At 42.2% G+C, this 69,012-nt stretch overlaps 2 protein-coding genes across 2 annotated transcripts; both read left to right on the plus strand.

Annotated features, from left to right (window-relative positions):
- Positions 1-5,842: 5,842 nt before the first annotated feature.
- Positions 5,843-32,522, plus strand: senp6a (SUMO specific peptidase 6a). The gene is given in 23 exon segments (XM_034134804.1): positions 5,843-5,964; positions 6,953-6,970; positions 12,856-12,926; positions 13,397-13,494; positions 13,821-14,129; positions 14,131-14,167; positions 15,341-15,579; positions 17,676-17,816; positions 19,621-19,654; positions 20,217-20,405; positions 21,591-21,784; positions 22,133-22,305; positions 25,141-25,257; positions 26,873-26,995; positions 27,454-27,546; positions 27,637-27,881; positions 28,852-28,940; positions 29,152-29,231; positions 29,404-29,472; positions 30,039-30,189; positions 31,912-31,941; positions 31,943-31,957; positions 31,959-32,522. Coding segments are annotated over 23 exon segments (2,709 nt in total). The 5' UTR covers positions 5,843-5,932; the 3' UTR covers positions 32,121-32,522.
- Positions 32,523-35,530: 3,008 nt separating this feature from the next.
- LOC117486379 (unconventional myosin-VI-like) lies at positions 35,531-67,191 on the plus strand (the record flags this gene model as incomplete). The annotated part of the gene is given in 9 exon segments (XM_034134798.1): positions 35,531-35,695; positions 54,859-54,981; positions 60,571-60,640; positions 60,980-61,053; positions 62,153-62,282; positions 63,205-63,310; positions 65,289-65,344; positions 65,837-65,934; positions 67,049-67,191. Coding segments are annotated over 8 exon segments (791 nt in total), but the record flags the coding sequence as incomplete, so codon positions are not given.
- Positions 67,192-69,012: the final 1,821 nt, after the last annotated feature.

A 69,012-nucleotide genomic window follows, 5' to 3' on the forward strand; every position in this document is an offset into this window, starting at 1 on the left:
AAATATCTTCTGACTCCAAGATATTAATAAAAAAGGCCTCTTTTTTCAAATGACACAACATTTTGAAATATTTGTAACGAGATAATGAATGATTGTGTTGCTTGACAATTAGCACAAATATGAATTGCTCTATTGTAAATAACTTATCGAATATTAATGCTGTTTAAATTACCTTTATTCATCATGAAGTCATTTTAAAAGTTATTTTACGACCTTTTTTTAAATTTTATTTCCACTCAAAACTGAGGCAGCGAAAAACAACCTCTTTGTAATAAGTGTTTTTTTCATGAATGCCTAGTTAACCCTGAAACTAACTTATAGAGATGCTGATAGCAGTGAAAGAACCACATGCACACGGTCCTGATAACATACTCTTATAACTCTGAGAAGTATTTAAGTATTATTAAAAACACACGTCTGACATAAATAAATATCTGTTTCCTGTCAGTTCGGGCGCGGTGAGCATCGAGGAGATGAACCGACAGCAGCCCGAGGAGACCAAGGTACACTCCTGTTGTTGTTGTTGTTGTTCTCCTCTTCATTTAGGTACATTTATTTTCCACAAGTAAGCACTTTATTCGAGGTATTTGCAAATATGTAAATAGGGTTTTTGAAAGTAGTAAAAAAAAGTGTCTTCATCCTTTTTATTCTTCTACTTGTTGTTGTTGTTGTTGTTGTTGTTGTTGTTGTTGTTATTGTTCTTCTTCCTCTTCATTTAAGTAAAAATAATTTTCCACGAGTAAGCACTTTATTTTAAATGTTTGTAAATAGGGTTTTTGAAAAAGTAAAAAAAAGTGTCTTCGTCCTTTTTATTCTTCTACTTGTTGTTGTTCTTCTTCTTCGATTACTTCTTATTCTTCCTCCTCCTCCTCCTCCTCCTCCGTTTGCTTCCCTTTAATAATGTTGACTCAAAGAACTAGTTTTTAATTTGCGTAGAGAAAACACAGATTAAAATCCAGCATAGTGTTTAAATAATTAGTGTCTTTAAGTGTCTAAATAATAATATGTTGTTGTTGTTGTTGTTGTGACAATAGAGACCTTTTTGGGCTCTATCAATATGCCCAATGTGATTCCTCTTTGAAGGTGGCTGAAGGAGTTTCTCTGCTCAGATGTAATGATGTCTCTGCTCAACACCTCCTCTCTCTGTCCCTGCTCCCCCTCAGGCTCCGTCCCTGAGGCGCGTCCCGGCTCCAGACCCTCTGAGGACCTATGAGAACCGGACCAATAGCCTCATGGGGCCTCTCAGCAGACTGCCTCCCAAGAGACTCAGGTACAGAACATAGACCCCAGGTTCCGTGTCACCGGAGAGCAGGAGCTCTGCTGTCCAATTGGTCGAGCCATTATTAGGTGCGTTCACACCGGAGTACTTTGGTGTACTTTTCCCACAATAGTTCATCAGAACTACGATATATTTGCGTTCACACCAAAAAGCCCCAGGAACTAAAGTAGTTCAAATGAGTTCTTCAGACCGGCTTTTCAGTCCCTGCTAGAGAGCAGGGTCTGTCGTGGGAGAAAGTAGTTCGTACGTCTGATTGGCTGTGCGGAATGCAAACCACGCCCGTTTGACTCTGAATTTTTTTTTGGAAGCGGCCATTGTATTTGCTCGTTTACCCGAAGAGATTACTTTTGTGAAAGCAGTTATTATAGCAACACTAAATAAATCATCGGAGCGGTGGAATTGATGAGGATGTCTCGGCGCTTCTGGCGATTTACTCGGAGGACGCGAAGTGCGGCATTCAGAAGCTTCTACTGCATGCAGTTTCAGTGGATCAGCAAAGTTAGCAGACCTGGCAAAGTCATGTCGTGACGACTACGAAGGTAAAATAAAATACATGCACTGCACTGTTTTAATCTGCACAATACTGGTCTTAGATGTACTTTTATTTGCTCAGTAGATCGAGCTAGCCATGCTAGAACTTGCTAACGTTAGGTCCAAGCTGGCTAACAACATCTAGCTAGCTAGCTATTCTCAGCCGTGCCCGCTATGAACACGTTTTGACTTGTGAATAAGTGTGCAATGTTCTGTAATTTGCTTCACTAACTCATGGCACTAATCGTGTGTTTCAGGCGAGGTGTTTCTCTCAGGATTAGAAACTAGTTTTCCCCTCCGGGATAAAACGATAATATAACGTTAGCAATTAGCATGCTAGCTGGACCTCTGTGGCTACACTGAATGCATAGAGGTAAACAATAGATTGTAGTTGCTATAATTTCAAGTAATTTGCAACATTCATTCTACATGTTAATGGTAAAAGCTTAAACAGTTGATTACCTGCATGCCACAAAGACTGATGTTCTAATATTTTTGCACATTTAAGTAGAAATGTAATTGAAATTCTATTTACTGCCTAAACATTGTTCCTTGTATTATCCTAAATAGTTTGACCTTGTTTCCTCAGAAGGCTTCTCAGACTACATGGAGGATCCCTCAGAGAAACACAGTTTCCACGTTCAGTTCCCCCCCGCTGAGAGTAGGCAGCTCCACACCCTGCGCCCGGTCAGCGGACACCATCAGGACTACCATCCTGACCGCTGCTGCCATACTGCAGCAAACAGGAGGGAACGGAGGTGAAAACACACTTTATACATTTAGATATGTGGAGCACAAAGAAAAGCATTGCTAAAAAACATTTAGCAGCTAAACTGTGGATAACAAGTAAACCACATTGGTTTGTTATTCAATATTCAAAAGCTTTTTGAATCATTACATGTCACTTGTTAGACGCTTTTATCCAAAGCTTACATACTCAATACTGTGGGCAATCCCCACAGGAGCACTTTGGGGTGAAGTGTCTCAGGGACACAACGACATGCTGACTGCAGTGGGGTTTGAACCTGTGCTCCCCTGATCCGAACACCAATGCACTTATCCACTGCGCCACACGCCTCCCTATCATGTCCTGAGAGCCCTCCATCCCCCAATTGCTAGTGCCTTCACCATTTAAAATGTTAATAGTCAAATCAAAGGTGTTCCCCGTGTTCCTCCTGTTGTGTGCCTGCAGACACAGATTTGGACAATGTTGTCTCGTTGTTGCGATTAAACTGATCTTGTATCTTACATATTTCACCTTAGGAAAGTGGGCACGCGATGACAGCTTCCTTGACACCATCATGGCGATGGACCGCCGTGCCATGGTCAGCAAGGAGAATGAGGACCTGCGTGCCAAGGAGATGCACGACGAACGGCTGCTGCATTCACACAAGGCCCAGGAATCGAGGTGGAGCAACAAAATACCTTTCAGGCTGGGCTTCTGGCAGTGCTAAGAGAGCTGATTAAATCCAACAGGCCTTCAATACAAAAATTAAGAAAAACTTGTCGTTGATAAACTGTACAATGACTTGTTGGGAGGCGTGTGGTGCAGTGGTATGGTGCGTTGGTGTTCGGATCAGGGGAGCACAGGTTCAAACCCCACTGCAGTCAGGATGTCGTTGTGTCCCTGGGCAAGACACTTCACCCCAAATTGCCTACACAGTTCATTTTGTATTATTGTGATTATATATATATATATGCCACTGTTATTAATACTGACACCTAACTTTGCACTAAGGTGTGTCTGCTGCTGAGCCTACCTATTGTTATTATATATATATATATATATTTATATATATAATGCCACTGTTATTATATTGTTTTGATACTACTGACACTTATTGATCTGCTGCTGATAAATAAAAGAGAACCTACATGCACAGCACTAGCATCATGACTGTCTTTGTTTAAACCAGCAGCAGTGCAGCGGTACACAGACTAACCTGTGTGTGTGTAACGTAGTTCTTCAGGTGTGCATGCTTAACATGTATGTTAACATGTATGTATACAAAAGTTTTTAAAGAGCTTTCAACCTCATCCCATTGTCTTTAACACACATTTAACATAATATACTCATTAATATACAAATATACAGTATGAGTACTGTTTTGATACTGACATTTAATCTTTGCACTAAGGTGTGTCTGCACTATTGTAATTGTGTCTGTTGACTGGTAAATAAAAGAGAGAACCAAATGCACTGTACAAAATATCAGCTTTATTGTCAATTTACAATTTCCATGCTGTTCAGATGCCTCTCCACAACGTTGCTTCCAGGCGAATACAGAGGAGTTGAAAAGAGCCCTTGGACATTCGGTCTTTGATCCACTGCACACGTTGGCACCACCTCCCACCAGGCCGACGTTCTATTGTTCACCCAGAGTTCCGTAGTATTCACATATCTGGAACACATACAAAGACACAAATTAGCCCTACATAACTCCATAAATCCTACATTAGATAGTATTAATGTGATTTAATGAACGTACCATTGCTGTTCTTTGGGCGTGATAACGGCCATCATCCTCGGCTGTCCTACGGCGAAACATGTCCATCGCGTGTGATTTTCGTCGTCCAATCCTTTTGTTAAGGCTTCTTAACCGCCTTCGCCTCCGACTCAGCATTTCTATTGCATTTGAATGGTCGATCTGTATTTGTATTTGTGGCTGAGTTATTGGCTTAAATAACTCCGTTACGAAGCTGTATAACACGAGCACCAAAACGTCAACTCCATACCGTGCCTGAGGTCGGAAGGTAAACAGAAGCATACAGCGGAAGCGGAAGTTTTTTTTCTTCTTCTCTCGGTTTTTTGGCGAATTGCAACTTTAAGGTGCATACCGCCACCTACTGTACTCGCCGTGAAGTTGTTTGCAGCCTGCCAGGAAAACCAAAGAAGAAGAAGAAGTGACGTCAGCGGCTCATTTGCCTAATCCACCCCCAGGAACTCATTTTGGTGTGAACGCGCCTATTGTCTGCGTGGGCTATAATGCTAACAATATATATAAGATAATTAATGCTATTTAAAGCAACTTGTGCACATTTTCCTCACCATGGCAGGTTCTCTATGTTCTCTATGTTCTCCTCTCTTCATGTTCTCCTCTATGTTCTCCTCTATGTTCTCCTCTCCATGTTCTCCTCTATGTTCTCCTCTCTTCATGTTCTCCTCTCTTCATGTTCTCCTCTCTTCATGTTCTCCTATGTTCTCCTCTATGTTCTCCTCTATGTTCCCTCTATGTTCTCCTCTCTTCATGTTCTCCTCTATGTTCTCCTCTCTCATGTTCTCCTCTATGTTTCTCCTCTATGTTCTCCTCTATGTTCTCCTCTCTTCATGTCTCCTCTTTCCCTCTAGTTCTCCTCCCGTTCTCCCTCTTCATGTTCTCTCTATGTTTCGCCTCTCTTCTGTCTCCTCATGTTCTCCTCTATGTCTTCTCCTCTGTATGTTCCTCCTCTCTTCAGTTCTCCTCTTATGTTCCCTCTTCTCCTCTCTTATGTTCTACTCCTTCATTTCTCCCTATGTTTCCCTCTATGTCTCTCTCTTCATGTTCTCCTCTATGTTCCCCTACTATGTTCTCCTCTCTTCAGGTTTCTCCTCTATGTTCTCCTCTCTTCATGTTCTCCTCTATGTTCTCCTCTATGTTCTCCTCTATGTTCTCCTCTCTTCATGTTCTCCTCTATGTTCCCCTCTATGTTCTCCTCTCTTCATGTTCCCCTCTATGTTCTCCTCTCTTCATGTTCTCCTCTATGTTCTCCTCTCTTCATGTTCTCCTCTATGTTCTCCTCTATGTTCTCCTCTATGTTCTCCTCTCTTCATGTTCTCCTCTATGTTCCCCTCTATGTTCTCCTCTCTTCATGTTCTCCTCTATGTTCTCCTCTCTTCATGTTCTCCTCTATGTTCCTCTCTTCATGTTCTCCTCTATGTTCTCCTCTATGTTCCCCTCTATGTTCTCCTCTCTTCATGTTCTCCTCTATGTTCCCCTCTATGTTCTCCTCTCTTCATGTTCTCCTCTATGTTCTCCTCTCCTTCAGCGATGTCCCTGAAGAGACGTCCTCTTCGACCCCAACAGAACAAACTTCTGCCTGCAGGGCATCGTTCTGCAGGGGAGACACTTCCAGCACGCCCAGATGCCCTCTGGGGGACGGAGACCAGGCCAGAGGTGAGTCCTCTCATACGTCCTCATGTCTCTCTCATCACACAGTATGTCCTCATGTCTCTCTCATCACACAGTGTGTCCTTCTGTCTCTCTCATCACACAGTATGTCCTCATGTCTCTCTCATCACACAGTGTGTCCTTCTGTCTCTCTCATCACACAGTATGTCCTTTCTGTCTCTCTCATCACAGCAGGTATTGTCCTTCTGTCTCTCTCATCACACAGTATGTCCTTCTGTCCTCTCATTCATACACAAGTATGTCCTTCTGTCTCTCTCATCACACAGTATGTCCTTCTGTCTCTCTCATCAACACTAGCTTATGTCTCTCTCACACACAGTAGTCCTTCATGTCTCTCTCATCACACAGTATGTCCTTATGTCTCTCTCATCACACAGTATGTCCTTCTGTCTCTCTCATCACACAGTATGTCCTTCTGTCTCTCTCATCACACAGTATGTCCTTCTGTCTCTCTCATCACACAGTATGTCCTTCTGTCTCTCTCATCACACAGTATGTCCTTATGTCTCTCTCATCACACAGTATGTCCTCATGTCTCTCTCATCACACAGTATGTCCTTCTGTCTCTCTCATCACACAGTACGTCCTTCTGTCTCTCTCATCACACAGTACGTCCTTCTGTCTCTCTCATCACACAGTATGTCCTTCTGTCCTCTCTCACACAGTATGTCCTTATGTCTCTCTCATCACACAGTACGTCCTTCTGTCTCTCTCATCACACAGTACGTCCTTCTGTCTCTCTCACACACAGTATATATGTCCTTCTGTCTCTCTCATCACAGTATACGTCCTTCTGTCTCTCTCATCACACAGTATATACGTCCTTATGTCTCTCTCATCACACAGTACGTCCTTCTGTCTCTCTCATCACACAGTATATATGTCCTTCTGTCTCTCTCATCTTTAAGTGAATGGTAGACTTTAATAAAATGAATTATTGAGACATCTCTATTCTTGATTTATTTTCACGCAGCCTTGATTTAAAGGAAAGGTAAGACTCTCGTACTCAGAGTATATCTTTAGACTCATTTCACGCCCTTTGTCCTCTAAATATCATATATTTCCTGATCTGTTTGTCCCTGCAGACACACTGTAAGACTTTCTGTTAACGTGTGGTTTCCTTTCACGATAAGTGCTTTCTGCTGCTATAGCAGAGAGTACGTAGAGCCAGGTGCTTCCTCCTCTACTGCTGCTATAGCAGAGTGTACGTAGAGCCAGGTGCTTCCTCTACTGCTGCTGCTATAGCAGAGTGTACGTAGAGCCAGGTGCTTCCTCCTCTGCTCCTATAGCAGAGTGTACGTAGAGCCAGGTGCTTCCTCCTCTGCTGCTGCTATAGCAGAGTGTACGTAGAGCCAGGTGCTTCCTCCTCTACTGCTCCTATAGCAGAGAGTACGTAGAGCCAGGTGCTTCCTCCTCTACTGCTGCTATAGCAGAGTGTACGTAGAGCCAGGTGCTTCCTCTACTGCTGCTATAGCAGAGAGTACGTAGAGCCAGGTGCTTCCTCTACTGCTGCTATAGCAGAGAGTACGTAGAGCCAGGTGCTTCCTCCTCTGCTGCTGCTATAGCAGAGAGTACGTAGAGCCAGGTGCTTCCTCTGCTGCTGCTATAGCAGAGAGTACGTAGAGCCAGGTGCTTCCTCTACTGCTGCTATAGCAGAGAGTACGTAGAGCCAGGTGCTTCCTCCTCTACTGCTGCTATAGCAGAGAGTACGTAGAGCCAGGTGCTTCATGCCTTCACCTACCTCCTACTCTACTGCTCCTATAGCAGAGAGTACGTAGAGCCAGGTGCTTCCTCCTCTACTGTTGCTATAGCAGAGAGTACGTAGAGCCAGGTGCTTCCTCCTCTACTGCTGCTATAGCAGAGAGTACGTAGAGCCAGGTGCTTCCTCCTCTACTGCTGCTATAGCAGAGTGTACGTAGAGCCAGGTGCTTCCCCTCTGCTCCTATAGCAGAGAGTACGTAGAGCCAGGTGCTTCCTCCTCTACTGCTGTCTATAGCAGAGTGTACGTAGAGCCAGGTGCTTCTCCTCTACTGCTGCTATAGAGAGTGTACGTAAGAGCCCAGGTGCTTCCTCCTCTACTGCGGCTATAGCATAGAGTACGTAGAGCCAGGTGCTCCGCCTCCTCTACTGCTGCTATAGCAGAGAGTAATGTAGAGCCAGGTGCTTCCTCCTCTACTGCTGCTATAGCAGAGTGTACGTAGAGCCAGGTGCTTCCTCCTCTGCTCCTATAGCAGAGAGTACGTAGAGCCAGGTGCTTCCTCCTCTGCTGCTATAGCAGAGAGTACGTAGAGCCAGGTGCTTCCTCTACTGCTGCTATAGCAGAGTGTACGTAGAGCCAGGTGCTTCCTCTCCTCTACTTGCTGCTATAGCAGAGAGTATGTAGAGCCAGGTGCTTCCTCCTCTACTGCTGCTATAGCAGAGTGTACGTAGAGCCAGGTGCTTCCTCCTCTGCTCCTATAGCAGAGAGTACGTAGAGCTAGGTGCTTCCTCCTCTACTGCTGCTATAGCAGAGAGTACGTAGAGCCAGGTGCTTCCTCTACTGCTCCTATAGCAGAGAGTACGTAGAGCCAGGTGCTTCCTCTACTGCTGCTATAGCAGAGAGTACGTAGAGCCAGGTGCTTCCTCTACTGCTGCTATAGCAGAGTGTACGTAGAGCCAGGTGCTTCCTCCTCTACTGCTGCTATAGCAGAGAGTATGTAGAGCCAGGTGCTTCCTCCTCTACTGCTGCTATAGCAGAGTGTACGTAGAGCCAGGTGCTTCCTCCTCTGCTGCTATAGCAGAGTGTACGTAGAGCCAGGTGCTTCCTCCTCTACTGCTGCTATAGCAGAGTGTACGTAGAGCCAGGTGCTTCCTCGCTCTACTGCTGCTATAGCAGAGAGTATGCTAGAGCCAGGTGCTTCTCCTCTGCTGCTGCTATAGCAGAGAGTACGTAGAGCCAGGTGCTGTTCCTCTCCTCTGCTGCTGCTATAGCAGAGTGTACGTAGAGCCAGGTGCTTCCTCCTCTGCTGCTGCTATAGCAGAGAGTATGTAGAAGCCAGGTGCTTCCTCCTCTACTGCTGCTATAGCAGAGTGTACGTAGAGCCATGGTGCTTCCTCCGCTGCTCTATAGCAGAGAGTACGTAGAGCCAGGTGCTTCCTCCTCTGCTGCTATAGCAGAGAGTATGTAGAGCCAGGTGCTTCCTCCTCTACTTGCTGCTATAGCAGAGTGTACGTAGAGCCAGGTTGCTTCCTCCTCTGGCTCCTATCGCAGAGAGTACGTAGAGCCAGGTGCTTCCTCCTCTGCTGCTATAGCAGAGAGTACGTAGAGCCAGGTGCTTCCTCTACTGCTGCTATAGCAGAGTGTACGTAGAGCCAGGTGCTTCCTCCTCTACTGCTGCTATAGCAGAGAGTATGTAGAGCCAGGTGCTTCCTCCTCTACTGCTGCTATAGCAGAGTGTACGTAGAGCCAGGTGCTTCCTCCTCTGCTCCTATAGCAGAGAGTACGTAGAGCTAGGTGCTTCCTCCTCTACTGCTGCTATAGCAGAGAGTACGTAGAGCCAGGTGCTTCCTCTACTGCTCCTATAGCAGAAGAGTACGTAGAGCCAGGTGCTTCCTCTACTGCTGCTATAGCAGAGAGTACGTAGAGCCAGGTGCTTCCTCTACTGCTGCTATAGCAGAGTGTACGTAGAGCCAGGGGCTTCCTCCTCTACTGCTGCTATAGCAGAGAGTATGTAGAGCCAGGTGCTTCCTCCTCTACTGCTGCTATAGCAGAGTGTACGTAGAGCCAGGTGCTTCCTCCTCTGCTGCTATAGCAGAGTGTACGTAGAGCCAGGTGCTTCCTCCTCTACTGCTGCTATAGCAGAGTGTACGTAGAGCCAGGTGCTTCCTCCTCTACTGCTGCTATAGCAGAGTGTACGTAGAGCCAGGTGCTTCCTCCTCTGCTGCTGCTATAGCAGAGAGTACGTAGAGCCAGGTGCTTCCTCCTCTGCTGCTGCTATAGCAGAGTGTACGTAGAGCCAGGTGCTTCCTCCTCTGCTGCTGCTATAGCAGAGAGTACGCAGAGCCAGGTGCTTCCTCCTCTGCTGCTGCTATAGCAGAGTGTACGTAGAGCCAGGTGCTTCCTCCTCTGCTGCTGCTATAGCAGAGTGTACGTAGAGCCAGGTGCTTCCTCCTCTGCTGCTGCTATAGCAGAGTGTACGTAGAGCCAGGTGCTTCCTCCTCTGCTGCTCCTATAGCAGAGTGTACGTAGAGCCAGGTGCTTCCTCCTCTGCTGCTGCTATAGCAGAGTGTACGTAGAGCCAGGTGCTTCCTCTACTGCTGCTGCTATAGCAGAGTGTACGTAGAGCCAGGTGCTTCCTCTACTGCTGCTGCTATAGCAGAGTGTACGTAGAGCCAGGTGCTTCCTCCTCTGCTGCTCCTATAGCAGAGAGTACGCAGAGCCAGGTGCTTCCTCCTCTGCTGCTGCTATAGCAGAGAGTACGCAGAGCCAGGTGCTTCCTCCTCTACTGCTGCTATAGCAGAGAGTACGCAGAGCCAGGTGCTTCCTCCTCTGCTGCTGCTATAGCAGAGTGTACGTAGAGCCAGGTGCTTCCTCCTCTGCTGCTATAGCAGAGTGTACGTAGAGCCAGGTGCTTCCTCCTCTGCTGCTATAGCAGAGTGTACGTAGAGCCAGGTGCTTCCTCCTCTGCTGCTGCTATAGCAGAGTGTACGTAGAGCCAGGTGCTTCCTCTACTGCTGCTGCTATAGCAGAGAGTACGTAGAGCCAGGTGCTTCCTCCTCTGCTGCTGCTATATGCTATAGCAGAGAGTACGTAGAGCCAGGTGCTTCCTCTGCTGCTGCTATAGCAGAGAGTACGTAGAGCCAGGTGCTTCCTCTACTGCTGCTATAGCAGAGAGTACGTAGAGCCAGGTGCTTCCTCCTCTACTGCTGCTATAGCAGAGAGTACGTAGAGCCAGGTGCTTCCTCCTCTGCTGCTATAGCAGAGTGTACGTAGAGCCAGGTGCTTCCTCCTCTGCTGCTATAGCAGAGTGTACGTAGAGCCAGGTGCTTCCTCCTCTGCTGCTATAGCAGAGTGTACGTAGAGCCAGGTGCTTTCCTCCTCTACTGCTGCTATAGCAGAGTGTACGTAGAGCCAGGTGCTTCCTCCTCTCTGCTGCTATAGCAGAGTGTACGTAGAGCCAGGTGCTTTCCTCCTCTGTCTGCTGCTATAGCAGAGTAGGTAGAGCCGGTGCTTCCTCCTCTATGCTGCTATAGCAGAGTGTACGTATAGCAGGTGCTTCCTCCTCTACTGCTGCTATCAGAGGTACGTAGAAGCCGGTGCTTCCTCCTCTACTGCTGCTATAGCAGAGTACTAGAGCCATGCTTCTCCTCTACTGCTGCTATAGCAGAGTGTACTAGAGCCAGGTGCTTCCTCCTCTACTGCTGCTATAGCAGAGTGTACTAGACCAGGTGCTTCCTCCTCTACTGCTGCTATAGCAGAGTGTACGTAGAGCCAGGTGCTTCCTCCTCTACTCTGCTGCTATACAGAGTGTCGAGCCAGGTGCTTCCTCCTCTCTACTGCTGCTATAGCAGAGAGTACGTAGAGCCAGGTGCTTCTCCTCCTCTGCTGCTGCTATGCAGAGAGTACGTAGATCCAGTGCTTCCTCCTCTGCTGCTGCTATAGCAGAGTGTACGTAGAGCCAGGTTGCTTCCTCCTCTGCTGCTGCTATAGCAGAGAGTACGTAGAGCCAGGTGCTTTCCTCCTCTTACTGCGCTGCTATAGCAGAGAGTACGTAGAGCCAGGTGCTTCCTCCTCTGCTGCTGCTATAGCAGAGTGGTACTAGAGCCATGTGCTTCCTCCTCTGCTGCTCTGCTATAGCAGGTGTACGTAGAGCCAGGTGCTTCCCTCCTCTGCTTCGCTGCTATCGCAGAGTGTACGTAGAGCCAGGTGCTTCCTCCTCTGTGCTGCTGCTATAGCAGAGAGTAAGCAGAGCCAGGTGCTTCCTCCTCTGCTGCTGCTATCAGAGTGATTGTAGACGCCAGGTGCTTCCTCCTCTGCTGCTGCTATAGCAGAGTGTACGTAGAGCCAGGTGCTTCCTCCTCTGCTGCTGCTATAGCAGAGAGTACTTAGAGCCAGGTGCTTCCTCCTCTGCTGCTGCTATAGCAGAGTGTACGTAGAGCCGTGCTTGTCCTCCTCTGCTGCTCTATAGCAGAGAGTACGTAGAGCCAGGTGCTTCCTCCTCTGTCTGCTATAGCAGAGTGTACAGTGCCAGGTGCTTCCTCCTCTGCTGCTGCTATAGCAGAGAGTACGTAGAGCCAGGTGCTTCCTCCTCTACTGCTGCTATAGCAGAGTACGTAGAGCCAGGTGCTTCCTCCTCTACTGCTGCTATAGCAGAGTGTACGTAGAGCCAGGTGCTTCCTCCTCTACTGCTGCTATAGCAGAGAGTACGTAGAGCCAGGTGCTTCCTCCTCTACTGCTGCTATAGCAGAGAGTATGTAGAGCCAGGTGCTTCCTCCTCTACTGCTGCTATAGCAGAGAGTACGTAGAGCCAGGTGCTTCTTTCATCTCCATGTTTTCTGCCCACATTTCTTAGTTTCTTTTGAGAGATGTCAAGTCTTACGCCATTTAATTCCACGAAGCCTTGTGCATATTTTTCCTATTTATTCAAATGTCTAATTTGAGTATAAACCCCTGGAGATGCAGCATGTCTCCTTCAAGGCATGCACAATAATCAAAGAAATTAACAGACATTTAAAGGATATCAATAAACAATATATTTAACAATTCAAACATCTTGAAAGCTCCTGGAAGTTACACTTTTCCCCATCACCTTGCATCGAGCCAACGTCCTGGTTTTAATTCTGATTACCTGTTTACACGGCGGTTTCTCTGACCATATCGTCTTTTTTCTCCTGCAGAAACGACTTCTCCACCACACCGCAGGGGGTCGAAGTGGACAGCATCGTGCTCACCTGTCCAGAGATCTCAGGTACAATCATTTCAACTATTCTCAAGCATTTATCTTATTTAACTAGCTTTATTTACCAGCTCGGAGATAAGCAGATTTTAGTCAAGTTTGTCTCAAAATCTCTCAATCTTTATTTGTTTATGTAACACATTTAAAACTACCTCAGTTGACCAAAGTGCTGAACAGGAAACAAATACAATATTAAAAATAACACTATGGGAGTAAAATAACATTACAATAGGTGTGTGTGTGTGTGTGTGTGTGTGTGTGTGTGTGTGTGTGTGTGTGTGTGTGTGTGTGTGTTGTGTGTGTGTGTGTGTGTGTGTGTGTGTGTGTGTGTGTGTGTGTGTGTGTGTGTGTGTGTGTGTGTGTGTGTGTGTGTGTGTGTGTGTGTGTGTGTGTGTGGTGTGTGTTGTGTGTGTGTGTGTGTGTGTGTTGTGTGTGTGTGTGTGTGTGTGTGTGTGTGTGTGTGTGTGTGTGTGTCCTTTCAGACGAGGATCAGCTGAATGTGAAGCGACGTGTTCAGCAGCAGAAGAGGAAACCGCTGGAGGATTTCTGCTCCTTCCCCTCGCAGGTCAAAGCAGCAGAGGTAAGGACTACATTACCCAGAAACCCCTCTGCTGAACACCTATAGATGAGAGCAACGCTACGGCACTTTGTGGCAAAATTAAGCCCACTTTCCGGTGAAAACAAAGCGTTAGCGTCAAGCGGAAAAATGCTGATTTTCCCGTAACATTTTAAAGTGATGCAAGAAAACAATATTTATGTTCGTTCTCTTCTATCTATCCATCTATCTATCTACCATAACATATCTATCTACCTACCATAATATATCTACCTATCTATAAACATATACCTATCTAAACATCTACCTACCATAATATATCTATCTAATGTGTTTGAATCCCCCTCTAGTCCAAGCCCCCCCTGCAGCCTCTTTGCCCCACGGTGTACCACACGGTGTGCATGAAGTGTAAAAAGCCCAGTGAGGACGTCAGCATGTGTGTGACCTGTGGCAATGGAGCGGCGCTGCTTTCCTCCGTAACCCCGCGACCCCCCCTCAGGTCCTCCTCTGGACAAATCAGCTTGCAGCAGAGCTTCTACAGACCCGCCTCCACCCTGAGGAGCTCCAGAGGATCGCTGCTGCCTCTGAGCAACAGTAACGGTCTCTCAGCGGGGGGCTCGGGGTACCAAGGAGCCAGAAACCCTCCCAAAGGGAAAGAGGGCGGCAGCGGCACATCGGCACGAACTCAACGACCCCAGTGAGTACTTTAGAGAAGTGGTAGCTAACCTTTTTATGAGCCACGGTACATTTTTTTAATTTAAAGAGTCCTCTCCTGCTGATGTTCAGGTGTATATCAGTATGTAGTGTCTCTACTTTAAAGAGTCCTCTCCTGCTGATGTTCAGGTGTATATCGGTATGTAGTGTCTCTACTTTAAAGAGTCCTCTCCTGCTGATGTTCAGGTGTATATCAGTATGTAGTGTCTCTACTTTAAAGAGTCCTCTCCTGCTGATGTTCAGGTGTATATCAGTATGTAGTGTCTCTACTTTAAAGAGTCCTCTCCTGCTGATGTTCAGGTGTATATCAGTATGTAGTGTCTCTACTTTAAAGAGTCCTCTCCTGCTGATGTTCAGGTGTATATCAGTATGTAGTGTCTCTACTTTAAAGAGTCCTCTCCTGCTGATGTTCAGGTGTATATCAGTATGTAGTGTCCTCTACTTTAAAGAGTCCTCTCCTGCTGATGTTCAGGTGTATATCAGTATGTAGTGTCTCTACTTTAAAGAGTCCTCTCCTGCTGATGTTCAGGTGTATATCAGTATGTAGTGTCTCTACTTTAAAGAGTCCTCTCCTGCTGATGTTCTGGTGTATATCAGTATGTAGTGGTTTCTACTTTAAAGAGTCCCTCTCCTGCTGATGTTCAGGTGTATATCAGTATGTAGTGTCTCTACTTTAAAGAGTCCTCTCCTGCTGATGTTCTGGTGTATATCAGTATGTAGTGTCTCTACTTTAAAGAGTCCCTCTCCTGCTGATGTTCAGGTGTATATCAGTATGTAGTGTCTCTACTTTAAAGAGTCCTCTCCTGCTGATGTTCAGGTGTATATCAGTATGTAGTGTCTCTACTTTAAAGAGTCCTCTCCTGCTGATGTTCAGGTGTATATCAGTATGTAGTGTCTCTACTTTAAAGAGTCCTCTCCTGCTGATGTTCAGGTGTATATCAGTATGTAGTGTCTCTACTTTAAAGAGTCCTCTCCTGCTGATGTTCAGGTGTATATCAGTATGTAGTGTCTCTACTTTAAAGAGTCCCTCTCCTGCTGATGTTCAGGTGTATATCAGTATGTAGTGTCTCTACTTTAAAGAGTCCTCTCCTGCTGATGTTCAGGTGTATATCAGTATGTAGTGTCTCTACTTTAAAGAGTCCTCTCTCCTCCCCAGTTGTTCTGTCCAGTGATGAAGAGGAGGAGGCTGATAATGCCAGTACAGGAAGTGTGAGCCGATTGGACAGCGTTTCTCCTCGCCCCGCTGACTCCGCCCACTCCTCTCCGGCGCCCTCTGGTGGTCGAGTGGAGGCGGCGGTGAAAAGTGCCGGAGAGGAGGAGGAAATTAACGCCGACTTTTTTGAAGACGTCAACATGAAGGTCACGATACCGAGAAGATCCCGGATGAAAGACCAGGTGAGGAGCGGAGACGTTAGGAAGTTAGGGAATTAAATATATTTTTTCTAATTTAAATATAAGAAATGTAAGTGTTCTTATAATCTTCCTTAAAGTCATTTATTTTTATGAATTTATTTATTACTTAAATGATTGTTATATATACATGTATATAAAATAATAATTAGAAACAAGGTATCTATTTAATTTATTTCTACACATTAATTCATGAATAACGTAAATAATAATTATGTTTATGAAATAATTATAATACATTTATTTTCATTTATTGCTTAAGTAATATATTTAATATTTTAATACATATAATAAATACAAAAACATAGTCAAAATGTATAATAATTATTACATTAACAACAAGAATGTTGAAATTCGTAAAGCAACAATTCACTTTCTAACACTTTACTTGTGTAATATCTAGGGATGGGTATCGTTAAGGTTTTTATCGGTACTACTACTCTTAAAAATGTGTGTGCGCGCCGCTGCAGCGTGTCTGTTAGGCTCCGCCCCCCGCACACAGAGAGAGAGTGAGGCCCCGCCCCCGCACACAGAGAGAGAGTGAGGCCCCGCCCCCGCACACAGAGAGAGAGTGAGGCCCCGCCCCCCGCACACAGAGAGAGTGAGGCCCCGCCCCCGCACACAGAGAGAGAGTGAGGCCCCGCCCCCCGCACACAGAGAGAGAGTGAGGCCCCGCCCCCCGCACACACGGAGAGAGTGAGGCCCCGCCCCCCGCACACACAGAGAGAGTGAGGCCCCGCCCCCCGCACACAGAGAGAGAGTGAGGCCCCGCCCCCCGCACACACGGAGAGTGAGGCCCCGCCCCCCGCAGACAGAGAGAGAGTGAGGCCCCGCCCCCCGCAGACAGAGAGAGAGTGAGGCCCCGCCCCCCACACACACAGAGAGAGTGAGGCCCCGCCCCCCCGCACACAGAGAGAGAGTGAGGCCCCGCCCCCCCGCACACAGAGAGAGAGTGAGGCCCCGCCCCCCGCACACACGGAGAGAGTGAGGCCCCGCCCCCCCGCAGACAGAGAGAGAGTGAGGCCCCGCCCCCCGCACACAGAGAGAGAGTGAGGCCCCGCCCCCCGCACACAGGGAGAGAGTGAGGCCCCGCCCCCCGCACACAGGGGGAGAGAGTGAGGCCCCCCCCCCCCCCACACTCAGGGAGAGAGTGAGGCCCCGCCCCCCGCACACAGAGAGAGAGTGAGGCCCCGCCCCCCGCACACAGGGAGAGAGTGAGGCCCCGCCCCCCCGCACACAGGGAGAGAGTGAGGCCCCGCCCCCCCACACTCAGGGAGAGAGTGAGGCCCCGCCCCCCGCACACAGAGAGAGAGTGAGGCCCCGCCCCCCCGCACACAGAGAGAGAGTGAGGCCCCGCCCCCCCGCACACAGAGAGAGAGTGAGGCCCCGCCCCCCCACACTCAGGGAGAGAGAGGCCCCGCCCCCCGCACACAGAGAGAGAGAGAGGCCCCGCCCCCCCGCACACAGAGAGAGAGAGGCCCCGCCCCCCGCACACAGAGAGAGAGAGGCCCCGCCCCCCCCACACTCAGGGAGAGAGAGGCCCCGCCCCCGCACACAGAGAGAGAGAGAGGCCCCGCCCCCCCGCACACAGAGAGAGTGAGGCCCCGCCCCCCGCACACAGAGAGAGAGTGAGGCCCCGCCCCCCCGCACACAGAGAGAGAGTGAGGCCCCGCCCCCTGCACACAGAGAGAGAGTGAGGCCCCCGCCCCCCCCGCACACAGAGAGAGAGAGGCCCCGCCCCCGCACACAGAGAGAGAGAGAGGCCCCCGCCCCCCCACACTCAGGGAGATCGCTCTTCTGGAGTGAAGAGAGTGGAAATAATGATATTGCAAGTTAGAACCGTAAGATGCATTTTGACGGACGAGACGGACCCTGCATTTTGAATGTCCGATACTCCACCATTAACACCTTAGTCTCGTCTCGTCAACGAAAACTAAATATACATTTCGTCATAGTTTTTATTATCAAGAATCTATTTTTAGCTCGTCATCGTCTCGTCTTAGTCGTGCAAAAAAGGTCGTTGACGAACATTTCTCGTCACAGTTCTCTAATGTTTACATATTCATTATTTTATTTTGCAGTTTGGGAACCAACCCCCCGAGCAGTTTTCCCCGAGGACGAAGAAACCCAAACTCTCTCCTGATACATGTGACAGCATCATCCTGGAGTGTCGCAGCGTGCGGATAGGAACTCTGCGCCGCATGGTGACCAAGCCCGTCGTCGTGAGTAATCCCATTACTTTTTTAATATTTCCTCCAGACTCTGCTCAGCCTAATCTGGGCCAGGGGTGCCTCATACAGAAAAACATACGAAGGGCTGGGCCGCTCACTGGAGGTATATCGCCTCATAGGTTCAGTTATAAGTTGGAAAAGTCAATCCAATGTAGGGAAATGACTTCATCACAGCTCTCCAGAGGGTTTACTTTCTTCTGTTGGCAGCTCATTCCTTAAAACAGAAACTTCAGCCTGATTATAATAAGAGGAAATAGAGCGGTGCAGGGATGACGTATTCACCCTGAAGGAAGCTGCTGGTTCCCTCGACTAAAAGCAACAGGGTTTCTCCAGAGGATTTAGGAAAAGAGCTGGAAATAAGATCTGTGGAAAACGAACCTGTTTGATAAATGCACGTTTTGTTCAGTCTGATAATCTCCACATGTCCCTACTTTTATAATGTTCGAATCATAAATCTAATGTCCAGAAGCAAAATGCTAACGTGATGCTATAAAGGAACTACAGGCGAGTCCAGCAGCACGACTTCAACGTCACGCCAACTTCAGATCCATATCCAAACACACAGATTCTAAATGGTACGAGTTGAAGCGTTTGTTTGAACAGTTTGCAGGAGGCAGGTACTTGCTTTCAAGCAGAACAGGGCTAACTAACTTAGAGGAGTGTTTACGTGTTCGGCGTAATGACGTACAACGGCCTCCACGACTTCTGTAGTCCTATTCAGCCACTTGGTAACAACCATCGTTTTTCAGACACGTCAACTCTTCAGAAATCACCAGTGGGGTCACTGCTGATGGATTTAATGTCCTAGAACAAAACGTGATCCGTCTCTTCAAAGTGTCTCAACCACAGACCTTATTTCAGATATTTTCCAAAATCCTATGGAGAGATCCCATTGGCTCTGAGACGAGGGAACAGGAAGTGGTGAAATGCTGACTCACTTCCGTGTTTTAGGACTCATTCCTGCACCACTCTATATGAAGGGTTTATTTCAAGGTTGTTATGGAAATAAGTTATTGGGCTTTTTTCTTATCAACTTAGATTTGTTAGAAAATGTTTTCAACTTTAATTGAATGAATTTATTTTAAAAGTAGGCTTATGAATACTACTCTGTAATATATTTTTACATATATATTTAAGAAGTACAATATAAGACAAGCTCAAGTTTCATCTGTGGGCCGTATTCCATTATACTTATTTTAATTTGCTGAGCGCCGATTGAATGGTCCGCGGGCCGTAGTTTGGACACCCCTGATCTAGGCACCTTGAGGCCCAAATCGATTACATTTTTTGATTTGATTTATTTCGAACGTGTAAAACAATAATACAAAAAAATAATAATGAAATGAAACATGAGAATTATGATACTATACAAACTCAAGCAGTGTTAAAATGCATATACAAAAATATGACAGATTCTAAATTATATATAAACAAATTATCTAATTACACATCGGAAAAGGGGTGAGAAGAAGTTTACACTTATTTAATCCCACCCAAAAACTAAATTATTAATATATATATATTTTTATATATATTTTTTTTTTCTATTTTTTCGTCCGCCACATTAAGGGCTGTTCTAATCCATCGAAGTCGCTGCAGGTCGTTACACAAAGCCCTAATGATGGTTTAAGCAGCACTTAATGGTTTATTTCTGCTACCCTATGAACCTTGTCTTGGCCCGCACGGTTTTACGTCCTCAGAGTTAAACCTGGAGAAGCAGCGTTCTGTGTTTTGAGTCCAAGTTAACGTTTTATTAGTGGAATGAAAAATGACTTTTTTCTTTTTGTCTTTTCAGTTTTCCATCGACCAGATCCAGCTGGAGACTGAAGGTAGGAGAGAAGCAGCTTTTACTTTTCAGCTTAAATCACAGTTTTTTTTACTCTTCTCTTAAGTATACACACAAACATTCACACAGAAATACAAATTAAACAATGTTATTAAATGTTATTTTGTGCGTGTGTGTGTCTGTTCGTGTGTGTGTGTGCGCGTTCGTGTGTGATCGTGTGCGTGTGTTCCTGTGTGTGTGTGTGTGTTCGTGTGCGTGTGTGTGTGTGTGTCTGTTCTTGTGTGTGTTCCTGTGTGTGTGTTCGTGTGCGTGTGTTCTTGTGTGTCTGTGTGTGTGTGTTCCTGTGTGTGTTCCCCTGTGTGTGTGTGTGTGTGTGTGTTCCTCTGTGTGTGTGTGTGTGTGTGTGTTCCTCTGTATGTCTGTGTGATCGTGTTTGTGTGTTCCTGTGTCTTCATGTGTGTGTGTGTTCCTGTGTCTTCATGTGTGTGTGTGTTCCTGTGTCTTCATGTGTGTGTGTGTGTGTGTGTGTGTGTGTGATCCTGTGTCTTCATGTGTGTGTGTGTTCCTGTGTCTTCATGTGTGTGTTCCTGTGTGTGTGTGTTCAGGTCCGGAGTGTAACGGGGTGGAGAACGTGTATTTCCGAGCGTCGGAGCTCATCAGCTGTGAGTGGTGCAAAATCCGGAAACTCCCTGTCCTTTTCTTCCAGACGACGGCAGACGAGTGTTTTCGACTTCGATCACAACTCAACATGAACGAGGAAAAGACGGGAGAATGGTACGACTGTACCGGAGACCGTGAGTACACAAATACTGTTCAAATAATATACACCTGTACACCTGTATGTAGAGTGTTACCTCTGGATTAATGATAGAGACAGATAAATGTATCTATCTATCATTAATCCAGAGATCGTGTGTGTGTGTGTGTGTGTGTGTGTGTGTGTGTGTGTGTGTGTGTGTGTGTGTGTGTGTGTGTGTGTGTGTGTGTGTGTGTGGTGTGTGTGTGTGTGTGTGTGTGGTGTGTGTGTGTGTGTGTGTGTGGTGTGTGTGTGTGTGTGTGTGTGTGTGTGTGGTGTGTGTGTGTGGTGTGTGTGTGTGTGTGTGTGTGTGATCGTGTGTGTATGAGCGAGGAGAAGGGGGGAAATGGTAAGAAGAAGAAGAACCTTTATTCATCTCCCCTCACACTATATTTCTCTAGAAAACCCCCAGATTTTAGTAGAATGTGTTCCAGTGACCTATTTATAATTAAAAGACACTTATGATACATTTCAACCTCACTTTAAGGTTAATTAGTGTCCCTAAAGGCCCAGACACACCGAGCCGATTTTCGGCGTCGATAGATGTCGGGCCGTCGATGAGCGTCCTGTCGCCCTACTCAGATTGGTGTGTCCCGCACCGTCGTGTCTTTTCGGCCGTGCCGACACCTTCCTCCGCCAATTCGACATGTTGAATCGGGAGGCTGTCGGCCTAAGGCTGTCGGCAAAATAAATCACTCTGATTGGCTGTTCAGCTAGCGAATCAGTGCATGAGAAGCGAAACGGAAGTGAGGGACCCAAACAAACGATTAAGAAGGCAAATCTGAGATTTCCTTTAACTCCAGCTCTCGACACAGGTTGGGGAAAGCCCCGTGAGCTTCTCGCTGCAGAGTGAACATGGAACGCACGCTATTTGTTGTTTGTTTATATCACGCAGTCTGTTCTTCTTCTCTCGGTTATCACGCAGTCTGTCTTCCGGTTGTTGCCTCTTTTGAATGACGAATACACACTATCGCCGCCTGCTGGTAAGGAGAGTTATTGCCACTCACGCATGCGCAGTTCGTACGTGCTTCTTGGCCGTCGGCTGAAGTCTTTGCGGTGTGTTCCAGTGCGACACATGGCCAAGACGCAGAGACGTGAGGCGACACAACAGTCGGGTCGGGACGTGTTCTTTGGTGTCAGTTTGGTGTGTCTGGGCCTTAAAATGTTCCCTGGTTTCCTTCAGAGTCGGACGAGAAGTTCATCGTCCTGATCTTCGAGAACGGCCTGGTGTCGAAGGAGCAGAACTTCCTGGACGAGATCCTGCGAGAGATCGGGAGGAAAAACAATCTCAGCGACTTCCCGTCAGATCTGCCCTTCGAGGAGGCCAACATCCGGCTGGTGAACTACAACAAGGCGTCCAAACAGAAGGAGGACAAGGTGCGTTCAGGGACACGTCACACGGGAAATAACAAAGATTTACAGTTTAAAATTACGATAGATAATGAATCATTTTATTTAAACAATAAACAGCTATATTTTTAATTACTAAATAACAAAAACCCTTATACAGTTCCAACAAAGATAAAACACAGCAAAGAATATATATATATTTTATTTTTCTTTGTGTAATATTTGGTTTTTTATTAAAGAGCAGATATAATAAAACAGTGGTTCAAATGAAGCACTGTTTTTTCTTCCATTTTTTAAATATATATATATCTTTTTTTTAAGTGAAATTAGTAATTAATGTTTAAAAGTGTTATTTTAATTTCCCCCTCTCTGCAGGAGAAGCCGTTGCAAACCTCGCAGGGATCCCCTGTAACCAATGTAACGCCGCTGAGCCCGGTCGCCATGGCAACACGCACACGCATGTCTACCCGGCAACACAGCAGCTACTTCGAGGACGAAGAGGAGGAAATGACCGACCTCCAGCACACCTTCTCCGGACCAATCATCAAGTGAGGGTTCATACTCTGCTGGAGTTTTATAAACTAATATAGAACTGTTTATACGGGAAATGTAACACTTTCTTTTGTGCTTGAGGTTAAAGTTAGTGGTCCAAAAGGAATCAAAATAGTAGTTTTGTAGTCAAGACCACCTTCACCGAGACCAAGTAATGACCAAGACTTTAGGGGGCGAGACCAAGACTTTAAGGGGTCGAGACCAAGACTTTAAGAGGTCGAGACCAAGACTTTAAGAGGTCGAGACCAAGACTTTAAGGGGTCGAGACCAAGACTTTAAGGGGTCGAGACCAAGACTTTAAGGGGTCGAGACCAAGACTTTAAGGGGTCAAGACTTTAAGGGGTCAAGACCAAGACTTTAAGGGGTCAAGACCAAGACTTTAAGGGGTCGAGACTTTAAGGGGTCGAGACCAAGACTTTAAGAGGTCGAGACCAAGACTTTAAGAGGTCGAGACCGAAACTTTAAGGGGTCGAGACCGAGACTTTAAGAGGTCGAGACCGAGACTTTAAGGGGTCGAGACCGAGACTTTAAGGGACCGAGACTTTAAGAGTTCGAAACCGAGACTTTAAGAGGTCGAGACCAAGACTTTAAGGGGTCGAGATCAAGACTTTAAGGGGTCAAGACCAAGACTTTAAGGGGTCAACACTAAGACTTTAAGAGTTCGAAACTGAGACTTTAAGGGGTCGAGACCTTAAGGGGTCGAGACCAAGACTTTAAGGGGTCGAGACCAAGACTTTAAGGGGTCGAGACCAAGACTTAAAGAGGTCGAGACCAAGACTTTAAGGGGTCGAGACCAAGACTTTAAGAGGTCGAGACCAAGACTTTAAGAGGTCGAGACCAAGACTTTAAGAGGTCGAGACCAAGACTTTAAGAGGTCGAGACCAAGACTTTAAGAGGTCGAGACCAAGAGTTTAAGGGGTCGAGACCAAGACTTTAAGGGGTCGAGAACAAGACTTTAAGGGGTCGAAACCGAGACTTTAAGGGGTCGAAACCGAGACTTTAAGGGACCGAGACTTTAAGGGGTCGAGACCAAGACTTTAAGGGGTCGAGACCAAGACTTTAAGAGGTCGAGACCAAGACTTTAAGAGGTCGAGACCAAGACTTTAAGGGGTCGAGACCAAGACTTTAAGGGGTCGAGACTTTAAGGGGTCGAGACCAAGACTTTAAGAGGTCGAGACCAAGGCTTTAAGAGGTCGAAACCAAGACTTTAAGGTGTCGAGATCAAGACTTTAAGGGGTCGAGACCAAGACTTTAAGGGGTCGAGACCAAGACTTTAAGGGGTCGAGACCAAGACTTTAAGGGGTCAACACTAAGACTTTAAGAGTTCGAAACCGAGACTTTAAGGGGTCGAGACCAAGACTTTAAGGGGTCGAGACTTTAAGGGGTCGAGACTTTAAGGGGTCGAGACCAAGACTTTAAGGGGTCGAGACCAAGACTTTAAGGGGTCAACACTAAGACTTTAAGAGTTCGAAACCGAGACTTTAAGGGGTCGAGACCAAGACTTTAAGAGGTCGAGACCAAGACTTTAAGGGGTCGAGACCAAGACTTTAAGGGGTCGAGACCAAGACTTTAAGGGGTCGAGACCAAGACTTTAAGAGGTCGAGACCAAGACTTTAAGAGGTCGAGACCAAGACTTTAAGGGGTCGAGACCAAGACTTTAAGAGGTCGAGACCAAGACTTTAAGGGGTCGAGACCAAGACTTTAAGGGGTCGAGACCAAGACTTTAAGAGGTCGAGACCAAGACTTAAGGGGTCAACACTAAGACTTTAAGAGTTCGAAACCGAGACTTTAAGGGGTCGAGACCAAGACTTTAAGGGGTCAAGACTTTAAGGGGTCGAGACCAAGACTTTAAGGGGTCGAGACCAAGACTTTAAGGGGTCAACACTAAGACTTTAAGAGTTCGAAACCGAGACTTTAAGGGGTCGAGACCAAGACTTTAAGGGGTCAAGACTTTAAGGGGTCGAGACCAAGACTTTAAGGGGTCGAGACCAAGACTTTAAGAGTTCGAAACCGAAACTTTAAGGGGTCGAGACCAAGACTTTAAGAGGTCGAGACCAAGACTTTAAGAGGTCGAGACCAAGACTTTAAGGGGTCGAGACCATGACTTTAAGAGGTCAAAACCCCTTAAATCATAAAAAAACTAGTTTTTAATGATTTAACTGCACATTTTTATGTCTTGGTCTTGACTTGTTCTCCACCTCTTAAAGTCTTGGTCTTGTCTTAAGATAAAGTTTATCTTATCTTATCTTATCTTAAGACAAGACCTTAAGAGGTGGAGGAGTCCATTTCTGATATTTTCAGGATCAAATATGGCAGCTTTAACCAGAAAATGCCAATATTCTTCTCTCTTTGTGTTAGACTTTGAAACATTTTGGGTCAATTTTGAAGATGAATGGACTCTGGATCATTTGCATTGGACAGATTGCTTATTTATTTGAAAAACATTGTCCACAGTTGAGGTAATAATGTTCATCTTGTGCTCTCTATGTCCAATGGTTGAAACTCTACTCATGGCAATCAGTTTGTGGTCAAATGTAAGGATTTTGTTGTTTGACGATCCCATGAACTTACAATCAAATGACAGCCATGATGTTACCTTACTGTATAATCAGTAATAATAATAAATGGTATTTCTAAAGCACCTTTCAAAGCTAAAAGCAATCCCAACGTGCTACAGTAGGGCATACAAGACATGTATTCAAACACAGTCATTTTCTTTTTAATAAAAGGTTATTAGGCCCTTCTTAAAAGAGTCAGTGGCCTGTGGGCTCTTTATACACCAATATAAAACCATATCAAGGCATGTCATTAACGTTGTGTTTGTGTTCCAGATTAATGGTGTACCCCCCTCCTCCAGCAAAAGGAGGGATTTCCGTCACTAACGAAGACCTGCACTGCCTTAATGAGGGAGAATTCCTCAACGACGTTATCTTAGACTTTTATTTAAAGTGAGTAATAAATATATCATCTAGGTACATCAATTAACTACATAACAGTTGACAAAACCGAAATGAAATGATAGTTATAATAGTAATAATACAAAAATAAAAGAATAGATTATATAGAGTATTATAATACTCAGGTATACATTAATTGTCAATTCTTACATCTTATGTTCCTGATAAATCTTCATTATATTGTTCTATACTTTACCCATTTCTCCACCTTTCCACAAAGAGATGCATTTGGTTTCTAATTCTCATAGTTTCTCCATTACATAGATTTCGTTGGTTATTCCATTGTGAGTTATTATCCTTTAGCCAATTCCTTATAATTTGTTTAATGATCGCTATTCTTATCACCAGAAATAGGTAGGAATCTTTTTATTTTATTTCTCAAAGTCAAAAATTCTGATATATTTAAGAAAAAAGTAAATTCTTGGAAAAAGTCAAAAATCTGAGAAAAAAGTAAATTCTAAGGAAAATGTCAATTTTTTAAAGAAATTCAAAATTCTGAAAAAAAGTCAATATTTAATGCTGCGTTCACACCGGACGCGATGCGATGTTTGGGGGCGGCGCGATTACATGTAAAGTCAATGCAGAGACGCGGACAGACGCGAATTCGCTCCGACGGCGCGCATGAAGCGGTGGACGCGGCGCGAATCACGCGTTTGAGGCGATTGAACGGTGCCGCGTTAAACGCGAGAGTTCAATTTGTTCAACTCGAGCGTCAAATTCACGCCGTCACTGACGTTCAACCTCACAACATCAGCCGTTAGCTGTTAGCAGTTAGCACTCAGAGCTCACAGCTCCTCATATCTGTTCAGAAACTGGACAAAAGTTAAACCAGTACAAACCACAGACTGCCTGTGTCATGGAGAATACAGTCGCTGGTTTATTTATGTCTGTAGGCCGTTGTTGTGAGTGTGGACGGTCGGAGCATATACTGCGTTAGCTTAGCCTGGTCGACCCGATCTCCATTCAGAAAACAAGCATTTTAAAAGGTGTTTCGCCTGCCGTCTGTCTGCAGACTTGTCAAAGCATTAATTCATGGTTGTTACTAACCGGTATCAGTATGTTGTTACTTCATCATTTAGAAACGTGTATAACAATTTAATCACGGTCAAATATGTTCATTTGTTGTAGTTGTAGCCCCCGAGCCAGCGCGTCTTGTTTGAATGATGCGAGTAAACACAGCTGGCAGCCGCGGTGAAACTCGAGCGTTTAGAGCGATGCGATAGGAGCGAAGCGAATATTCGCATCGCGTCCGGTGTGAACGCAGCATAAGAAAAAAAGTCAATATTTAAGAAAAAAGTAAATTCTTGGAAAAATTCTGAAGATTCTGAGAAAAAAGTAAATTCTAAGGAAAATGTCAATTTTTTAAAGAAATCTGTTCCTGCCAATTCCTTGTAATTTGTTTAATGGTCGCTATTCTTATCACCAGAAATAGGTAGGAATCTTTTTTTTGAATTTCCCCAGTAATAAAGTGAATGGGTTCTTGTTGAGAGAAAGGCCAAAGATATCGGACATTTCTCTTAAAACTGTTTCCACAAAGTCTCCCAAAACTGAATGGTATGAAACGTTGAGTGATCTAATTCATCCTTCCTTTGTGTGTCTGCGTCAGATATTTAGTTTTGGAGAGATTAAAAAAAGAGGACGCTCAAAGGATCCACATCTTCAGCTCCTTCTTTTACAAAAGACTGAACCAGAGGGAGAGGAGGAACGCTCCGGAAACCAGCAACCTGCCGTGAGTGAGCACGGGAAATATATAATGGGTTTTTGCTGTAATTTATTTATCATTTATTATAATTATTATCATTTATTTTTTAAAGTTATTTTTAGACATAATGCAAAAGACATGAGGATATGCTTACAAAATGTTACTGTTTCAATAATAATTTTCTCTCCTGAACGTTATTATATTTATTACATAAACACTTAAAAATCAATTATGCCTATACAGTAATTGTCATTTTCGCAAAACAATAACCAGTGTAAAATAAAATGATGTTGATAATAATAGTAATAATAAGTATAATAATAATTTAAAAAAAGTATAGAAACACAGTGAAATAAATCTAATTAAATGGTAATAAAGTACACTTAAAAAAAATGTCTCCATTGTATGATTGGGGCTTTTACTGGGAAACGTTTTTTTACTATTAAAAGCCGAAGACTTCACACTAAAAACTCTTTATTTTCCAGAATCCACAAGAGGAAGCACAACAGGGTGAAGACGTGGACTCGGCACGTTGATCTCTTCCAGAAGGATTTTATCTTCGTTCCCATCAACGAGTCGTGAGTCTTCAGTTTCACAAAACCACAGGATTATTGAAGTACCTCTCCTACTTATCTGAAGAACTGTAACGATGTTCTTGTTCTCTCCAGAGCTCACTGGTACCTGGCGGTGATTTGCTTCCCGGGTTTGAACAGTCCTCTATTCGATCAGAACCCTCAGAACCCTCAGAGCCCCGCCTCCTCCAGCGCCCTCCAATCAGAGGAGAGCGTCCCGGACTCTGTGTCTCCTGATAGGCCGGACCCCCCCTCAGAACCCCTGTCTGTCCCCCAGGCCTCCAGAGAGGGAGCGACTGAAGGAGACCCTGCACCCCCCCCCACAGAACCACAATACACAAGTGAGTCGCGTCTGAACTGAGGACTTTTAAAGAGGCCCTCATTTTATAGTATTTTGAGTCTTTACACAGAATATACATTTTTTCCCTCAGAATTAAAAATGTTTTCAGAATTTTTACTTGACTTTCTCAGAAGAAAAATTCAGAGAAAAAAGTATAAAATTCTGAAGAAAAACAATTGAGAAAAAAGTCAGTAATAAGAGAAAAGTAAATTCTGTGAAAAGCTCAATTTTGAAAATTCTGATTGAAAAAAGTTAAAATTCCGGAAGAAAAAAAAAATCCATATTTAAAGGTGGGGTAGGTAAGTTTGAGAAACCGGCTCGAGGTCGCTAGAATTTGAAAATACACAACCGGAGAAAATCTGCCACTTCCTTATAAGTTTGTGCCCCGATGGAAGGCTGACAGGCAGGTAGGTAGTACTGTAAAAAGCACGACCAATCATTTTAGCCGGCCCGGCAAAAATGATTGGTCGTACTTTTTACAGTACTACTGCTTCCACAGATGATATTTATTTAATGGATTTGTTGTCAAAGCACTTCAGATATTCATTGCTATCGGGATGTTAAGAGCATTCCATGGAATATAACAAAAAGTGTATCTCGAGCCGGTTTCTCAAACTTACCTACCCTATCTAAAAAATATTTTGAAAAATGTTAATTCTGTGAAAAAAGTCAGAATTCTTTGAAAAAAGTCAATTGTGAGGAAAAAAGTCAAAATTGACAGAAAAATGAAAATTGCGGAAAAATTGTGAGAAAAAAAATCCAGAAGTCAACATTTTGAGAAAAATCAAAAAATGTTGAGAAACTCAAGATTTAAAAAAGTAAAGTAAATTCTGTGGAAGAAAAAAAAAGATTCTCAGAAAAAAATTCTATTGTGTGAAAAAAGTCAAGATTCTGAGGAAAAAAATATCAATAGTGGCCTGAGCTTTTTATTGGATATATAACATTTTAACACGTTGATGTTTTGTTTTCAGGTGAGTTGCACAGAATCAGCGTCAGCTACGCTTCAGCTAAAGAAGACAGCGACCCCTTCAGCTTCTCTGACGACCAAAGCTCCTGTCAGGTACTTCACTCCTTATACTCTCTCCTTCTCTCCTTCACTCCTTATACTCTCTCCTTCTCTCCTTAACTCCTTATACTCTCATGTCATCTCCTTCACCTGAGCAGTCATACCTGCTAGTTTCATATTGTTGTAAAAAAGTCAAAATTCTGAGAAAAAAGTCAAATTCTGAGAAAAAAGTCGTGTGTGTGTGTGTGTGTGTGTGTGTGTGTAGGATGAGTGCAGTGAGGATGGAACTCTCCCTGAAGACCCTCTCAGTTCTGAATCTGCCTCCAAACTGAACGTCTGCAGACAGTGAGTACATGTCATAACATCTGTGCTCCTGCAGGGGGCGCCAGAGTGTTGACAATAAATCTGTTTTATACACCCTTCATTTTTGTGCCTCACTAGAGTGTCTTTTTGAGTTCAGATTGTTCTATCTATCTATCTATCACGTTTTTAAAGGTTGTAATGTGTTCCCCTGCAGACCTTGTATTCTCATCATGGATTCGCTGCGAGGACCGGCCCGCTCCACCGTGGTGAAAACCCTCAGAGAGTGAGTGAAAAAGAGACAATTTGAGAGATTTCTTTCTATGGTTTTTCTACCATCTTCCACTTGATTCAACTTGCATACTCCAATAATAATAATAATAATAAACTTTATTTATATAGCACTTTTCATGCTTGACGCAGCCCAAAGTGCTTTTACAGAGTATGACAATAACACGTAAGGAACATCATTAAAATAGGGTATAAACAAACAGAAAGAGTTCTATCACTGAACCATAAAACCCAAAAAGACTGCCTTACAAATGTAAACAGTCAGAGAAAAGCTTTCCAAGGTCCGCAAAGGGGCAGCGAAAAAAAAAAGGTATTTCTCAAAAAATGAGTCTTGAAAAAGAAGAGTCGTCTTATATTCGGGTCGATATGGTACAACATGTCTAATATGTAATCTAAAGTACTTTAAACATTTGGAAAAGCGCTAGTTACTAACTCCCTGACTCGGACAGTGTGTCTTTATGGGAAATGTAGTTCTTCCTCTGAGCGTGATTTCCCCTCCCTTGTGTGGTTTGTATTGTTGTTGTTGTTTAGTTTCAGGTATTTATTGTTGTTGTGTCTCAGGTACCTGGAGGTGGAGTGGGAGGTGCGTCAGGGCTCCACTCGGTGTTTTGGGAAAGAAGTGATGAAGGGCTCGAGCCCTCGAGTGCCTCAACAGGACAACTTCAGCGACTGTGGGGTCTACGTCCTGCAGTACGTGGAGAGCTTCTTCGAGGTGAACGCACTCTCATTAAACACCTTTTCTCAATCTTAGAAATAATTATTCGAAAAAAGTCCAAATAAAGAGGAAAAAATTCAATTCAGAGAAAAAACCTTTATTTATTCTGAGAAAAAAGTAAATATTCTGTGGAAAGATTATTTGAAAAAGAGTCAAAATTGTGGGGAAAAAAAGTCAATTATTAGAAAAAATACTATTCAGAGGTAAAAGTAAAAAATCTGAGAAAAAACGATTTGGAGAAAAAAGTCAAAATTGTGAGAAAAAGTCAATTCTGAAGAAAAAATCTGTTCTAAAAAAACAAGATTTCAGAGAAAATAATCTGAAAGAAAGTCAAAACTCTGAGTAGAAATGAGTGTAAATCGAAAGATTTTCCGAACACAATATTGTAAACACGCCTATAAAATAATAAACATTGTATTTTACATCTCTCCCCAAACAGAATCCCACCTGCCCGTGAACGTCCGACTGGTTTATTTGACATTTGACTTTAACTTATGTTTAAATAAATACATTTTATTTAATATATTATCTTTTTGTTGCACATTATTTATTTTTATTTTTTCAATTATTTTTTTATTTTATTTAACTTTTTTATATACATTTCTTACATTTTTTTAAAGCATTTTGACTTCAACTTTTCATGTTTATATGAATATATTATTTAATTGTTAAACGGAGCACAAACCCAATTTCCTCCAGTATAAATAAAGTCTTCTGAAATCTCCTTTTTTAAAAGGGTTTTTGAGTTTAAACGACTCACAACTACTACTACTGTACTACTACAATTACTGTACTACTACTACAATTACTGTACTACTACAATTACTGTACTACTACTACAATTACTGTACTACTACAATTACTGTACTACTACTACAATTACTGTACTACTACTACAATTACTGTACTACTGTACTACTACTACTACAATTACTGTACTACTACTACAATTACTGTACTACTGTACTACAACTACAACTACTACAATTACTGTACTACTACTACAATTACTGTACTACTACTACAATTACTGTACTACTACTACTACTACAATTACTGTACTACTACTACAATTACTGTACTACTACTACTACTACAATTACTGTACTACTACTACTATTAATGTACTACTACTACAAATACTGTACTACTACTACTACAATTACTGTACTACTACTACAATTACTGTACTACTACTACAATTACTGTACTACTACTACAATTACTGTACTACTACAATTACTGTACTACTACTACAATTACTGTACTACTACAATTACTGTACTACTACTACAATTACTGTACTACTACTACAATTACTGTACTACTGTACTACTACTACTACAATTACTGTACTACTACTACAATTACTGTACTAACTGTACTACAACTACAACCTACTACAATTAACTGTACTACTACTACAATTACTGTACTACTACTACAATTACTGTAACTACTACTACAATTACTGTACTACTATACTCTTACCTACAATTACTGTACTAACTACTCACTATTAATGTACTACTACTACAAATAACTGTACTACTACTACTACAATTACTGTACTCTACTACTACTACTACAATTTACTGTAACTACTACTACAATTACTGTAGCTACTACCTACTACTATTATTATGACTTCTACAACTTATCACAGCAATAAACCAACGTGCTATAAACTAATGAATGTTTCTTCTCTCTCCCAAACAGAGCCCCATCCCCAGCTTCCACCTGCCCGTGAAACCTCTCCGACTGGTTATCCTCAGCAGCGAATGAAGACGAAGCGCGAGGAGATCAGACAGCTGATCCTGAAGATCAAAGAGCGACAGGAAGTGGACAGGAAGGAGGTTTCAGCTTCCCCTCGTTGTCCTGAAGTCCCCGAAACCCCACAGACTCCAAATGTACCCATCAGCCCCTAAAACACCCCCCTCTCCTGACCTCCCCCCCCCCCAATTGTACGCTGCTAGTTTCCCCTCCTCCTCCTCCCCGTAGCTCCCGTTTCCCACAGACATTAAACACACCTTTAACTTTGTACTGATTAAAAGATGACGTGTAAATACGCCGGAGTTTCTCCCGCTGCCTTTGTAATTCATGAAGTGGCCCGTTAACTTATGTTTTCATAGATCGCCTCGTTATTTTGTATTGCTTTCTAGCCGCGTAGAGGACGATGAAGAAGAGGAAGAAGAGGAAATAAAAGTAGATTTGTTTGTGAGTTTGGAAACTGTTCTCAGAGCCATCTGCGTTTTCAGTGCTTGTTGTGGTCTCTTTCGATGTGGACTGGAAACGTGTTCAGCATTAAAAGCAACTCCAGATGCAAAGAGCTCTGCCGTTAGCTCTACTTGTGTGTGGTGTGTGTGTGTGTGTGTGTGTGTGTGTGTGTGTGTGTGTGGGTCATGTGTGTGTGTGTGTGTGTGTGTGTGTGTGTGTGTGTGTGTGTGTGTGTGTGTGTGTGTGTGTGTGGTGTGGTTGTGTGTGTGTGTGTGTGTGTGTGGTGTTGGGTGTGTGTGCTATCATTGCATAAGTGTATTCTTTTCTCCTGGGTTTGAAAATGCTTGGCATTTCAGTAAACAGATGGCTATTTTCTATTAAAAAAGTCATTAAAAAATTCCATATTTCAGATTAATGATTTTGTGTGAGATGTCACTTACATAAATATTTTCAGAAAGCTCAAAAAGTTATCCCTAAAAATATTGATATTGTAATATTTATTTCACATTACTATATGAAAAAGAAAAAAAAGGAGGGCCTCTTATAGATCTTAACAGAAGACAGTTTCCCTCTTCAGCCACTAGATGTCAGCGTGCACTCAGGAATAACATGTCACATAATCAAGATCATAAGTGTGTGTGTGTGTGTGTGTGTGTGTGTGTGTGTGTGTGTGTGTGAGACACAGGAACCAATGGTTTCGAGTTATTCAGAGACTCAAAAAAAGGTTAAATGTAAAAACAATAAGGACGTTGTAAATGATAATATACATATATATAACAGAGATTGCGTGTAAACTATTTATATATAACTAAATAAATAAAGTAATGAAACCCTTTAAGTCCTGAACCCGGAGACTCAACGTCTTCTTTCCAGAAAGCTTTGATTTCAATCTTAACTTGATCTCAAAAGGATTTACATTTAAATCGCTCTCGGGTGTTTTTATGAAACGCTCAGTGGCGTTTTTCTATGTACAAAAGTGGTGGGGCACAAAAAACGTAGATGTCTATATATAAGCTTCTGCAGTGACGTGCAGTGAGGTTCATGGCTGCTGAGGCACTGGCTCTGACTCTTCAGGTTTACACATTTATATTTTGACCTAAACCAAAATATAATATTATTTTCAAAAGCTTTTTTTGTCTGATGCTTCGATTAATTTTAAACAGACAGTTCAACAAAAGGATACCCAAAAAATGTAATTTTATCATTTAAATATTGAATTGTTCTCTCTTAGTAAGATCCCATTTTCAATAAAATGGCGGTCTTACCTTGACTTGAAGATGAAGTCCATTTGCCTATCCTTCTGGACAAACATTTCTATTACTTTTTTGTAAAAGTCCTCCTTATGTTCTTGTAGTTTCAAAAATCTATCATAAATCTAATCGATAGATTTATGATTCAAAAATTATAAAAGTAGGGTAGACATGTGGATGTTATCCGGCTGAACAAAACGTGCATTTATCTAACAGGTACGTTTCCCACAGATCTTATTTCGAGCTATTTTCTAAAATCCTCTGGAGAAATCTCATTGCTTTTTTGTCGAGGGAAACCATGCGCAGCTTACTTCCTGGTTTTAGGACGCGCCCCTGCAGCTCTCTAGTCTCCTCTTCAAGCACCACACTTTTCGCGGCACACGTACTTACAGCCAATCAGCTCTGAATGATGTGAGATGACGTATGGTGGGGATGGCAGCTCAGTGCCCCTATGGTCATTATTTTTTTGCCACACACATTAAATAGGAAAATACTCTGAGCATGCGCAGTGTAGTTTTTACAGTCACCGTTCACTTAGACAGTGAGAGGGAGGGGCATGATCAGGTTTTGTCCCACATGGCTCTAAACGGCTCAATAGGCACACACTGTAGACACTAATTAGAAGAACACAGACTAAAACATAAATGTACAGACGAATCAGATGATTAAACATGATCTTAAAATATATTTTATATATTTTTTTATTTATTTATTGCATTTTTTGTAATCATTATTTGTAATACTTTCTGCTGACACTAGGTGGGGCTGTGCCCCTAATGACCAGTCGCCACCGGAAACGCTCTCGGGTGTTTTGTTCCCGGACTCAAAATATTCACGAGTCTTGAATCGTGTTTTTGAAAGAATCCTTTCAAAACTTTAATATTAATTAACATTTTTAATTAAGTCAATTATCCTTTTGGCAACAGTGATTCACTTACGTGGCAATTATCTCATTTTAAAATCCTCTTAGTGGCTTTTCTAAGGGTTTTTAACCACATCTCATGGTCTTCCTCGGTGGGAGGAGTAGACATTAAATAGGTTTAGTGTTCCTGATAGAGGATAAACCCAATACATCTAATTCATGTGAGATATTTTGGACAATTAGGGAATCCCCATCTGTTGAAGATCAAAAAGGGGAGATTTCTTTCGTCAATCAAGAGCTTTTTATGAATATGTTTTAAGCCCCTATGATCGACAGAGATCAGCACCATTGTTGTCTTTGACATTATCCCCGTTAATCCCTGACCTCCCCGAAGGTTTTACTGCTCAAAGTCACACATGGTAACAATGAGAAGCTGTGGAGGAAATGCAACACAGAAGACTTGAAGACTTGAAGGGCCAAAAAGTTAATTTACATAAAAAAATATGAAGACAAAATCATGTTAAATCAGGACTTAAAAGAAAATGTCAGCAAAAATTAAATAAAAATTATAAATAAAAATGAAATACTAAAAAGTTAATAATATTTAAAAAGGGAATAAATAACAATAATATAAAAAAGTTAAATAAATAATAATATAAAAAAGTTAAATAAATAATATTATTAAAAAATTGAATAAATAACAATAATATTAAAATGTTAAATAAATAATAATATAAAGAATAACAATGCTAAAAAATGTATATGATTATATAATACAAAAGCAAAGAAAATTACATATATTATTTATAAATATTTAAATAAATCAAAAGAATAATTTTTAAATAATAAGAAAAAATAAATAAAATGTGTTTTTAAATAATACATATATGCTACGTTTATATTTATAATAAATTAAATTGTATATAATATTTATAAATAGTTAAATAAATCAATACATAATTTGAAATCCCGGACAGCGCCCCCTGCAGGTTCACTCTATTTATCCAGCGTGTGACGTCACGGGGCCGGTTTCCCAGGATCTCTGCGGGAGAAGGAGCTCTGCAGGGCGGGGGAAAAGAGAGGAGAGGAGACACCCTGGAGAACCGGAGATATACCGGGATAAAAACAACATTCATACCTGTAAACAAGTCCTGGGAGTTCACGCTCAAACGAGGTAGGAAACACCGACAGCCGTTTTGCATGCTCCGGTGTGCGGGGGGGGGGGAGAAATCATCCGTGATGTTAGCTTTTCAACACTTAGCAGGGAGGAAGACCGTGCACACACACCTGCTAAATCACACACACACCTTGCATTTGGTGGTTGTTTAGTTAAACTGCAACAGTAGCTAGTAATATTATCATTTTATAGTTTGATTCCTACGTTTAAAGCTGCCATATGTGATGTTTCAAGCAACATAAATGGTGCTTGGATTGGTCGGCGCCAGACGTCCTTCAAATATATGTCAATTGAAATTGTTTGGAGGATTACAAGAGGAATGTATATAAGAATACATTGGTAATATTTGTATTCAGAACAAATGGTTGACACAATAGAATTCGGCATGAAGAAAATCCACTTTACCTCCTTTTATTTTATTGGGTTTCAACTTTTCCACAACACTCATAGGCGCTGCCATTGCTACCAAAGGGTGGATTCTCATGAAAGAAAATGTAGACAAACAATGCTTAAAAGTTGCCTATTTGGAAAAATAATCGTGATTGGTGGAATATTTATACGCCGATTTGAAGACAACTACCTCCTTAATCAGAACAAGTCATAATGAATATATCATACTTTATACAAACAGCTGATAAACCACGCAATTCTTAATTTTGACGTTTTTTAAACGAGGTTTTGCTCGGCGTCTGAACAGCTAGAGGCACGCGCACATCGAGCATAAAGAGCGTTTTAGCACGAGCTTCATCACATTAAAGGGAGTTCAAAGGGAAGGGAGAAATCAGTGGTGCGAAAATGACATGAAGAGGCTGTGTTGTTGTACAGCCAGTATGTCAGATATCACAATATGAGCATGGCTGCGGCCTGCAGACACACACACACTCACACCCTCACACACACACTCACACAGACCATGGGAAGCAGAATCAATGGCTTTTGCATAAGAAGAGAAGCTGAGGGTGGTGGCTTTGGCCATTGTGTTATATTAATGCGATGGTAGAATATGATGGGGCATCCTTGAGCAGTCTGTACACTGTGTGTTTTCATCTAGTGATTACATAAGAGCTCTCTGTGCTTATTGTGTTTGCTCTGAGCTTGTTTTTATGCTAAAGCTGCTTTCAAATCACTCCTATGGACATGTGTTTCTCCTAAAGTCGTGTGAAATCTCACTCTATAACTGTAAAAAGCACTTCATGTTGTCTTGTATTATGTCACCACGTTTTATTTATGGACCTACATGCAGTTTGTGGTCTTTTTAACGCATTGAAGCATACATTTTCCATAGCTTCACTTCAGAGGCCTCTCCAAAAGCTAACTCCTGACTACAGATCTTTCCTATTAACTGTAAAGGCACTTTATGATGTCTTATATGACGTCACAACTCTCAATAACTGTAAAAAAGCACATTTTGATGTCTTATATGATGTCACCACGTTATATACATGCAGTTTGTGGCATTTGTAACTCATTCAAACATACATTTTCCATAGCTTCACTTCAGAGGCTTCTCCAAAAGCTAACTTGTGACTACAAGTCTTTCTCAATAACTATAAAAAGCACATTTTGATGTCTTGTATGATGTCACCACTCTTTATTCATGGACTTACATGCAGTTTGTGGCATTTGTAACCCATTCAAACATACATTTTCCATATATTTACTAAAGGAACCTCTCCAAAAGCTAACTCCTGACTTCTGACGCACCTTTGACCTTTGCTCCCTCCGCACCACATCCTTGTTTTATGGCCGTATTGACATTAAAGTGACATTATGTGACAGCACAATGGTACTTATTGTAGTCGGGGATCAAAGTCCTCTGCAGGAAATGATCCTGCATATTTATTGGATTACTTGCACGCTGCTCAAAGCCTTGAGGTTATGAACTTGATGTTAAAATAATAAGTTAGAAGTCTGAACATGTTTGCTTTCTGGCTGCAGATATGTGACGCTTTGCATCCTGGGTAATGGCTGATATCCAAATGTCAGGATAAGCCGTTTAAATGCATCCTGAGCCATTTAATGTACACTTGTAAACAGGAGAAAGCTGACAGTAGTAATACTACAGAGGAAGCAGCTGCTGGAGTGAGAGGGAAAACTAGTGAATGAACTCCTGGAATATCCTGGAAGAGTTTCCCGGATGTTAGATGGAGGGACATTTGATTCATTCTTTGTTGAAGTTGGGTTTGTTTATTGTGGATGTTCACCTTTACTAGCAGGTAAAGAGTGATTTTACATCCCAGAAACACACGGTATAAATAAGCTCTTCAAACTTCTGCTTTGTGAGGAGTTGTGTTACTGTGGTGGGGTCAGGTTACCTCATCCCTCCTTAGGCCAAAGCAAACGCTATTCCTTTGAGGAAACCCATTGTTAGTTATATAATCAAATTACCGTTGTTCTAAGATAAAGGTCAAATGTTAAAGTAGAGACACTACATACTGATATACACCTGAACATCAGCAGGAGAGGACTCTTTAAAGTAGAGACACTACATACTGATATACACCTGAACATCAGCAGGAGAGGACTCTTTAAAGTAGAGACACTACATACTGATATACACCTGAACATCAGCAGGAGAGGACTCTTTAAAGTAGAGACACTACATACTGATATACACCTGAACATCAGCAGGAGAGGACTCTTTAAAGTAGAGACACTACATACTGATATACACCTGAACATCAGCAGGAGAGGACTCTTTAAAGTAGAGACACTACATACTGATATACACCTGAACATCAGCAGGAGAGGACTCTTTAAAGTAGAGACACTACATACTGATATACACCTGAACATCAGCAGGAGAGGACTCTTTAAAGTAGAGACACTACATACTGATATACACCTGAACATCAGCAGGAGAGGACTCTTTAAAGTAGAGACACTACATACTGATATACACCTGAACATCAGCAGGAGAGGACTCTTTAAAGTAGAGACACTACATACTGATATACACCTGAACATCAGCAGGAGAGGACTCTTTAAAGTAGAGACACTACATACTGATATACACCTAAATAGCATGATATGAGCACGATATGTCCTCTTTAGGGTTTTTTAGCTAGTTAGTTTTTGTGTGTCATTTTGACATCAGCCTTCAATTGATTTCACACATTATTCTAACCAGGTGAAGTTACAACCCCTTAAAGTGGAATAATCTGAATAATAAGTGTTTTTAAAAATACTCCAGACTTGCATATTATGATGTAGTATCAATTAATCTGTGTTATAAATCTCAGTATTTTTGTAAACTCTCTCGAGGTCACAAACTGAGCCGAAAATATTTCTTGTTGTCATATTTTGTGGGCTCTTCCGGGATCTGAACCCGGGACATTTTCCACCCTCAAGTGAGAATCATACCCTCAGACGGATACTCTGATTGGCTCTCTTATTTCTCCCTCAATCCAACAGCAAACCTGTGTTTTTTTTATAGAAGCCAAATCTGGACATGTGAGCTCAGCTGTTGAGCTAAGCTAATGCTAACGAATGCTAACGCCCTACAGCAGAAAGTGACAATGCGAGTTCATAGATATCTGGTTTCTGACGGAGGTGTATTAGTGCAGGTGTGCTTTTGTAATGAAGTGAATTTGACCTGAATTAGTAAACGAGCAGACGAGTGAGGAACGGTGTCGATTTACAAAGAACAGAGCTTGTAAACAAAAGTCTCGTGGCTAAAGAGAGAAAACAGAATCTGTCACTTCTTCAACGTTCAAATCCCATCAAGCTTTGCATTTTCATAATAGTTTCCCACAGTTGATGTTATTTACTCCTCTCATCTAATAGTTGATTGAGAAATAAATGGGTTGTGATTTCTTTAATCAGTGATCTGTGATTCATCATTTATCTTAAGTCTGATGTCGTTAGGGCAATTAATCGTATTTTAATCGCAATTACGATTTTGGCCTGCCACAATTACGAAAACAACATAATCGAAAAAAACGATTATTTTGCTTTGCTAGGTTGTGACCGTGCACTGCAACACATTTGATCAAATGTATTTGTATTTATCATATTTATATATGTTTAGTAGCTTGTGGAAGTGCGCTCCAAAATATTTGTTGATCTTGTTTATTGGTATTTATTATTTTGATATTATTTATTTAAATGTAGATATATATTTATCATTTATTTAATTTATTTTTGTATTGGTTTTTCAGTTGAATTATACGTTCAGGGAAATCAACAGTTAAAAAGATAATGTTCAAATTATTATTTGTATTTAAAAGTTCAATAAATGGATGTTTTCAAAGTCAATGAATAATCGTATTTAATAATCGTGATATCAATTATTGACCAAAATAATCGTGATTATGATTTTTGCCATAATCGCACAGCCCTAGATGTCGTCATTAGTAGTTGTGTTTCTGACGGCAGCAGACGAGGTCTTTCTTGTCTATTTCCCCCTAAAAGTGACTCTGTCTAACGTCACCATCATTATGGAGGTGAATGTTCTGTTGATACCCACAGGAGCAGGAGTGGTTGACCTTTGAAACTCTTAGGCCTGATTGCACACAGCGAGGCACTCTTTACTGATGCATTCTGGGTAATATTCAGGGAAATATAGTCATTTCTTTTCATCTCAATGCAGCTTCAGAGAGGCTCTTAATATCGATCAGGAAACATTTCATCAAAGAATAAGAAGCTAAAAGATGTTGTGGTGTTTTGTGGCTGGAACGTATTCTAAGTTCCATTTTACACTTTCATGATCAATCATTATAAAACATATATATATTATTCTGAAATGGACCAATCTGCACAATGACTACTTTTACTGTCGCTACTTTCACTATATTTTGATGATAATACTTTATACTTATACTTGAGGAACATTTTGAATGCAGGACTTTTACTGTAACAGAGTATTTCTACACTCTGGTACTTCTACTTTTACTAAGTACAAGATCTGAGTACTTCTACTTTTACTCAAGTACAAGATCTGAGTACTTCTACTTTTACTCAAGTACAAGATCTGAGTACTTCTACTTTTACTCAAGTACATGATCTGAGTACTTCTACTTTTACTCAAGTACAAGATCTGAGTACTTCTACTTTTACTCAAGTACAAGACCTGGGTACTTCTACTTTTACTTAGTACAAGACCTGAGTACTTCTACTTTTACTAAGTACAAGACCTGAGTACTTCTACTTTTACTCAAGTACAAGACCTGAGTACTTCTACTTTTACTTAGTACAAGACCTGAGTACTTCTACTTTTACTAAGTACAAGACCTGAGTACTTCTACTTTTACTCAAGTACAAGATCTGAGTACTTCTACTTTTACTAAGTACAAGACCTGACTACTTCTACTTTTACTCAAGTACAAGACCCGAGTACTTCTACTTTTACTAAGTACAAGACCTGAGTACTTCTACTTTTACTTAGTACAAGACCTGAGTACTTCTACTTTTACTTAGTACAAGACCTGAGTACTTCTACTTTTACTAAGTACAAGACCTGAGTACTTCTACTTTTACTCAAGTACAAGACCTGAGTACTTCTACTTTTACTCAAGTACAAGACCTGGGTACTTCTACTTTTACTCAAGTACAAGATCGGAGTACTTCTACTTTTACTCAAGTACAAGATCTGAGTACTTCTACTTTTACTACAAGATCTGAGTACTTCTACTTTTACTACAAGATCTGAGTACTTCTACTTTTACCACAAGATCTGAGTACTTCTACTTTTACCACAAGATCTGAGTACTTCTACTTTTACCACAAGATCTGAGTACTTCTACTTTTACCACAAGATCTGAGTACTTCTACTTTTACCACAAGATCTGAGTACTTCTACTTTTACCACAAGATCTGAGTACTTCTACTTTTACCACAAGATCTGAGTACTTAATATCCACTCTCAAAATACTTTCTTTTGTCTTTGAAAAATCCTCTTTTGAAGGAGAAATATTTGTCTTTAATTTTCCAATATTTGCAAACTTTGAATGAGAATATAAATCCTTCTTTCTCCGCCTCAGATATGAAACCTGTCTTCTCTCCAAAGCGTCTCGTCAGCGGAGGAACTGCTGAGGTTTTACAAACGCAGTAATTCAGTTTGACGAGTCCTCCCGAAGCCGAAGTCTAACGCCTGTAAACCGTCACGAGGAAACAAGTCGCACCTTAGTCAGAGAGCGGTAAACCCTGCAGGGCGCCGGGGTCTCTGAATAATATCAGGAGGTCATACACTGTCGGATAATCCCTGAGGTCAAAGGTCACAGTTTAAATCTGAGAAGTGTGCTTTAAAACGGTAATTAATACACAAAAAACTGCAAGAGATGGTTTTCATTCTTTATTTTAAACAAACAGGTTGATATTACTTTTATATTTTTATATAAAGTCATTTCTTTTTGGCAGAAATCCCCTCATATTTAGAAATTAAGAGAAATATTTAAAACATACATATTTTACATTTCCCTATCAAAGATGACCTGAAATTAAATAAATAATCATTTTAAATAAATGCACAGAAGCTTCCAAACTCTGTGCAAATACACGTGTGTTTAAATCATTTTTTAATATTTGATAATGAGTATTTGTGTGGGTTTATATATATATGTGTGAAACATGACATTAACTGTAATTAAATGACCTTAAATAATAATTATAAAGGCGTAGATGCAGCTACATTCCTGCGTGAGTACATGCGTGTGTTGGAATAGATTTCATCGTTTATCTGAAGCATATTGTGTGTGTGTGTGTGTGTTGGCAGTGTGTGTGTTGGCAGTGTGTGTGTGTGTGTGTGTGTGTGTGTGTTGGCAGTGTGTGTGTTGGCAGTGTGTGTGTGTGTGTGTGTGTGTGTGTGTGTGTGTGTGTGTGTGTTGGCAGTGTGTGTGTGTGTGTGTGTGTGTGTGTGTGTGTTGGCAGTGTGTGTGTGTGTGTGTGTTGGCAGTGTGTGTGTGTGTGTGTGTGTTGGCAGTGTGTGTGAGTCACCTGCTGCTGATCTTCTGATCTTGAACACACCCTGTTGTGGCGAGGCTTTGCATCGGGCGTGGCTCAAAGCATGCTGGGTAACAATGAAGAAAGACATTTTAAATAAACCACAACCCTGTGACAGAGACAAAGACAATGTGAGCTGCTTTGATATCAGGTTCTGTTTGTTTCCGTGGAAATGAAGCAGAAATGTCAGGTTTTAATGTTGATTTTTGTTCCTTAATTGAGCTTGTTTTGTTTTAAAATGTAAAAGGTGGAACTACACTTCTCTTCCCTGTAGTGTTATAGGGGTTTGTGTGCATGTCAACGGTCTGCAAAGGCTAACATCATCACTATAGAACACTCCTATTGGCTCGTGCAATTGAAATGTCACAGTTTACACCAACATTTGGATTTCTCTCTCCGTCGCTTTCCCCTCAATGTCAGTTTAATGTGGGAGTAAAGAGGGAAGAGGCTTGTTCACACACACACACACACGAGCACACATACACACAGGTTCACACACACATGAAGACACACACACTGACACACATACACACACATATGAAGACACAGGAGCACACACACAGGTTCACACACACAGGTACACACACATGAAGACACACACTGGTACACACACACACACACACGAGCACACATACACACAGGTTCACACACACATGAAGACACACACACTGACACACATACACACACACACACACATATGAAGACACAGGCACACACACACACACAGGTTCACACACACAGGTACACACACATGAAGACACACACAGGAACACACTGGTACACACACACACACACACACACACACACACACAGTCATTACCCCGCTGGCTGTACAGAGTTCATTACGTCGCTGTGTGTTTAATTAGATGGAGTTACTTTCCTCCAGCGCTGCAGATAATATAACATGAGCTCAATATATATTATAAAGTCAGATCTGTAATGAAATATCCCGACTTTGAGAGACTTATGTGAGATATTGCTTTATCACACACTTATTGGTTTGAGGGGCTTCATCTTTGTGTGTTTTTGTGTTTCATTTCAATCGTTTTTGAAGCTTTTTGTTAAAAATAGTGCATTATTTTGTTGATAATACCGTTTTTTTAAAGGTAAACTGCTTAAATTAAAATTATTAAAGATTTTTTAATACAAAATAATTAACAAAAATGTATTCTAGCATTTATAACGTTTTTAGATATTATTTGTAGGATTATTTAATTAATTAAAAATACTTAAATGTCACAAAATGTCCTGTTTTAAAAAAATAATACAATTTAAATAGAATAAAATATCCAAATAATAATTTTAAAAGATAATATTTTAGCCTACAGATTATATTCCCAGTGGAGTTTAATGTTTATTTTCCTATAAATAAAGTGCTTCTAGTTCTCTGTGTCTCTGTGGACAGTAGCTGTGGTTTTATTGTGAATCCCTCAGGCTTTGTGTCCCTGAACACATCACAGGCGCTCTGTTCTCCACGTGACCCTGAACATGACACTGAGCTCCAACAATCAGCTGTTTGTCCGTCAGCCGAGAGTGGGTCGACACACACACACACACACACACACACACACACTCTGCTGAAATGTGTCGTGCTCTCAGACACACAAAGTGACGGCTGTTTTCAGCCTCTGATCTGAACACAGTTTGTTTTCATGACGCCGCTTTTCATGCTCTCATCGCCACTTCCTCTGCTTTTTAAGGATTTTCTCTTAAAGGGACAGTACGCAGCGACACACAGTTTAACGCCGCTGTGATGCTGCTTGTTCGGAGACTTTGTGACTTTTATCCTTTTTGATAATCAGCCGCTTTAAAATGTGATTAATGTGCGTTAATATTGACAATGCAAAATCTGCAGTGGCTGACCACTTCCAGTAAGAGGAATGTCTCTACTTTAAAGTCCTCTCCTGCTGATGTTCAGGTGTATATCAGTATGTAGTGTCTCTACTTTAAAGTCCTCTCCTGCTGATGTTCAGGTGTATATCAGTATGTAGTGTCTCTACTTTAAAGTCCTCTCCTGCTGATGTTCAGGTGTATATCAGTATGTAGTGTCTCTACTTTAAAGAGTCCTCTCCTGCTGATGTTCAGGTGTATATCAGTATGTAGTGTCTCTACTTTAAAGAGTCCTCTCCTGCTGATATTCAGGTGTATATCAGTATGTAGTGTCTCTACTTTAAAGAGTCCTCTCCTGCTGATGTTCAGGTGTATATCAGTATGTAGTGTCTCTACTTTAAAGAGTCCTCTCCTGCTGATATTCAGGTGTATATCAGTATGTAGTGTCTCTACTTTAAAGAGTCCTCTCCTGCTGATGTTCAGGTGTATATCAGTATGTAGTGTCTCTACTTTAAAGAGTCCTCTCCTGCTGATGTTCAGGTGTATATCAGTATGTAGTGTCTCTTCTTTAAAGAGTCCTCTCCTGCTGATGTTCAGGTGTATATCAGTATGTAGTGTCTCTACTTTAAAGAGTCCTCTCCTGCTGATGTTCAGGTGTGTATCAGTATGTAGTGTCTCTACTTTAAAGAGTCCTCTCCTGCTGATGTTCAGGTGTATATCAGTATGTAGTGTCTCTACTTTAAAGAGTCCTCTCCTGCTGATGTTCAGGTGTATATCAGTATGTAGTGTCTCTACTTTAAAGAGTCCTCTCCTGCTGATGTTCAGGTGTATATCAGTATGTAGTGTCTCTACTTTAAAGAGTCCTCTCCTGCTGATGTTCAGGTGTATATCAGTATGTAGTGTCTCTACTTTAAAGAGTCCTCTCCTGCTGATGTTCAGGTGTATATCAGTATGTAGTGTCTCTACTTTAAAGAGTCCTCTCCTGCTGATGTTCAGGTGTATATCAGTATGTAGTGTCTCTACTTTAAAGAGTCCTCTCCTCCTGATGTTCAGGTGTATATCAGTATGTAGTGTCTCTACTTTAAAGAGTCCTCTCCTGCTGATGTTCAGGTGTATATCAGTATGTAGTGTCTCTACTTTAAAGAGTCCTCTCCTGCTGATGTTCAGGTGTATATCAGTATGTAGTGTCTCTACTTTAAAGAGTCCTCTCCTGCTGATGCTCAGGTGTATATCAGTATGTAGTGTCTCTACTTTAAAGAGTCCTCTCCTGCTGATGCTCAGGTGTATATCAGTATGTAGTGTCTCTACTTTAAAGAGTCCTCTCCTGCTGATGCTCAGGTGTATATCAGTATGTAGTGTCTCTACTTTAAAGAGTCCTCTCCTGCTGATGTTCAGGTGTATATCAGTATGTAGAGTCTCTACTTTAAAGAGTCCTCTCCTGCTGATGTTCAGGTGTATATCAGTATGTAGTGTCTCTACTTTAAAGAGTCCTCTCCTGCTGATGTTCAGGTGTATATCAGTATGTAGTGTCTCTACTTTAAAGAGTCCTCTCCTCCTGATGTTCAGGTGTATATCAGTATGTAGTGTCTCTACTTTAAAGAGTCCTCTCCTGCTGATGTTCAGGTGTATATCAGTATGTAGTGTCTCTACTTTAAAGAGTCCTCTCCTGCTGATGTTCAGGTGTATATCAGTATGTAGTGTCTCTACTTTAAAGAGTCCTCTCCTGCTGATGTTCAGGTGTATATCAGTATGTAGTGTCTCTACTTTAAAGAGTCCTCTCCTGCTGATGCTCAGGTGTATATCAGTATGTAGTGTCTCTACTTTAAAGAGTCCTCTCCTGCTGATGTTCAGGTGTATATCAGTATGTAGTGTAATTATCCGTTATGAATGAATGTGAAACTGCAGCTATGAATTGCTTCAGGTTTGAGAGCAAGGGGAGAAAGCGGGTCATCTGATAATTGCTAATAAATAAAATACTTTTATAAAGGCAAGAAGAAATAGACTTTGGGCACGTAGACAAAAAGACCCATCAACGTCTCTCTACCTGTTCCATTATTCATAACAAGCAGCAGATTTGTAGTCTAAAAATACTAATTATGATCATAATGACCTCATTGCAGAACATGCATGAAGCGATGCACCTCCTTTTTGTTTTTTTACTCCGGTGTTCAGTGATGTTGCTTTTTAATGTGTCAGAGTGAGATAAAAATACCTCAAAGTCCTCATTTCTACAGCCTGTTTCCCAAAATATCCTCTTCAGTCTGCAGACATCAAACATTGTTCCTGTGCTGCGGACATTCACTTCATCTGAGGCCCATCATGCATCACTGCATCACTTCTTTTGTGCACCGACTGTCAAAATACGAGTCACTTCTCATTATGAAGAAATGTTGCAGTACGCTATAAAGCTGAGTAATAAATCCATATTTAGATAAACGAGAAATCATATCAGTTATTGGTCTCTGTCCTGCTTCTAACGGCTGCATTACACTACATTCACCACCGCTAAGCTAAAGGTGGCTAATGTTGGGCTATAAAGGAACTACAGCACGGTCACATGACTTCACGTCACCACCGCTAAGCTAAAGGTGGCTAATGTTGGGCTATAGAGGAACTACAGCACGGTCACATGACTTCCCGTCACCACCGCTAAGCTAAAGGCGGCTAATGTTGGGCTATAGAGGAACTACAGCACGGTCACATGACTTCCCGTCACCACCGCTAAGCTAAAGGCGGCTAATGTTGGGCTATAAAGGAACTACGGCACGGTCACATGACTTCACGTCACCACCGCTAAGCTAAAGGTGGCTAATGTTGGGCTCTAAAGGAACTACGGCACGGTCACATGACTTCACGTCACCACCGCTAAGCTAAAGGTGGCTAATGTTGGGCTATAAAGGAACTACGGCACGGTCACATGACTTCACGTCACCACCGCTAAGCTAAAGGTGGCTAATGTTGGGCTATAAAGGAACTACAGCACGGTCACATGACTTCACGTCACCACCGCTAAGCTAAAGGTGGCTAATGTTGGGCCATAAAGGGCCTACGGCACGGTCACATGACTTCACGTCACCACCGCTAAGCTAAAGGTGGCTAATGTTGGGCTATAAAGGAACTACAGCACGGTCACATGACTTCACGTCACCACCGCTAAGCTAAAGGTGGCTAATGTTGGGCTATAAAGAAACTAGAGCACGGTCACATGACTTCACGTCACCACCGCTAAGCTAAAGGTGGGCTATAAAGGAACTACAGCACGGTCACATGACTTCACGTCACCACCGCTAAGCTAAAGGCGGCTAATGTTGGGCTATAAAGGAACTAATAAACTCTTTGTGATTAGAAATTGAATCTGATATTCCTGTAGCGTTGCTCTAAAGTCATTTATAATGTTAAATTAATATATTGATTGGAGGCTGAAGTTAAAAGCTATTTACTTTCAGTCTAAGTTCCCTGCGGACATTTTATTTTACATTAAGAAATGTTCTCTCTGAGAGTGCTTTCCATTAACCTGCATCAGATATGCATTAAGTAAATAAACATGTACTCATGATCTGTACTTAAGTCCAATAATAAGGTACTTTAACTCATGCTACTTTAACCACAACTCAGCAGGAAATATGTGTCCTTTTTATCCATATATATATATATATATATATATATATACACTGACACTTCCCCAAACTGCTGTCATACGACTACTTTAATCACATTTAGCTGAGAATACTTATAGCAACTTGTATTATAGAGTATTTTTTACTTTTGGCATTTTTCTAAAAACAGCATCTTGGTACTTTTCTACACCGTATCCAGTGATATTAATAAATAAAGCCTTATTATATATACTTTCTCATGGTTTAGTTATCTATTTTTGCATTAAAGATATTATAAAATATGTTGTTTTTCTATATCCATGTGAGGCTGATGGAAGAGTAAGTAGATTTAGCATTTAGTTTTTAATTTAAGATATTATTTTGCTGTATTTGATGTTCTGTTTGATATGGAGACAGAAATAAAGGCACTCTGAAGTGACACGTCTTTTTCTAATTTCTTCAACGTCATTGAAAGTCCATAACCTCACGTTGGGTTCATCAGGAAGTCATAAGGGTTGGATTTTGACCTCCTGTGTTTAGTCATGTGTTTGTCAGAGCTGCTTCCTCGTCAGTGAGGAAATAAAATCACTTCCTGGTCAAAGAGTTTATAACGGAGTCATATTTTTAGTCACTTTCACCTGAAAAGTGTCACATTGGCGTCCATCCATCTTTCTCCCCAGGGGTTCTTCTGGAAATATATGAGTAATGTGTCTCTGATCTTGTTTATAAGATATGTCAATTAAATCAAATATAAAAACCAAGCTGTCTCTGCCGTCTGACGCTCTGTTTGATTCTCAGATTTCTGCAGCAATTGTAGAGTTTTTGAAGAACAGAAATATTGTTTTCTGGCATCACTTTAACATTTTATGGGGGAAATCTGCGCTCCTGTTACCCACAAAAAACCCCTGTATTTCCTCCACTTATACAAACGTATTCCCACTTTTTCATATCTGTATCCACATAGTGTTTACAGATATAAAAGACGTGACGTCCGGGATTTATTTCCAGCGTTTATTTGGCTTTCTTTTGCCCATTCCAGCTTATTTTCCTACTGTCTTGTATTTACCTTGCATTTAAATCAGTAATTGAGTTGGTAACTATGGAATGCCGTTTAAGCCAAAATTAAATAAATAATTAAATAAATACATAAATAATGAAATGCATACATATATATAAATATGCCTATGAAATGAATAAATAAGGTTATTGTGGGGGGAAGCTCCTGTAGCAATAGGAGTCAGGACTCGGAGAGAGACGAGGAGAGCTGGAGCTTTGATGGAAAACACTGACGGTTTATTTGGAGCTTCGGCCGGAGAATTCACAAGACATGTCACGGGCCACGATCTGACCACACGGTAGAGATGCCACAATCAATTCTGAAGACCCCTCCTGTCGCTTCAGGTTTGAACTAGTTCAGAGTGTAATAATCAACATTCTTCAATAGAGAGACTAAACAGCTGAGGACACTGAATCACATTTGTTGTCGCTTATGGCTCGGGGTCATCTACACCCCGAGAAGGATGTGTTCCAGGTGTCCCACAACAATAACTCTCTGACCGAGAGCTGCCTGGTCACAAACTGGTAACATCAACAACTTGCTAGGGCAGCCCCTCCTTAAGGGAGATAGCGGCTGATCAAGGCTGGTCATCTGCGTCAGAGGGCGAAGGAGGACAGTTATGAAATACATTCTGAAATAAATAAATTAGGGTTAGAATGTATTTCATAATCTTATTTATTTCATATTTATATATATATATATATATATGTATTTATTTAATTTTGGTTTAAACGGCATTCCATAGGTAACTAGCTTTATTTCCCCTTTTTTAACTGTAGTGTCTTTTTCACATCCATGCCTTAAAGATATTTGGCACAGACGACACATAGCTCTTATTTCCTACTTATATATATTTTTAAACTCATGAATTGGAGACGAGACCCGGACTTTGTTCCATTTTATAAAACCGATCTGTTGATTTATTGATCCTGTGCTGCAGGTAGAGAGCAGTTGTTCACCCAACGTGTGGCACTTCAAATGGATTTATATCCCAAGGTGAAGTGCACTCTGCTTTCTTTGTTTCCCTGTAGATATTTAACAGCTTAGCCAATGAGTTACCCCGCAACCTTTCCACTTTGATCCTTCTTGCTGGAAACGCACCTGAATCTGCTGCAGCTGCACAACGTTTTTCACAGCTTCTTCAGAGAGTAAACCATGTGGAAATATACCTCAAATGCACGTGTGTGAGATTAGGGTTACATGAAAGTAAATCTTACTAAGTTAGTGAAAGTGTAGTTGTTGAAATTAAGATTTAGAAATGTTCAAGAGATGATAATAATAATAATAGCTACAATGTTTATAGCGCTTTTCTAAATACTCAAAGTTGCTTTTCAAGAATACAATTCACACAAAGATGACATGAAGTAAATAAGAAACAAAGAAAAATACAGAACAGAAAGCGTTGAGTTGTGTTGATGCACGGTTTTGCAGAATGGTCCAATATCATTTTTCTTTAACTCGAGTGTCAAATTCAGATGACACGTTTTCACGAAAGCCAATCAGTGGTGAGGATCTCAGCCTGTTTTCACTGACGTTGAATCAGAAAACCATAGCACTAGCTGTTAGCACACAAAGCTAACATGCTAGCATAGAATAGAATGGGAGGGACGAAACCCTCTTTAATGGTCACACATGCAGAGCACACAGCGAAATGTGTTCTCTGCTTTTAACCCATCCTAGTACCAGGAGTCTAGTACCAGGAGTCTAGTACCAGGAGTCTAGTACCAGGAGTCTAGTACCAGGAGTCGAGGAGTCTAGTACCAGGAGTCTAGTACCAGGAGTCTAGTACTAGAAGTCTAGTACCAGGAGTCTAGCACCAGGAGTCTAGCACCAGGAGTCTAGCACCAGGAGTCTAGCACCAGGAGTCTAGTACTACAAGTCTAGTACCAGGAGTCTAGTACCAGGAGTCTAGTACTAGAAGTCTAGTACTAGAAGTCTAGCACCAGGAGTCTAGTACTACAAGTCTAGTACCAGGAGTCTAGTACTAGAAGTCTAGTACTAGGAGTCTAGTACCAGGAGTCTAGTACTAGAAGTCTAGTACTAGAAGTCTAGCACCAGGAGTCTAGTACCAGGAGTCTAGTACCAGGAGTCTAGTACCAGGAGTCTAGTACCAGGAGTCTAGTACTAGGAGTCTAGTACCAGGAGTCTAGTAGTCTAGTGCGAGGAGTCTAGCACCAGGAGCCTAGCACCAGGAGCCTAGCACCAGGAGCCTAGCACCAGGAGCCTAGAGTCTAGTACCAGGAGTCTAGAGTCTAGTACCAGGAGTCTAGTACCAGGAGTCTAGTACCAGGAGTCTAGTACCAGGAGTCTAGAGTCTAGTACTAGAAGTCTAGTACCAGGAGTCGAGGAGTCTAGTACGAGGAGTCTAGTACCAGGAGTCTAGTAGTCTAGTACGAGGAGCCTAGCACCAGGAGCCTAGCACCAGGAGCCTAGCACCAGGAGCCTAGCACCAGGAGTCTAGTAGCCTAGCACCAGGAGCCTAGCACCAGGAGCCTAGCACCAGGAGTCTAGTAGTCTAGCACCAGGAGTCTAGCACCAGGAGTCTAGCACCAGGAGTCTAGCACCAGGAGTCTAGCACCAGGAGTCTAGTAGTCTAGCACCAGGAGCCTAGCACCAGGAGCCTAGCAGTCTAGTACCAGGAGCCTAGCACCAGGAGCCTAGCACCAGGAGCCTAGCACCAGGAGCCTAGCACTAGAGTACGAGGAGTCTAGTACCAGGAGTCTAGCACCAGGAGTCTAGTACGAGGAGCCTAGCACCAGGAGCCTAGCACCAGGAGCCTAGCACCAGGAGCCTAGCACCAGGAGCCTAGCACCAGGAGCCTAGCACCAGGAGCCTAGTACGAGGAGTCTAGTACCAGGAGCCTAGTACGAGGAGCCTAGTACCAGGAGTCTAGCACGAGGAGTCTAGTACCAGGAGTCTAGTACCAGGAGTCTAGCACCAGGAGCCTAGTACGAGGAGTCTAGTACCAGGAGCCTAGTACGAGGAGCCTAGTACCAGGAGTCTAGCACGAGGAGTCTAGTACCAGGAGTCTAGCACCAGGAGTCTAGTACCAGGAGTCTAGTACCAGGAGCAGTGGGCAGCTATTGTACAGCGGTAACATGATCAGCTGCTGGTAAGCCCCTCTTACCTGTGGGGTTCCCCAAGGCTCGATTCTGGGCCCCATCCTTTTCCTACTGTACATACTGCCCCTAGGTTCAATACTCACAAAACATAACATTCCCTTCCACTGCTACGCCGACGATGTACAGATCTATCTGCCTCTCAAAGCAAATGTCTCACACTCACTACAGCAGTTGATGGACTGCTTAGCAGAGATAAAATCCTGGCTGAGCAAAAACTTCCTCAACCTCAACGAGAGCAAGACTGAGGTCATCTTTTTTGGACCCCAACCTCCAGCCTCTCCGGTTGATATTCTGGGCTCTCTCAAAAAAAACATCCTCCCCTCGGTCATGAACCTTGGAGTGACCTTCACTAGCACTTTTAAATTCGACAAGCAGGTCAGCACCGTAGTAAAATCCTGCTTTTTTAAAATAAGACTATTGGCCAAAACCAAGTCGTATTTATCTTTTAAAGACTTAGAAAGGGTTATTAACGCCTTTGTAACCTCAAGACTGGACTATTGCAACGCTCTGTGTGTGGGTATGGACCAGGCCTCAATCAAACGCTTACAGCTAGTCCAGAACGCAGCTGCACGTTTGCTGACTGGCCACAAAAAGCGTGACCACATCACCCCTATTCTGGCCTCACTACACTGGCTTCCAGTTCGGTTCAGAATTGATTTTAAAATCCTTTTATTTGTTTTTAAAGCACTAAATGGGCTGGCTCCGGCCTATATAGCTGAACTCCTCCAGCGCTACACCCCAGCCAGAGCTTTAAGGTCTGCTGACCAGCTGCTGCTGATAGTGCCCAAGACCAGGCTCAAAACCCGAGGGCACCGAGCCTTCTCAGCAGCTGGCCCGAGGCTCTGGAACACTCTGCCCCTCCATGTGAGGTCGGCCCAGACCCTAGGGGGTTTTAAATCCACTCTAAAAACTCACTTCTTCTCTCTGGCTTTCTAGTTAGAGCGGAGCACGACTCCTGACTTTTCCGTGTGTTTTATTTTTATTTTGTTTTTTAAGATATATCTGTTGTAATTTATTGTCGTTTATTGTGATTGTAGTAATGTGTTTTTATTACATGTACAGCACTTTGGCTCGACCAAAAATCGCTTTTAAATGTGCTTTATAAATAAAACCTGATTTGATTTCGATCAATAACTGCAATTGGTTTGTTGGCAGCCGCAGAAACAGTCGATTCTGTTTTTGATTTTCAATACGTCCTCTCCAGACTGCAGCCACCACATCACAGCTGTTACTCATGGTGTCAAAGTCAAAAACGCTGTTATAAAATGTACTTTAGAGGTTGTTCCAGCCGTGAAACATGTGCAGAGATTCATTAGAATAATGAACTCTGACTTCAAATAACCTGCGGATTTTAAGATCTAGTCTTTTTTTTAAGTGTTAAAGACATCAAAACAAGATGGTTTTGGTTTTATGAGATGGCTGAAAATTGGAGTTCTCTTTTTAAAATATAACTTTAAAAGGTGTTTGTAAAAAATATGCGGTTACTTTTTTGTTATTAACTTGGAACAAAGATTACATCTTAAATCAGATTGAACCGTCTATCCTGCAAATATCTGGTTTTATATCGTGTAACTTCCCGTCATGTCTTTATCTTTCCTTGTTTATTACGTTCAGTTAACGTGGTTTGCAAACCCTTACAATATTGTGGTGTCAACAGTGTTTGCAGAGAAAAACAATGGTCTCTGATCTGTTTTTGCGAAACAAAGCAGACGGAAATTATATTTGCATCACGGCAGGCATGCATTTAGTATTCAGGAGTTCACATGCTATATGAAAACAACCTTTAAAGGTCTCCTATCATGCAAAATGCACTTTTTGATGTCTCTTATACATCACCATGTGTCCCCGGTGTGTCCCCGTTGTGTCCCCGGTGTGTCCCCGTTGTGTCCCCGTTGTGTCCCCGGTGTGTCCCCGTTGTGTCCCCGTTGTGTCCCCGTTGTGTCCCAGGTGTGTCCCCGGTGTGTCCCCGGTGTGTCCCCGGTGTGTCCCCGGTGTGTCAGGAGACTCTCAAAGTGTCAGGAAATAAACCCCTCTCTCTTCTCCTCCGTACCCACATCTCTAAAAACGAGGGAACAACGGAGCTGATCCAGATTTGCTGCGTCATGACCACATTACTAAAATGTGGGCGGGCTTTACACCCACGGCCAATCAGAAACGTTGCTGTCAGAAACAATGAGACGTGTTCTGGAAGTAATATGGTCTGTGTTTACATTAGCATGCTAACACTCAGAGCTAACCTGTACTGGAGAGAGCATGTGTGAAGAAGCAGGAAATCAAAAGGAAGTCACCTTGTGGTAAACCTGAGAGAGAGAAAGAGTTTGAGCTCCATACTGTTTCAGAGAGAATCCTTGATGTGGTTTGGAACATGATATCGAGTTTCATCACGGCAGCATTTAGCTACTGACCCAGAATCCGCATTTCTCTAACAGGGCTGAAATAGAGGGATTTGAGGGATGTCTAAAATGCATGATCTGTTTGGTATTTTGAGCAAAACACATCAGACATGTTTTTTATATATTTTAATATATCTGAGACCCATTATATATGCCTAACAATAGCATAATAGGAGACCTTTAAAGAACTCTCGCCTGACTGTAGTTCCTGTTGTTTCTGCAGAGTGGAGCGATGGACGATGGGAAGCCGGTCTGGGCGCCGCACCCAGCGGACGGGTTCCAGCTGGGAACCATCGTGGACATCGGAGCCGACAGCCTCACCATCGAGCCTCTCAAGAAGGGCAAGGTGAGTGTTGCAGAGCAGGGATGCTGTTTTTTCTCTGTTGGTCCCTGAAGGCAGCATCTCTCTGTATCTCATCTCATCGTTTATGATACTTAGACATTTAGTTCAGCAGGATAATCTCCACATATTAACACCACTTTATGGTTTCTGAAGTGAAAAGCTTACGTTGGGCTATAAAGGAACTACAGCATGGTCACATGACTTCACGTCACCACCGCTAAGCTAAAGGAGGCTAATGTTGGGCTATAAAGGAACTACAGCACGGTCACATGACTTCACGTCACCACCGCTAAGCTAAAGGTGGCTAATGTTGGGCTATAAAGGAACTACAGCACGGTCACATGACTTCACGTCACCACCGCTAAGCTAAAGGTGGCTAATGTTGGGCTATAAAGGAACTACAGCACGGTCACATGACATCACGTCACCACCGCTAAGCTAAAGGTGGCTAATGTTGGGCTATAAAGGAACTACAGCACGGTCACATGACTTCACGTCACCACCGCTAAGCTAAAGGAGGCTAATGTTGGGCTATAAAGGAACTACAGCACGGTCACATGACTTCACGTCACCACCGCTAAGCTAAAGGTGGCTAATGTTGGGCTATAAAGGAACTACAGCACGGTCACATGACTTCACGTCACCACCGCTAAGCTAAAGGTGGCTAATGTTGGGCTATAAAGGAACTACAGCACGGTCACATGACTTCACGTCACCACCGCTAAGCTAAAGGAGGCTAATGTTGGGCTATAAAGGAACTACAGCACGGTCACATGACTTCACGTCACCACCGCTAAGCTAAAGGTGGCTAATGTTGGGCTATAAAGGAACTACAGCACGGTCACATGACTTCACGTCACCACCGCTAAGCTAAAGGTGGCTAATGTTGGGCTATAAAGGAACTACAGCACGGTCACATGACCTCACGTCACCACCGCTAAGCTAAAGGTGGCTAATGTTGGGCTATAAAGGAACTACAGCACGGTCACATGACTTCACGTCACCACCGCTAAGCTAAAGGAGGCTAATGTTGGGCTATAAAGGAACTACAGCACGGTCACATGACTTCACGTCACCACCGCTAAGCTAAAGGAGGCTAATGTTGGGCTATAAGGAACTACAGCACGGTCACATGACTTCACGTCACCACCGCTAAGCTAAAGGTGGCTAATGTTGGGCTATAAAGGAACTACAGCACGGTCACATGACCTCACGTCACCACCGCTAAGCTAAAGGTGGCTAATGTTGGGCTATAAAGGAACTACAGCACGGTCACATGACCTCACGTCACCACCGCTAAGCTAAAGGTGGCTAATGTTGGGCTATAAAGGAACTACAGCACGGTCACATGACTTCACGTCACCACCGCTAAGCTAAAGGTGGCTAATGTTAAGATAAAATATACAAATTGTGCATTGTAGCTTTAATGTTTTAAACTAAATATACTTCTAGAAGTGCATGAAAAGCCTCCAAACCTTTCCTTGTTCCTGGATCTCTGTGAGCGTGAGTGTCTTCCAGTATGCTTTTATCCCCTTGAGTTAATGATTGAACTTTTCCTTAATCTCACGTTGAAGAGGCTGCAGTTTTAGCAGCAATAAAGCATGGTTCCTCTCAATGATTCACCTCCAGACGCTGCACTTCCACAGACCAGAGACCAGCTGAAGTACTAAATTAATCTGCAGTCAAGTGGCTCTTCACTGCAAGACAAACGGGCTTTTCCTCGATATTTCCCCCCCTCTTTTAATTCACTTCCCTGCATCATGAGGTGCCATATCGCCCTCAGAAAAGCTTTTACTGTCAGCGTCTCCGAGGTTACCCATAATGCTCTCTGCCCATCTGGGTAATCTTCTCCCAGAATGCCTTAGTGATTGAGTGCTCTCTTTAGAAAAGGGTCCTCGCTAATTCTGGGTTATAAAACAGAGTGTGTGTGTGTGTGTGTGTGTGTGTGTGTGTGTGTGTTCAAATTCATATAAAACATACATTAAAATAGTTTATACTACAATATATATAAAATTCATATTACAATATATTATTATTTCAAAGCCTGTGTTTCAGAATTTCACTTTTTAAGAAATAACACAAGTTTTTTTCTCTGTAAACGTGATCTCTTCAGAGGATCCGACCTCAGATCAGTTTCTGGCTGCAGCATCAGAACAATGTCTCAGTGTGTGAGAGAGAGTCTGTGTGAGTGTGTGTGTGTGCATGAGAGTGTGTGCGCATGTGTGAGTGTGTCTGTGTGTGTGCATGAGAGTGTGTGTGTGTCTCTGCAGCCAGTGTGTGCCAGTGTGTGACGAAGCTGCATGCTCCCCCGTCATACATCCCACAATGCATTGCTCTTTGTCCTGTGTGTGTGTGTTGGTGTTCGAATGGATGGAAGCTCTGTTATTATTACTGTAAATATTTCAAAGCTAGCGTGAGTAATCTTGAGTGTATTTGAGACCTTTGAGCTTAGTTCTGGGTACATTCAGGAGGGCGAGAGTATATCATAATGTATGAATTCAACTGAAATCATCTTAGTTAAATGGCTCTAACAGAGAAATGTCAAAGCTAGGAAACACCTTTGAGATTGAGCAATAACTGTCATATAAGAAAAATACTGTACTGTTTTTTTTTTTATGAGAAATCGTTTCCGTTTCCCAGGAATCTCAACGGGAAATAATTAATTATTAATTATTAACGCCATAAATGATTGCATACATTTACAGTTTCTTATCTTCTCCCTTGTGATAGCTGTCAAACAATCCTTTTCTCACTTATTCTAAGAATGTACTTAACCCACTAAAAGGAGTTCTTCTCAAATAATTGACACTGTAATGAAATATATTAAAGGTCCCCTATTATCCTCCTCTTCATCAATATATCACAGGTCTCAGATATATCCAGAGCCTGCCTCTGATTGGCTGAAACCCCAAACAGATCATTGCAGCATTACCCATAATCCCCTCTGTTTCAGCCCTGTTTCCAAAGTGCTGATTCTCTGGCCGTTTCTCAATCGCGAGGATATTGGCTTCCAAGCCAATATTTCAAGGATGCTACGTCATGTTGATGAAGAAGAGACATGAAGAAGAGGGGACACATGTTGATGTAGAAGAGACATGAAGAAGAGGGGACACGTGTTGATGTAGAAGAGACATGAAGAAGAGGGGACACATGTTGATGTAGAAGAGACATGAAGAAGAGGGGACACGTGTTGATGTAGAAGAGACGTGAAGAAGAGGGGACACGTGTTGATGTAGAAGAGACATGAAGAAGAGGGGACACATGGTGATGTAGAAGAGACATGAAGAAGAGGGGACACGTGTTGATGTAGAAGAGACGTGAAGAAGAGGGGACACATGTTGATGTAGAAGAGACATGAAGAAGAGGGGACACATGTTGATGTAGAAGAGACATGAAGAAGAGGGGACACGTGTTGATGTAGAAGAGACGTGAAGAAGAGGGGACACGTGTTGATGTAGAAGAGACGTGAAGAAGAGGGGACACGTGTTGATGTAGAAGAGACGTGAAGAAGAGGGGACACATGTTGATGTAGAAGAGACATGAAGAAGAGGGGACACATGTTGATGTAGAAGAGACATGAAGAAGAGGGGACACATGTTGATGTAGAAGAGACGTGAAGAAGAGGGGACACATGTTGATGTAGAAGAGACATGAAGAAGAGGGGACACATGTTGATGTAGAAGAGACATGAAGAAGAGGGGATACATGTTGATGTAGAAGAGACATGAAGAAGAGGGGACACATGTTGATGTAGAAGAGACATGAAGAAGAGGGGACACATGTTGATGTAGAAGAGACATGAAGAAGAGGGGATACATGTTGATGTAGAAGAGACATGAAGAAGAGGGGACACATGTTGATGTAGAAGAGACATGAAGAAGAGGGGATACATGTTGATGTAGAAGAGACATGAAGAAGAGGGGACACATGTTGATGTAGAAGAGACATGAAGAAGAGGGGATACATGTTGATGTAGAAGAGACATGAAGAAGAGGGGACACATGTTGATGTAGAAGAGACGTGAAGAAGAGGGGACACATGTTGATGTAGAAGAGACGTGAAGAAGAGGGGACACATGTTGATGTAGAAGAGACATGAAGAAGAGGGGACACATGTTGATGTAGAAGAGACATGAAGAAGAGGGGACACATGTTGATGTAGAAGAGACATGAAGAAGAGGGGACACATGTTGATGTAGAAGAGACGTGAAGAAGAGGGGACACATGTTGATGTAGAAGAGACATGAAGAAGAGGGGACACATGGTGATGTAGAAGAGACATGAAGAAGAGGGGACACATGTTGATGTAGAAGAGACATGAAGAAGAGGGGACACATGTTGATGTAGAAGAGACCTGAAGAAGAGGGGACACATGTTGATGTAGAAGAGACATGAAGAAGAGGGGACACATGTTGATGTAGAAGAGACATGAAGAAGAGGGGACACATGGTGATGTAGAAGAGACATGAAGAAGAGGGGACACGTGTTGATGTAGAAGAGACATGAAGAAGAGGGGACACATGTTGATGTAGAAGAGACATGAGGAAGAGGGGACACATGTTGATGTAGAAGAGACCTGAAGAAGAGGGGACACATGTTGATGAAGAAGAGACATGAAGAAGAGGGGACACATGTTGATGTAGAAGAGACATGAAGAAGTGGATTTTAGGGGCCCTTTAAGATTTGTATTTTGAGTCCTGGCTGGACATGACTTCCTGCAGCCCGTCGTCACTGCAGAGATTACATGTTTGTCGTTGAGCTGGAATAATTCCTCCTAAAAGAACTCCTTCTTGTAGTTTTTAATCCAGTTTTTAATCCGGCTACTCGAGCAGAAAACAGACTGAAGTTACTGCGTTTAAATAACACGAGTAAAACCGTTCTGAAGGCTCTGGAACATCTGTTTAGAGGAACTAACGTGACGACTGAAGTCAAACCGTTTTTATTTACCTTGCTTTTATTCATTTTCTACGTTGAAGAAAACTTACTTAAATTCTTCATAATTATAAAAAAATATATACTATTAATAGTTATTAAAATAAAAACATTAAAGGGGACCTATCATGCAAAATGCTCTTTTGTACGTCTTTTCTACATGAATATGTGTCCCCGGTGTTCCAGGGAACTCACCAAGTGTCAGAAAACACAACCCTCTCTATTTTCCTCCATACCCAAATCTCTAAAAAAGGGGCTGCAACGGATCTGATAAAAACTGATCCAGATTTGAACACTGTCCTGACGTCAGGACGGTGGCGCTACGGCTATTGGGCCAACTCCACCAATCAGGAGGAGACAGCCACGGCCATTGCCGTTCGAAAGTGCTGGAGACGCTGTAGTACATATGCCAGGCCTGTAGGTGGTGCTGTTCTCACTGAATCTGCCCAGAGCTAGAAATTGTCAAATTGAGCAAAATGAGGCATGGCTAAAATGCATGATCTGTTTGGTATTTTGAAAAAAAAAAAGTATAAATATGCCTTGTATAGGTATGGTCCTACACTATATTATTCAAATATAGCATGATAGGTCCACTTTAAATAAATAAAATCATAAAATAATATTATTTATCTTGACTTTAATTTCTTTGTTTTCTCTGCAGCCCTTTGTGGCTGCTATCAACCAGGTGTATCCTGCGGAGGACGACGTCAACAAGCATGTGGAGGACAACTGTACGTTGGTTTTCTTAACTCTTAATTCCCTGTAAAACCACAAATAACTAGGATTCAAAAAAGATGTATCCACTAGATGTTCTTCTCTCTCTAATGTTACAGCCTTGTTGCATCGGACATACGTTTGACATCTGATTCAAATGAACATTTCTGCTGTTTTTAAGAATCTAACTTCTAATAAATGTCCTTTTCCGTCATGATTCATAGATGTGTTTATTAAGGCTGTATTTGATAAAAGTGAAAGACACTTAACATAGTGTTATATATTCTTAATGTTTGTGGGTAAATAACATATTTCTAAGTCTGTGTTTGACCTCCATATCACATTTTGTTTCCCAGGTTCTCTGATGTACTTGAATGAAGCGACGCTGCTGAATAACGTCAGAGTGAGATACAGCAAAGAGAAGATCTACGTGAGTCTTTAGATCATGTCGTATTTCCAGAAGCGTAGAAAGACCTTCTTGATGTTGCTTTTACAATTATTTAACTCGGATACAAATATTCTCTGCATTAAATCTGACCGTTATTATTATGTTTGATAATTAAGAGCGACTTCACGGTCAAAAAATATCCGGATTTTCCACTAATATCCTAGCTTTCTGAATATCACACACACACACACACACACACACACACACACACACACACACACACAGTGTCAAAGACACACACACACACACACACAGTCAAAGACACACACATACAGTCAAAGACACACACATACAGTCAAAGACACACACATACAGTCAAAGACACACACACACACAGTCAAAGACACACACACACACACACACAGTCAAAGACACACACACACACACACACAGTCAAAGACACACACACACACATACAGTCAAAGACACACACACACACACACACACACACACACACACACACACATACAGTCAAAGACACACACACACACACAGTCAAAGACACACACACACACAGTCAAAGACACACACACACACACACATACAGTCAAAGACACACACACACACACACAAAGTCAAAGACACACACACACACACACACACAGTCAAAGACACACACACATACAGTCAAAGACACACACACTCACATACAGTCAAAGACACACACACTCACATACAGTCAAAGACACACACACTCACATACAGTCAAAGACACACACACACAGTTTTCTTTTGATCTTGATTATGTGACATGATGTTATTCCTGAGTGCACGCTGACATCTAGTGGCTGAAGAGGGAACTGTCTCTGTTCAGATCTATGAGAGGCCTCCCTTTTTCTCTTTTTCATATAGAAATGTGTATATTTATAAATGTCTTAATACAGAGAAGTTATTAAGGAGTCATGCACCGGCTCTTCTTCAAAACAAATATATATTTATTCCACTGTTTTTGCTAAAAGCAGGAATTTTAAACCATTATCTTTGCTTTAGGATTGTGGGAAATGTAGGAGAACACAGGTTATACACATAGCATGATGATATGGAATTGTTTACCTTCCTCTTCCTCCTCTTCCTCCTCCAGACGTTCGTAGCTAACATCCTGATCGCAGTGAATCCGTACTATGACATCCCGAAGCTTTACTCACCGGAAACCATCCAGAAGTACAGAGGAAGATCTCTGGGAACTCTGCCACCTCATGTTTATGCTATAGGTGAGACTCGCTCACTCGCTCGCTCACTCGCTCTAATCAAATCAAATCAGGTTTTATTTATAGAGCACATTTAAAAGCGATTTTTGGTCGAGCCAAAGTGCTGTACATGTAATAAAAACACATTACTATAATCACAATAAAAGACAATAAATTACAACAGATATATCTAAAAAAATAAAATAAAATAAACACAAGGAAAAGTCAGGAGTCGTGCTCCGCTCTAACTAGAAAGCCAGAGAGAAGAAGTGAGTTTTTAGAGTGGATTTAAAAAACCCTAGGGTCTGGGCCGACCTCACATGGAGGGGCAGAGTGTTCCAGAGCCTAGGGCCAGCTGCTGCGAAGGCTCGGTGCCCTCGGGTTTTGAGCCTGGTCTTGGGCACTACCAGCAGCAGCTGGTCAGCAGACCTTAAAGCTCTGGCTGGGGTGTAGCGCTGGAGGAGTTCAGCTATATAGGCCGGAGCCAGCCCATTTAGGGCTTTAAAAACAAATAAAAGGATTTTAAAATCAATTCTGAACCGAACTGGAAGCCAGTGCAGTGAGGCCAGAATTGGGGTGATGTGGTCACGCTTTTTGTGGCCAGTGAGTAGACGTGCAGCTGCGTTCTGGACTAGCTGCAGGCGTTTAATTGAGGCCTGGTCCATACCCACATACAGAGCGTTACAATAGTCCAGTCTCGAGGTTACAAAGGCGTTAATAACCCTTTCTAAGTCATTAAAAGATGAATACGACTTGGTTTTGGCCAATAGTCTTATTTAAAAAAAGCAGGATTTGACTACGGTGCTGACCTGCTCACTCACTCACTCACTCACTCACTCTCTCTGATGCATACATATGTCAGTGTTTACTGTAACTCTCTTCATTTCCCTGGTGTGTGACAAGTTAATGACTTTTGTATATATGTGTGTGTGTGTGTGTGTGTCAGCTGATAAGGCGTACAGGGACATGAGGGTCCTGAAGATGAGTCAGTCCATCATCGTCTCCGGAGAGTCTGGAGCCGGGAAGACGGAGAACACCAAGTTCGTGCTCAGGTAACCATGACGGTGCATTTGTATGCTGCGTTCACACTAGTGTTCATTTCGTTGACTAAAACTATGACGAAATATGTTCGTCAACGACCTTTTCATCCATGACTAAAACGAGACGATGACGAGACGGCACCGACGGCAGTAAACAATAACTGTAACGAAATCAACATGCAATATCGTTGACGAAAAGTGAGGAGACGAAAATGTAGTTTACTAAATAAAAACTTTGCCAAAATCTCTCTTTACTTTCGTTGACGAAAAAATGAGGAGACGAAATATTATCAAAGATAACGTAACATCTCTGATAGTCAGCTTTTCTCCCAGCAGTTCCATTTCCGGTGCTGCGGCTGGGTGCAGCTGTGTGTCTGTGCTGCGGCTGGGTGCAGCTGTGTGTCTGTGCTGCGGCTGGGTGCAGCTGTGTGTCTGTGCTGCGGCTGGGTGCAGCTGTGTGTCTGTGCTGCGCGCGGCGGTACATTTGAATTACACCGGGCAGCGGCACACTGTGAACAGTCAGGAAGACTTGGGTCTAACTCCTGGTCTAACTCCTGGTCTAACTAACCTTATTTAACAGAAAGGAAAATGGCAACAACAGGGCTTGGGAGCAGTGGTCGCGTTAACCGAATACCCCCCGTCCCCCGTCAGCGCAAGTGAGTGACGAGTTGTGTACAGACTCGACGGGTAATAATGGATTATGACGGAAATGTTACGATCCTGTCCGTCAAAATGACTGACAACGAAAAAGTCTAAAGCCACCACTGCTTGGGAGAAAGAAACGATGTGATATTTGGGCCCATTTTCTCCAATTAGGCGGAGAGAAAAAGCGAATGCATTGTTTTATCAGAAGGGAAGCAATGTGGCCATACACAGGTAAAACACCACAAAGCTGACCAGATACTCTCTGCAAAGCTGCTCTCTTAATCATTCAACCTGTGGGTTTCATCAAATAAGGACAAGATATAATCTTATTGTGAAATAAGTTTGACTAAAATGACAAATTGTTGGTTTTGGCTAGACTAGTTTGACTGAAATGTTCAATTTAATCTGATGACTTAAAAAGACTCATCAGTTTTCTTTGACTAAAATAAGACTAAAATGCTCAGACTTTTAGTCGACTAAAACTTGACTAAATAAAAACAGGATGAAGGTGACTAAATATGGCTAAAACTAAAAAGGACATTTAACACAGGACTCAGACTAAAACTAAATAAAAAAAATAGCTGACAAAATTAACACTAGTTCACACCAAGACTCTAATCGCTCGAGTTTCACGGCGGCTGTCAGCTGTGTTTCCTCGCCTCATTCAAACAGGACAACGAGGAGGCGGAGCTTATCTCCATTTAGATACTGTGGTAGAAACCAACTGCAACAAAATGAACATATTTGACCGTGATTTATTTGTTAATACACGTTTCAAAATGATGCCGAAGTAACAACATACTGATACCGGTTTGTAAATACTAGTAATTAATGTGTGTGTACACAAGATGGCAGATGAAACCTTTTAAAATGCGTGTTTTTCTGAATGGAGATCTGATCGATCATGCTAAGCTAACATGTAGCTGCTCCGTCCAAACTCACATCGGCCTACAGACAGAAATAAAGACACAGACAGTCTGTGTTTGGTTCGTGTTTAACTTTTGTCTAGTTTCTGAACAGATAAGAGGAGCTGTGAGTGCTAACAGCTAACAGCTAACGGCTGATGTTTTAGTTTTCTGATTCAGGCTGACCGCTGATTGGCTAACGCGAGAACACGTCACGCAAATTTGACGCTCGAGTTGAACAAATGTAACTCTTGGGATTGACGCCTCCTTCAATCGCATCATCTTTGCATTGACTTTACATGGAATCACGACACGCCCAGAAATCGCACCGCGTCCGGTGTGAACGCACTCCAATTAAAATATACCAAGTTCGTGCTCAGGGTAAACATGATGGTGCATTTTTAAAACTCCTTGTATCTACTTTTTGTTTCTCCTCTCAGATATTTAACATCCTCGTACGGGACGGGTCAGGACATCGACGAGAGGATAGTGGAAGGTACGATCACTTCTTCTTCTTGTTAAATAAATACAGTTAGATTCTTTCTTCAGTATGGAGTGACGAACTGACTGACATTCTCCCGTGGGTCAAATTGACTGTTATATTTATTTTGAAGACAAGTTGCTTTTGTTAGTTTCCTAAATGATGTTTATCCACCTCGGTTACTTTTGAACGTTCCTTTTTTTTGTGGACCATGTTATAGAAAACCCGAAGTGGACCTTTTTGGATTTAATTGCGAGCTGTGGGATGAGGGTTTGTTTTGTGGGGTATTTGAAATATACTTGCTATTCGTGATACAGAATAATCTGGAGTTGTCTTTTCTTATTTTCTAATGTCATTCAATGTTGCAGTGAGTTGTAAACACCTCAGTGCCGACTCACTCAACTCTGACTATAAACAGCTGTCAGGAGAGAGACCTGACTGGCACCCCAAAGGAAAATCAGTGTGTGTGTGTGTGTGTGTGTGTGACGCTCCTCTGTTTCCCTGCAGCCAATCCGCTGCTGGAAGCTTTCGGGAACGCCAAAACGGTCCGAAACAACAACAGCAGCCGCTTCGGGAAGTTTGTGGAAATCCACTTCAATGAGAAGGTACTTTAAACGTTATTATAAAAGAATAGAAAAGGGTCTTTATTTGTCTCCTTGAATCCCTCCAGATGAGCAGCCATGAATTAAAGATGACGCCTAATAGCTTTTTATAGCTTTATACATTTATAATAAATCATAATAGTAAATAAACACAATATTCCCTCTTTGATCTCAAAACAAACGAGAGGTTCAGTTTCTGCAGATTCATCATCTTTAGAACCAGCTTTGAGAACTCTTTCATGATCAATCATTATAAAACATATCATATATATTATTCTGAAATGGACCAATCAGCACAATGACTACTTTCACTGTAACAGAGTATTCCTACACTCTGGTACTTCTACTTTTACTCAAGTACAAGATCTGAGTACTTCTACTTTTACTCAAGCACAAGATCTGAGTACTTCTACTTTAACTCAAGTACAATATCTGAGTACTTCTACTTTTACTCAAGTACAAGATCTGAGTACTTCTACTTTACTCAAGTACAAGATCTGAGTACTTCTACTTTAACTCAAGTACAAGATCTGAGTACTTCTACTTTTACTCAAGTACAAGATCTGAGTACTTCTACTTTAACTCAAGTACAATATCTGAGTACTTCTACTTTAACTCAAGTACAAGATCTGAGTACTTCTACTTTTACTCAAGCACAAGATCTGAGTACTTCTACTTTAACTCAAGTACAATATCTGAGTACTTCTACTTTTACTCAAGTACAAGATCTGAGTACTTCTACTTTTACTCAAGTACAACATCTGAGTACTTCTACTTTTACTCAAGTACAAGACCTGAGTACTTCTACTTTTACTCAAGTACAAGACCTGAGTACTTCTACTTTTACTCAAGTACAAGATCTGAGTACTTCTACTTTTACTCAAGTACAAGATCTGAGTACTTCTACTTTTACTCAAGTACAAGATCTGAGTACTACTACTTTAACTAAAGTACAGATCTGAGTACTTCTACTTTGACCAAAGTACCACAGTTCTCTCTCTGCTCGTTTTGATGGTATTTACTCTAAGTGTGTTTTTGATGGTATAAAGTGTGTTTTTGATGGTATAAAGTGTGTTTTTGATGGTATTCTGTGGTACTAAGTGTGTTTCTGCCCCAGAACACGGTGGTGGGGGGCTTCGTGTCTCACTACCTGCTGGAGAAGTCGAGCGGATCTGCAGGCAGGGTCCGGAGGAGAGGAACTATCACATCTTCTACCGCCTCGTGTGCCGGAGCCTCGGAGGAGATCAGAGAGAAATACCAACCTGAGCTCACCTGACACCACTTCAGGGGTACAAATACTACACTGCAGTACACACTATACTCACTACAGTACATATATCAGAGAGAAATACCACCTGAGCTCACCCTGGACACCTTCATGGGTACAATACTACTACAGTATAGCTACACAGTACACTATATTCCAGTACAGGTAAAGTACATTACACTGTAGTATACTACACTGTAGTATACTACACCAAAGTATACTACACTAAAGTACATTACATTACACTACAGTATACAGTACACTAAAGTACATTACATCACAGTACACTATATATATATATATATATATATATATATATATATATATATATAAAATTATCTTGAGATGTAAAACCTTTGGGATGTTTTTATCTTCAGACGTTGTTTCTGTGTTTCCTCCCTGAGTTGATGGAGAAACATCTGTTCTCTGCAGGAGACATCTGCGTCTGAGAGACACACACACACACACACACACACACACACACACACACACACACACACACACACACACACCCGTCTCTTTATCTCGTCTCCTGCACACTGAGTCACTTGTTTAGAAACCAGGCAGGAGGAGAAGTGAGAAGTTGAAGAAGGGCACGAGCTAAATATAGAAAGAAGGGAAAGGTAGAAGGAAATGTTTTAAAGGCAAGAAGGAAGCATAGGAACCAAAGAGTAGGGAGGGAGGGAAGGAAGGAAGCATAGGAACCAAAGAGTAGGGAGGGAGGGAGGGAAGGAAGGAGGGAAGCATAGGAACCAAAGAGTAGGGAGGGAGGGAGGGAAGGAAGGAAGCATAGGAACCAAAGAGTAGGGAGGGAGGGAGGGAAGGAAGGAGGGAAGCATAGGAACCAAAGAGTAGGGAGGGAAGGAGGGAAGGAAGCCTAGGAACCAAAGAGTAGGGAAGGAGGGAAGGAAATACAGAATAAAACACATATGAAAGGAGAGGTAGAAGGACATTTAAAAAAAGGCTTGAAGTAAAAACAGAGACCAACGAGGAGAGGAAATAAAGGAAGCGTAAAAACTGAGACGTGTTCTTTCTGATTTGAGAAGATCTCTTCATTTCTGTGTTTATCACAAAAACATTAAATGATATTTACATTCAACAATAATCCAGCAGAGGGCAGCGCTGAGCTACAGATACACAGAGTACTCAGGTCTGGTACTGCAGATACACAGAGTACTCAGGTCTGGTACTGCAGATACACAGAGTACTCAGGTCTGGTACTTTAGTAGAAGTAGAAGTACTCGGATCTTGTACTTGAGTAAAAGTAGAAGTACTCGGATATAGTACTTGAGTAAAAGTAGAAGTACTCAGATCTTGTACTTGAGTAAAAGTAGAAGTACTCAGATCTTGTACTTGAGTAAAAGTAGAAGTGCTCAGATATAGTACTTGAGTAAAAGTAGAAGTACTCAGATCTTGTACTTTAGTAAAAGTAGAAGTACTCAGATCTTGTACTTGAGTAAAAGTAGAAGTACTCAGATCTTGTACTTGAGTAAAAGTAGAAGTACTCAGATCTTGTCCTTGAGTAAAAGTAGAAGTACTCAGATCTTGTACTTGAGTAAAAGTAGAAGTACTCAGATCTTGTCCTTGAGTAAAAGTAGAAGTACTCAGATCTTGTACTTGAGTAAAAGTAGAAGTACTCAGATCTTGTACTTGAGTAAAAGTAGAAGTACACTCAGATCTTGTACTTGAGTAAAAGTAGAAGTACTCAGATCTGGTACTTGAGTAAAAGTAGAAGTACTCAGATCTGGTACTTGAGTAAAAGTAGAAGTACTCAGATCTGGTACTTGAGTCAAAGTAGAAGTAATCCAGCATGT

The sequence above is a fragment of the Trematomus bernacchii genome, unplaced genomic scaffold (genome assembly GCF_902827165.1).
Source record: "Trematomus bernacchii unplaced genomic scaffold, fTreBer1.1, whole genome shotgun sequence".
NCBI classification, from domain to species: domain Eukaryota; kingdom Metazoa; phylum Chordata; class Actinopteri; order Perciformes; family Nototheniidae; genus Trematomus; species Trematomus bernacchii.